A 72,089-nucleotide genomic window follows, 5' to 3' on the forward strand; every position below is an offset into this window, starting at 1 on the left:
CTATATCACTACTTAATCACTACTTAGTGATTAAGATGCTGGGCTTGTCAACTGGAAGGCTGGCAGTTTGAGACTCAAGTATCGCATGATGGGTTGAGCTCCTGTTCTTGCCTCAGCTCCTACCCACCTAGCACTTCAAAAGCATGCAAATGCAAGTAGATAAATAGGTACCGCTTCGGTGGGAAGGTAACAGCATTCTATGCTCCTCGGAGTATAGTCATGCTAGCCACAGGACCCTGGAAGTGTCTTTGGACAACACTGGCTCCCTTGTCTATGAATGGAGATGAGCACTACCCCCTGGGCACAACTGGTATGGAGAAACCTTTACTTTTACCTTTTACCAGCTATTATGGTTGGCCAACCATAATCTATGGCTTTGGCACATTGCGTGATCAGCTCCAATAATAGTTAATGCAAGATAGCATTGTCAAGCCAAGGGCTCTCTGTGAAGCCAATGCTTTCCATTCAGAGAACCTTCCTTCCAAGTTGTGTGTTTAAAGTTAGTGCATTGATCCCACCGTGGTTTCACGTGTGTTATGTGGCAGGCAATCTCTCCAGATCTCCTTTCAATCTCCGGTCTGAAATATTTTCATTGGAGATGAAAGGAAACAATCTTGGAATATTGGGCTTACGTTCCATGTTGCCGTTCACTTTTCCCCACACAAAATAATAGAAAGCTGTGAAATGTGCATATTGTCAGGGCTCCGATGAATGCCCTAATTAACTCATGAGCCTCGAGCCAAGTTTCAAAAGAAATCCAGTTATTTATTAGGAGCAACATGTCGGCAGCTTCCCAAGTGTAGTCAACTCTGCTGTACGTAATTTACAGCTCAACTATCCCCCCCCCCCCGTCCTCTCAGGCTGTGTCATAAATCACATTCTCCAATGAGGCACTTTCATGGGCTGTAGAAACCACGCCTCACAAACTGGCTCTGGTAATCTGAGATCCAACCTTGGAGGAAGGTATGCGTGGAATGTGGCTGCTGAACTGCTCCGTCAGTTTCTGCCCATGGCAACTCGAGAGCAGACTAGAAATGCTTTGCGAGTTGATACGTATCCTATTTGGGTACAAAGGTCTCACTAACCTAACCTCTGTAGGGTGCATGTGTGCAAACCAGACACAAGACCAGCCTGTTTAATAAGATGCCTCCACAGCTGACCTTCACAGCACTTGAAGCCACTGATGTGGTGTCCACTGTTTATTTCTTCCCGTTTCTTCTGTTAGTTGTTCTCTAGGTCACTGGTGGCAGTACAGCTGGTAACAGACCACATGTTTAAAAGCCTTAGCATGGCCTTTCCTAACCTGGTGACTTCCAGATGTGTCAGGACTTCAGTTCCCAGAATTCCTAGCTAGGTTGATTGGGAATGCTGGGAGCTGAACTCCCAATCCATTTATAGAGAAGGCCAGTTTGGGAAAGGCTACCTTAGAATGTAGCATATTTTCTTTATAGAGTGACCTACCTCAGTTGAAGCAGTCAAAGTAGGCAATGCTGTTCATAAGAAGATCCTCTCCAATAGGATTATTGGTGGGAGACTTTCAACATCTACCTATCTACCTACCTACCTACCTACCTACCTACCTACCTACCCCAACCCGTTGACATAGGAAAAAGCACTTAACAGCATTTCAGTGAAAATTGAAATGAGGCTCTTAATTCAATTCCCTTTTTTCCCTCTCCTAATGAATCCTGACACTGATTGGATGATGTTCTTTACCACTAGAATAGCCACTTCATGGTCATGTCCTTTCTTTGTTTAATGTTGAATTCCTATAGCTATTTTTATACGCGGTAATTAAAAGGAAAATGTTTTTAAAACTCTGGGTGAAAAAAGAGAAACAAAAAGAAGTGACTGGGATCGAGGAAAGAAGCAATGTCTAAAGAAACAGCCAGCTACAGCAGGGGTCTCCAACCTTGGCAACTTTAAGACTTGTGGACTTCAACTCCCAGAGTTCTGGGAATTGAAATCTACAAGTCTTAAAGTTGCCAAATTTGGAGACCTCTGAGCTACAGTATTAAGCCTTCCTTTTTTTATAAAAAAAAATAATGGATTTTTTAAAAAAAAGGCTCAATTTTTCAGCCTGAAGAGATCTGTCGGCATTCACTGTCACTGTCACTCTCCTTATTATTGGATATTTTGTTTATTTTACGGTGCGCCTGTCCATTAAAACAGGAGGAAGAAATAAAATGTATCTGGAATTATATCTCTTGTTTCAAGAGGGCCCTTCAAACCTTGTTGGCATCATGAGAAGACGGGTGACAAGGGTGACACCCCCCAAAAAATGATCCTGAATGAGTGATGACGGAAGAAAACTGGATTGATTTCAAATGTCTGTGGAGATTCTCAACCATCCAGGTCATACTTGTTCCAAAGGTGCTTTTTCCAAAGGCAGCTGAACTTTCTTGTTGTTTTTCTCTCCCCCTTTGAAAACATGTTGTTTCTTATCCAAAAAGCTGCCTGAAGTTAGAACTGAAGAAGCTGCAAGTCCAGCTGCCTTTGGAAAAAGTGATTTATTTCGAACTTACATATAGTGGTAAAAATCAGAAGGTCCCAGATTTTGGGAAAATCAGAAGGTCCCAGATATTTTGGGCTGCTTTGGCATTTTAAAAAGCCTTCACTGACTCTTGACTGATGACCAGTCACTTATCAGAACAAATGGGGCAAAAGTAGAATCTGGGGACATTACAAAGGTTTGGTTTTAAGAGGGAGAACAGATGCCCTAAACCCTGCAAGTCTTAAGACGTACCCCTCCAAAACGATCCTGAAATTGAACTGATTTTTTCCCATTGGGATGTTGAAGAGAGGAAATGGATGCCTAACAGCTTTGAAGATTTCAAACGTCTATTTTTTTCTCCTTAAATGTCCCCCCAAAAAAGCAACCAAAAAGTAGAATGTCCCACCCTTTCAGTAATTTCATCACCTGGTAGGTCATTCAACCTTAAGTCGCACAAAACTGAAGAGATGCCGCCACTTGATTTTATGTCTATCTGTGCCTCCCATCTATTGGAGACACGGATTGGATGTTCAACAGACTTTGAGTACAAAAGATTCAATCTTACTTTGAACTTTACCCCAAACTCCATCCTCAGAAAAATGAACCATTTCAGTGGTTTCCAAGGAAAAGGATGCAAATTACATCCTTTGGATAAATTTGGCAAATGATGGGAACGCTTTTCTCCAATTGGTCCATAAAACTGAGGTTTTCTATGCTACCTATGGAGGCATTTCCTCCAGTGTTGGGTTTCAAATTTATTTACTATCGGTTCTGTGGGCGTAGCATGGCTTGGTGGGCATGGCAGGGGAAGGATACTGTAAAATCTCCATTCCCACCCCACTCCAGGGGAAGGATACTGTAAACCTCCATTCCCTCCCCACTCCAGGGGAAGGATACTGCAAAATCCCCATTTCCTCCAAATCCTGACTCAGGAGGCAGAGAATAGATGGGGGCAGGGCCAATCAGAATTTTTACTACCGGTTCTCTGAACTACTCAAAATTTCCACTACCGGTTCTCCAGAACTGGTCAGAACCTGCTGAAACCCACCTCTGATATCCTCCCTTTGCCCTTTTCTAGGAATCCCAGATTTGCACAGTAATGAGAATGTAGAAAATAATGGTCCCGTTACGGAGATGGGGATTAAATCCTCACTTTGAAAGTCAGTTGGTGGAGATGTGTTGCACCATCTCTTACTCTTAGTGTAGACCAGGGGTGTCAAACTCAAGGCCGGGGGCCAGATCTGGCCCACGGGGTGCTTAGATCTGGCCCAGAAACAGTGAATGACCAGACTGCGGTGCTTCTGCCAGCAAAAACTGAGCTCATGAGGCCATGCGCGGCCCTCCCAAGCTCTGTTTTCGCTGGCAGAGGGCTGCAGGAAGCCATCGCAGCCAAAAATAGAGCCCAGGAAGATCATCGTGGCTGAAAACGGAGAGATGACATCTCCAATTTGCTGAGGCTGAGAAACACTGGATTAATTGGTCTGAATGACCCTCTTCAAAAGATGGAGTTTGTAGCCTGTCGATCGCACTGGTTGCTCCAGCTTCTGATTCAAAAGCACAGATTCCAATGGAACAACTGTCTTGTTATTTGAGAACGAGCATTTTTATGGATGTGACCTACAAATGCATTCATCTTTGTGGCTTCAACACACACACACACACACACACACACACACACTGCCAATTCACTTTCTGCTTGGGGTCAACTATGACTCCAGTATCGCCATTCCCACTCCTCTCCTCCTGTTTGACAGCCCAGATTGGCAATTAGTGGCATCTCTGGAAGTTTTCAAAAGAAAACTTGATTTTCCCTCTTAAAAGCAGAAACCTCACATTTGAGATTGTACCCACGTGGTCAATAACGAAAAAAGGCTTAGTTTACATTGCGTAGCTGAGAAACGAAAAGGAAAGAAACAAAACAGGCGTTTAGCCTGATTGTACTTCTCTTCGGGATGCTAAAAAAGGGCTTCTTTGGAATGGCGAGCTCGTTCTGCCACAGCGTGTTTGAGCATAATGGTTAAAAACAATGTGAAAATTTGGATATCGATAAAGCAAAACCACATATTTTTTTTAGATTTTTTCAGCTCTTAAGTCCCCAGGGCTGTACGAACCTGCTTTTAATTTAATATCCTGTCCTGTTACTGTAAACAAATATTTGTCATTGTTTCCTTTAATTAAAAGGGGAAAAAATACTGTGCCATTTGATTGATGAGATTATAATAGCCCATCACGGAGAAATTGTGTCCTTCCTTCCTCCCTTCATTTCCTCCCTCCCTCCCTCCCTCCCTTATAGATTTCTTTTGATATGAGACAACTGACATGAACCTCTAAGATTATTATAAGTATTATTACAAGTGTTATATTTTTATTCAGTGTTTTTAGATGATTAGTTTCTCCTTGGTTGGTTGGTTGGAGGGGAGGGGTCTCTTTATGTTTTGAAAAATTCTATAGCCATAGAGATTCCTTGCAAACAAATCCTCAAAATGTGTTTCTTCTTTTTTTTCTGAATGTATCCTTGATCTTGACCTAAGGAAGTTATGTATTTCTTTTCAGTCTTTTGGGGGAAATGTCAATTCTGCTGCCAATTCCAAGAACAAAATTAGAAAATGAAATAATCAACGTTCTTAATGCAACGTAACCTACCTGTGTTTTAGAAAGAAAGGGAGCAAAACTCTGCAAAGGAAACTGCAAGGCTTCATTAGAGACCAGGCAAGATTATGGTGGGGCCTCAGATTTAACCAGATTTAACCAGAAGAAAGAATGCAGAGGAGGCTTATTGTGGTGCCGATAGTCACCTTTCAAACCTTACTTTAACTTGGCTGTCACTAGGTAGCTTAGGTCCACTTTTCTCCTCCGTTTCATACTATTGTGGGATGTTATGAGAAAAACATTGGACGCTTTGGAAGGTATCATGTCATCGGGATAACATGACAGCAGTGTTCCCGTATTTGAAGGGCTACCACGAAGAAAAGAGAATCAATCTATTCTCCAAAGCACCAGAAGGCAAGACAAGAAGCAACGGATGGAAACTCAACAAGGAGAGAAGCAACCTAGAACTAAGGAGAAATTTCCTGACAGTGAGAACAATTAACCAGTGGAACAATTTGCCTTCAGAAGTTGTGAATGCTCCCACACTGGAGGTTTTTAAGAAGAGATTGGCCAACCATTTGTCTGAAATGGTATAGGCTTTCCTTCCTGAGCATGGGGTTGTACTAGAAGACCTCTAAGATCCCTTCCAACTCTGTTATTCTGTTAATTACAGGTAGTCCTCGACTAACAACCATTCGTTTAGTGACTGTTCGAAGTTACAAAGGCCTTGGAGAAAAAAAAAGTTTTCACAACTTCAGTCACTAAACAAACTGTTGTAAGTTGAGGACTACCTTATTTTAAATGTAAAGCACAAAATCTTGAAGAGAGAAAACCTCCCAAGAGGGCGATTTTGGGGAGCCAAAATATCTAGAGCCAGCCCTTATATTTGGTTCGCGGACTGGGCATGTTGTAGCAAGCTTAAGATGTGTGGACTTCAATTCCCAGAATTCCCCAGCCATCCACACCTCTTAAAATTGCAAAAGGTTGAGAAAACACTAAGGTGGAGTTAGAGAGGATGAATATGGAGGGAGGCTATTTGAGAGAAGAAAGTGGGACTTTGGACAGATGTCCTGGATGTAAAGCTTATTGAATCCACTTGATGGCAGCACCTAGGAAACGTTGGCTGATTTCAAAAACAGTGACCTGGTTAGTAGTCGGATGGGAGACCACCAGGAAATTCTTGGGTTGCACGGCATCCTGCTGAGTGCCACCGAAACCCCTTTATCTAAGAAGATTGAGCAAAGTAGTAGTTGCATCAACTAAACCAAGCTAGTTGATGAAGCTTCCATTCCTAAAACTTTGACTGTTAACCTTTCCATACGTGAAAGATAATTATTTGAGTCTTCCTTGGAATAATGCTGACCTCCGGGCACTCCCCCTACCCCCGTTTATTTTCTATTTTCCCTTTCTTACCCTTTGAAATCTCACTGACCTTATGATTGTTAGTTCTGTGCTTACCAACGAACAAAAGAGAGGAGATTCTAGATTTCTTTTTATCTTTTTTATCTTTGATAGGATGTTCTGTTTAGTGTTTTAGCTCATGGTTATTCATACCAAGAACCAAAAAAAAATAAAAGCTAGAATAAATTAGATCTGCTTCTTTGTGTCTTTCTTTGGTGCTCGTTCAGCATGTCTGTTTGGCCTTAATGACACCACTGGAAAATAGATGCCGTATCTAAATACTCTAAATACTCTATCCTCCCTTTTAGACAGATTTAGAAGACAAATGTAGTACGCTGCATATACCAATGCATTTTCTAGGTGTTAACCTGATTGAGTTACATGAAAATCTAGTAGAACAGCTATCAAATGTTTATCCCTTTGCTCTTCCACATTTAACTTCCGAGTTCTTCTGAAAATTTCAGGAAGCACAATGCACTTGAGAACATCATGATATTGAGATATTGAGACTCTGGAAAGAGTGCAGAGAAAAGCAACAAAGATGATTAGGGGGCTGGAGACTAAAACATACGAAGAAAGGTTGCAGGAATTGGTTATGGTTAGTCTAGAGAATGAAGGATTAGGGGCAACATGATAGCAGTCTTCCAATATTTGAGGGGCTCCTACAAAGACGAGGGAGTCAACCTATTTTCCAAAACACCAAAAGATAAGACAAGAAACAATGGTTGGAAACTAAACAAGAAGAGAATCAACCTGTCTGACTCCAAAGGCAGCTGATAACTGTCAGACGGCTCTGTCCCCATCTCTGCCTCCGACGCAGACCCCTCGTCCGAGCCTTCCCCAGACTCCAGGACTGGCCCATGTTCCTCCCCAACCTCCTCACTGTCCGAATCTGCTACCAGCTCCGCTGGCGGGCCACAATAGCTGGGGATTGGCTCTTCCAGCTCTGTTATTCTGTAACTTCAAAGTTGCAGAACACAAGGTTCCAGGGTACAATTCAGAGCAAGGAGAAAACTCTCTCATTGTCTGCAAAACTGCTGGGGAGAACTAACAATTACCCCGAAGTCTATGCCGGAGAGAATATGCCGCTGAGCTACTCTTATTCTCTCCCACGTCTCTGTGAAGCAATCTCAATTCACGGGTAGAAAAACCTTCCAGGGATGCTTGACTGAACAGCCAAATAACCACAGTGGTGCCCTGTTTATTGGACTATAAATATAAAGATAACAGTCACTTAATTAATCAATTCCTAAATGTAGCCACTGGGAGGGACAGTTTCCAATATCCAGTTGAAAATAACATCTATTTTTCACACGCTTTGCTTTCCCTCTGGCTTCCTTTAGCTTTGCAGACGTGTCTTTTCTCTTTCTTTCTTTCAAGATTTGGGATTATTCTTGGGAGGTGAGGCAGGCTGAGTGGTGGGTTCTAACCGGATTTACTAGCGGTTTTCTTTGTGTGCGCGCTTTGCGCGCGATCGCCGCATGCATTCACGCTTCGCTTACATGCGCACCAAACTTGCGCTTTGCACAAGTGCGTTGCGAATCTGCCCAGTTGAGGTGCAGCAATCCACTCTGCCGCACCTCTCAGCTGGGCGAAAAAAGAAGAAATATAAGGTCGGAATAATGCGGGGGCGGGATGGCCCAGCTCCCCAAGAAAGAGAACCGGTTCGGTGACGTAATAGCGTCACCGCTACCGGCTCGGCCGAACCGGGCCGAACCGGGAGGAACCCACCACTGGGCAGGCTGTTCTAATTTCAACCTAAAAAAAATTTCATTCAACCTTGAGGTTCATTTGTATTGGTGGCCCACCCGGCCCCCATAAATCAAGATGGGACAAGTCATCATCAAGAAAATGCTTTCCAGAATCTCCCCTTAACATCAGAAAAAGGCTACTGGGGGACTACAGATTTTTAATGCTGGGGGGGGGTTTCTCTTAATAGCAAGGAAGAAGCTATGGAAATGTGGCTGTTACGATTGTGGTTTAATAGTGCTTCGATTATATCCCCTCCTTTTTCTTAGCTCAGGGAAGGAACAGCTACATTAACAGAGGGGTAAAATCAAGATCACATGATGTGCTAATACCCGTACCACTTTATAATGCCTTGATAAGGCCACACTTGGAACACGGCATCCAGTTTTGGTCACCACGATGTAAAAAAGATGTTGAGACTCTAGAAAGAGTGCAGAGAAGAGCAGTAAAGATGATTAGTGGACTAGAGGCTAAAACATATAAAGAACGGTTGCTGGAACTGAGAATGTCTAGTTTGATGAAAAGAAGGACTAGGGGAGATATGATAGCAGTCTTCCAAAATCTCAGGGACTGCCACAAAGAAGAGGGGGTCAAGCTATTCTCTAAAGCACCTGAGGGCAGGACAAGAAGCAATGGATGGAAATTAATCAAGGAGAGAAGCAGTGGTGGGATTCAAATTTTTTTACTACCGGTTCTGTGGGCATGGCGTGGCAGGGGAAGGATACTGTAAAATCCCCATTTCCTCCCGATCAGCTGGGAATTGAGAGGCAGAGAATAGATGGGGCCACTCAGAATTTTTACTACCGGTTCTCCGAACTACTCAAAATTTCTGCTACTGGTTCTCCAGAACTGGTCAGAACCTGCTGAAACCCACCTCTGACCCTGTTGCCTAAAATTAAGGAAAAAAATCCTTTCCATGAAAACATTAATCGCTGGAATGGCTTGCCTGCAGAAGTTGTGGGTGCTCCATCTCTGGAGGCTTTTAAGAAGAGATTGCATAGTCATTTGCTCAGGATGGTATAGGGTCTCCAGCCATGGGCAAAGGGTTGGACTAGAAGACTTCCAATGTCCCTCCCAACTCTGTTGTGTTCTGTATTCAGGGACTCCCTGTACTTCACTTTTAAACTGAATATAATTTCCTCCTCCGCAAATGGTTATCGGAGTCATTCTGACCTGCTGAGTTCTTGGCTTCAGCTTTAACTGCCCTCTGGAGAGACCTAGGGGGTGGAAATCACTTCCTGGTTTCCTAGATGTTTCTTTTGGCGCATTCCAATAAGGTGACTCTAAGATTTGCACCATCTTTTTGCGCCATATAAGATAGTCTTCTTTTTGGGGGAAGCCCCTCACAACCTACCCATGCAAAAATGCAAAACAGGAAGTGTTTCTTTCCAGGGATCCTTTTAAGAAACTTAACAACTTTTGTTCCATTGACAGCATATGTCCCTCTTTCATCTCCAATTTCACTCAACTCATCACCAAGAGGATGGCCCCAATTTTCACTGCAAATTCCTGACCTTTTACACAAATCTCTCCTAAGGTTTTCAATCCTGAAATATAATGGAAATGACTGAGAGGGATAGAGAGAAAGAGAAACACAGAGAGAGAGAGAGACATACAGAGTGTTTAATGACAAAAACGGCTATCCAAATAGCTTAGTGGTTCTGGGAAAATTCCACACAATTACGGGGCAATTGGAGGCCGCATTCCATTGCTGTGACAACGGCAATCTGGAGATGGTTATGCTGAAAACACACAAATGGGCATGCGATGAAGGACATATTAAGGTACAATAAATATGATCGCCAATGATATTCACACACACATCAAGCAATTCAGACCAAAATGGACATTGTCGGCCTCATGGGGCAAACCAGACAGGAATCAAAACTGGATTAGCTCATTTTACTTCATTGTAAAGTCACATTGACAGAAGTCTGAAAGTACAATTTTATTTCTCCGTCCCCGGTCTGTTTTACAGGCCAAGAAATTAGGGAGAGTCCCTTCTGAGCTTCTTGGCCATCCCACTATTTAGCTGTGAGTTGTGCTATCTCTTATCTGACTGTTCCCTTGGCAGCATCTCTTGGCTCAGTCTCCCAAGGTGTTTCTCACCTACCGTTACAGTAACAGACCATTCCTTCTGCCTTGTTTGGCATGAAAGAAAGAAAGAAAGAAAGAAAGAAAGAAAGAAAGAAAGAAAGAAAGAAAGAAAGAAAGAAAGAAAGAAGGAAAGAAAAAGAAAGAAAGAAAGAAAGAAAGAAAGAAAGAAAGAAAGAAAGAAAGAAAGAAAGAAAGAAAGAAAGAAAGAAAGATATTACAATGGGTGGATAGAAGATATATAGATAAATGATAGATGGATATAGATGATGGATGGATGGATGGATGGCTAAATTAGATGGTTAACATTTTCCGGACCGAGTGCTCAAAGTGTGTGCACAAATGCGCACACACCCAAACTCCCAAAATGCACTGTGCGTGCAGCCCCCGTGCATGTGTGCATAGCCCCCTGCATACGCCTCCTGCAAGCTCCCCCGTGTGCCCCATCCCCTGTGCATGTACGGCAGAGACCCGAAGACCAGCTGGCTGGTGGGAGGTACACATGCATGCACACTGGAGCTGAGCTGGGACGACAGCTCATGTGCCCACAGAGAGGGTGCTGCGTGCCACCTCTGGCACGCGTGCCATAGGTTCACCATCATGGAGATAGACGATAGATAAATAGAGATTATAATGGGTGGATAGAAGATAGATAAATGATAAGATGGATGGATGGATGAATAGATAAATAAGACTGTGTTTCCCCAAAAATAAGACCCTGTCTTATATTTTTTTGAACCCCAAAATAACCACTTTGGCCTTATTTTCGGGGAGGTCTTATTATTTTGGGGTGCATAGAGCAAGATGGGGCTCCTCTTGCTGTCTTACCCGATTTCCAGTTCTGCGTTTAAACATTTTCAGGGAGGGCTTATTTTCGGGGGGAGGCTTATTTTAGTGTATGCACTCAAAAGCCTGCTTGGGCTTATTATCAGGGGATGTCTTATTTTCGGTTAAACAGGGTAGATAGATAGGCAGAGCAAGAGAGGGGGATAGATGAATAGAGATAGATAATGATGAGAGATAAATAGATCGAGATTTTATTGGCAGCCCAATTTCTAAACAATTCTGAATGGCTAACAAATGGACATATTAAAAGAAATGCAGCAAAATATAACAGAAAAAATAATAAAACATAAAGAAAATCAAGAAGTACTCCACAAGGCTGAGAAATTAATTCTTGAGCAATAGAAAGATGGAGCCACACGAGTCTCTGGGGAAGGATGTCATTCCAGAGGGCAAGAATTTGTAAGAGTAGGTGCACTTTCTGGGTCCTGCAAGATGACATTCTTTAAATGATAAGACGAGTGGTGGAATTCAAAAATTTTTACTACCGGTTCTGTGGGCATGGCTTGGTGGGCATGGCAGGGGAAGGATATTGCAAAATCCCCATTCCCTCCCCACTCCTGGGGGAAGGATACTGCAAAATATTTACTATATTTAAAATATAGGTTTTACCAAGACCTGAAGACTTGGCTGTTCAAGCAAATAGGCTGACTCTGATTCTGGGTTTTATTATTTATTATTTATTAGTTAATTTGATTTAAAATGGGATTTTGTTGTACATGTTTTTAACTTGTGTTCGCTGCCCTGAGTCCTTCTGGTGAAGGGCGGCATATAAATACATGAAATAAAATAAATAAATAAATAAAATCCCCATTCCCTCCCCACTCCTCGGGGAAGGATATTGCAAAATCTGCACAAGAACAGAAGCTCCTGCGCATGCACAGAGCGCGCGTGTGCAAGAGCAAATGAGCGCGATCGCGCGGTCCCGCTACAAACTGGTAGTAAAGGTAAGTAGAACCCAACCCTGTTTTAGTCTCCAGTCCACTCATCATCTTTGTGGCTCTTCTCTGCACTCTTTCTAGAGTCATCACATCTTTTTTTTATATCATGGTGACCAAAACTGGATACAGTATTCCAAGTGTGGTTTTACCAAGGTATTATAAACTGGTACACTTTGCACTTAACTAGACGTAGAATAACTTTATTGTCACTTTGAATGTACATTAATCGGCATGCATTAAAATGAAATTTTGTCACATTCAGCTCTCAAAGGGTCTCCACCTCCAATAAACATAACTAAACATAAACATGACTAAATAAATGAATAGAAATAGAAAAACAGAGTTGGAAGGGACCTTGGAGGTCTTCTAGTCCAACCCCCTGCTTAGGCAAGAAACGCTACACCACTTCAGACAAATGGTTATCCAACCTCTTCTTAAAAACTTCCAGTGTTGGAGCATTTACAACTTCTGGAGTCAAGTTGTTCCACTGATTAATTGTTCTAACTGTCAGGGTTAGAGTTAACCTAACAATTAACAGTTAATATATGTTGCATATACCAACATATATTATGTGACCATAAAAGTAAGCCACACACTATGGTGCTGCCTTTGCATTATGTATGAACCTGGCAGCTGGGGTCCACTGAACAAACCACGGTTAAAAGGAACCATGATTGAATGCAGCGCATCGGCTCAAACCGGAACCGGGATGCCCTGTTTTTTTCCCCACGTGGAAGCAAAACAGGGCAAAAGCTAGAGCTTCACTTGCTGCTACTGAGCATGCTCGGAGCCATCGAGCCTTCCCCCCCAACCGTCGAGCTTCTGGGCTGCTGCTACTTCTACTGCGCATGTCCGAGGCTGCCGGCCGTTGAGATAACCCTGTAGCGCGCAGGCTCGTCAGCGCGAGGGAAGTCCGGTAAAAAGGCGTCTCGAGAGTCTTCGGTTGGCAGTTACGGCGCATGCTCCCAAAGGGGCGTGTTTCTCCAACTAGGCTGTTGGTGAGCGTGGCTGAGATTTACCGCGCATGCCCAGTAAGGACCTGGGGATGAGGGAAACGGTCAACCTCTTCGAACTCGGAGCAACCCCGGGCGGAGGCTGTGAGGTAGACCGGAGTTTGGGGGGTGGGAGAGAGGAGACCCCCCCCCGGCCCTCAAGAAGGGGACAAGGACCCCCGGCAGGCAGCCCGTGAGTTCAGCCACCGACTGGCAGAAGTTCCGTCAGGGGAAGAGAGACGTATCTGATAGAGAGACTCGACCGGTTGGATTTCTTCCTGCTCTCGAGGGTGTAGGTCTTGCAGAGCTGAGAGGGAGAGAACCCTTCAGATACTGATAGCCCCCCCCGCCCCCCAGCAACGGATGACGGTTAGAGGCGGCAGGGCACAGCCTTACCTGTTGAATACCAACCTGTCGGTTGGCATTTTCATAGAAAGAAGGAGGAGCCTCTGTTAGATTGTGCTAATGGGGAGGGGGTGGGAGGGGGGATAAAAACTTGTCAGTTGTCTGATATTTTTATTTTTATTTTATTTATTTGTATTTTTCATCAAGCATGTATTTGATGATAAATACAAGTGTAAGCATAATTATAAATACATGAAATGGATACGAATAAAAGAAAACATTGGGACGGTAGGCAGGCTGGTGTGCTTAAGCATGGACCAGGAGGGATTTCTTTGGTGGGTCCAGGAAGTGTCGGAAAAGGGCTGGGCTGCCCACCCACCCACCCATCCCCATCGCTGGAGTCGGGTGGTTATTGTTGTAAGTTGCAAAGTTGTGTCTGACCCATCGAGACCCCATGGACAGCATTCCTCCAGGCCTTCCTGTCCTCCACCATCCTCTGGAGTCCATTTAAGCTCACACCGACTGCTTCAGTGACTCCATCCAGCCACCTCATTCTCTGTCGTCCCCGTCTTCTTTTGCCCTCCATCGTTCCCAGCATTAGGCTCTTCTCCAGGGAGTCCTTCCTTCTCATTAGGTGGCCAAAGTATTTGAGTTTCATCTTCAGGATCTGGCCTTCTAAAAAGGTCAGGGTTGATCTCCTCTAGGACTGACCGGTTTGATCGCCTTGCAGTCCAAGGGACTCGCAGGAGTCTTCTCCAGCACCAGAGTTCAAAGGCCTCGATTTTTTGATGCTCAGCCTTCCTTATGGTCCAACTTTCTCAACCATGCATTGCAACTGGGAGAACCATAGCCTTGACTATACGCACGTTTGTTGGCAGGCTGATGTCTCTGCTTTTTAGCAGGGCTGTGGAGTTGGGAGATAAATGTTCCGACTCCGACTCCTCAGTTTTTTGTACTTCCGACTCCGACTCCAGGTACACAAAATTTCCTCTGACTCCTCGACTTCACTCCACAGCACTGCTTTTTAGTGTGCTGTCTGACTTTGCCATGGCTTTCCTTCCCAGGAGCAAGCATCTTTTAATTTCTTTGCTGTAGCTCCCATGTGCAGTGATCTTGGAGCCCAGAAAAATAAAATCTGTCACTACCTCCATTTTTTCCCCATCTATTTGCCAGGAATTGAGAGAGCCGGTGGGGTGGGGAGGGGGCCCTAAATGCAGCCTGCCTTCTGTGCTGACCCCCTTCTCCTCCTCCTTGTCCCTCTCCCCCTCCTCCTCCGCAGGGCCTCCTGGGGATGCCAGCACCAAGCCACGAAGATGCTGCCCCCACTGCAGAAAGGGTGCAAGAGATCATCCAGAAGGACCTCTTGGCCGCTGACCTGAAATGCAGCCTTTTTGCTTCTGCCTTGCAAAGCTACAAGAGGGACTCTGTCCTCCGGCCGTTCCCAGGACACTACTCCTCGGGCGACAGTAAAGATTTTGAGGCTCTGGTGAGTTGCCCCCCACCCTGGCAGGCAGAGTCAGTGGGTGGGAGGCACGGATGGGGAGGGGTCCTGAAGAGTAGGAAGGTGCAACTCATCCCTCACAGAACTGTTGGTCTTCTGAGCAAGAGACAGGGGCAGGTATGGGTCCCAATGGCCCAGTCTAGGCTGGCAGGAGGCAGGGGTTGAGTTAACAAGATCCAGCTGATTCCAAAATGGCCATTTTTATCGATCATAGCCGGAAAGGTGGTTTCTTGCATGCTTGCTGAGCCCTACACTGAACCTCTGAAATTTATTTATTCATTTATTTAGAAAATTTATATGGCCGCCCACTCACTCTCGGTTACTCTGGGCAGCTTACAAAGTGGAAAAACGTAATATAAATAACAATAAAAAGCAGTAACTCCTCATCTCCACCTCTTTGGCGACAACCATCAGTCAATCAACAAGTCACTTGATGGGCTCCATCCCACTCTGGCTCCCCAGGCCTATTGGCAAAACCAGATCTTCGGGGCCTTGCAAAATGGTGGGTCCAGTCTTCAGGTGTCAAAGTGGGTGTCAAAGATTAACAGAGTTGAAAAAGACCTTATAGGTCATCTAGTCCAACGCTCCGCTCAGGCAGGAGACCCTACATCATTTCTGACAAATGGCAGCCCAGTCTCTTCTGGAAAAGATTGGACTTCTTCTGGGTCCCGCCAGATGTACTTCCTTAGGAGCAGGGACGTGCAATATTCCTTGCCTCCCTGTTCTGGTGGGTTAGGACTGGGAATTCTGCTCATGGTCAGGGTTAATGTTTTACAGCCTGGTAGAAATTGAGGATGGGGAAATCTGGTGAACAGCATGGAAGAAATGCAGATTTTTTTATTCCCTGTCTGTGGAAAGCAGAGACTTGTATTTCTCATGGGCTTTATAGGGTAGTTCACCTGCAGCTCATTTATTTTGAAATTCTCCACCAGATTTGCGGGTTAGAGAAATTGGGTGGACACCTTTTTTGAATTTCTCAAGAAACAGGAGATCCTTCCCCAATTTTGCTGAGCACATTGTAAGCCGCCCTGAGTCTCCGGAGAAGGGTGGCATATAAATCAAATTTAAAAAAAATTTTTTTTTTTCCAGATATTGTGTCATCTTTACTGGCAATGGTGACACCACAATTGAAAAACTCCCATGGAAGGTCATTCCTTTCTTTGTAGCGTTTTCTTTTTTTCTCCCAAGCCAAAACATAGGTGGCCAAAGAAGCTGCAGAAAGAGGAAACCTGGGATAAAATTAAGGCAATTGCTAAAATAAATCTTGGCCCATCCAGTTACTAAATAATGGGAATATTCCCACCCAAATTATATCTTTCACAGCTGTTCATGAATTTGCTTGTTGGAAATCAAGAGTTACCTGTGGTAAGACGAGCGGCCAATAAATTTGAAAGATAAATAAATCTATATATATAAAAGTGAAATAACCACTCACACATCATCACAAAATCTCCAGAACCGTAAAGCCTACAAACTTGAAATTTGCCACCTATGTTCCTCTTGGCTTCTAGGTGCTCACTAAGAAAGGATTTTTCGAAATGACCATCAGAGCATTAGTATTTTCTATATTATTATTAACACACTCTGATGCTAAGGAGTTCTACTCCCCCTCCCCACCTGAAAAGAAATCTGTTCCAAATGCAAAACACAAGCAGAGGAGAGGAGTTTCAGTTTCAGTTTTACTTTCACAGCAGCAAGCAGGGGATAAGATGGGGAGGCTTCTGTGGGGCAAGGCTGAGGGAGAGAATGGGAGAGGAGAGGCCGATTGTAACTACTCATTAATTTTCAAGCTGTGTCGATTTATCAAGCCCAATCACATAGCTTCGTAGCAGAGCACAGGTATTCCGCTTGTATAAATATATAAGTTTGCAATGGTGACCACAAGATTCCAGGATGCTGCAATCATCATAAATACATGCTGTTTGGCAAGTACTGTACCTCAATTTTGATCACACGACTATGGGGATGGGATGCTGCATGGTCATAACTTTAAGGACTGGTCATGTCATTTTTTTTCAGTGCCGTGGTAAATTTGAACGATTGCTGAACAAATAGTTGTAAGTTGACTAACTGTCCTCGACTTACAACAGTGCATTTAGTGACAGTTCGAAGCTACAACATCACCGAAAAAAAGTGACTTATGACCATTTTTCACACTTACAACTCTTGCAGCATCTCCCTGGTCACGTGATCAAAACTTGGACGCTTGGCAACTGGTTCATTTTTATGACGATTTCAGTGTCCTGGGATCATGTCTTCATCTTTTGCGACCTTCTGACAGGCAAAGTTAATGGGAAACCCTGATTCATTTAACAACCGTGTCACTATGGAGATTCACTTAACGGTGGCAAGACAGGTTTTAAAATGGACAAAGCTCAACAACTGTCTCACGTAATGACATAAATGTTGGGCTCAGTTGTGGTTATAAATTGTGGATTGCCTGTAGTTATGAAAGTGCCACAAATAGGCTGCTACGTAGTTAGGGGGTCTGATTTTAGGTGGTGATCAGAGATCAGAGTGTTGAAATTTGGATCATCTGATGTCAGAAACCTGCCCGCTTGCCTGAGGCCAAACAGGGTGCAGTGTAGTAACAATGCAAGATGTCAGCAATTCTTCCCACTGAGAAAGGGCTGGCTGGGAAGCCTTTGTGATGGACAGAAGTGGGGGGGTGTGTGTGTGCACAATTTGAATCTGGGGACTGATGTGTGGGGCCCTAAACAGCTTGAAGCTTCCAGTTGCTTCTCTCCGTTCTCATTAACACCTTTCCAAGAACAAGTAGCCAAACTAGTTTACCAAAGAGCCGTATCCTTGAACCTCTGCCAGCCAACCTTCATCTTTTAAGTAATGATTTGAATGGCCTTCCAAGGAAATTGTTGGGCCTGCTGCTTGGAAGAGAGCCAAGGATTTCTTTGTTCCCATTTTGTCAGAAGAGCCCAGCTCAGATGGTTGAACCGATACGGAAGCCCCTTTCAGATGCAGGTGTTAATTTAATTGGCACTGTGCAACCTTTTCAACCGCGGAGTCACCGTGTTCCCTATTTGACAGATGGGAAGAGAAATAATTCTTGCATTCCAACAATGCTTGGAACTCAAAAGTTGGGTTAACAAAACACAATCTCTGTGCTTCCCTAAATAAATTCTACATAAGTAGTTCTTGATTAAGACTACAATTGAGCTGAACATTTCCAGCAGTCTTTGCTAAGCAAGACAGCTAATAAATTAGTTTTGCCCCATTTTGACGACTTTTCTTGCCACCGTTTTATGTGAACCACTGCTGTTTTCAAGTTAGTAACACGGATGTTGAGTGAATCTGGCTTCCTCATTCGATTTGACTTAGAATAATATTATTGTCACTTTGAATGTACACTAATCTGCATGCATTAAAATGAAATTACGTTGTATATAGGTCTCAAAGGGTCTCCACCTCTAATATAAACATAAACATGACAAGATAAATAAATAAATAAATACAAAATCATGTACCCACATATATTTGCTTGTCAGAAGGCCACAAAAGGTGAACATGTCACCCCAAGTCACTGCAACCATAGTAAACATGAGTCAGTTGCCAAGTGTCTGAATTTTGATCACCATGGAAATACTGCAAGAGTTGTAACTCTGAAAAATGGTCTTCAGTCACTTTTTTCGGTGCTGTAGTGACTTTGGTCCCTAAAGGAATGGTTGTAAGTTGAGGTTGTAGTGGCTTAACACTACAACTAAAGCAAGGGCTGTTTTTTAAAAAAATAGTTTTATTTATAATTTTTTCTTTAACATCCAAAAGTGCTTGATGAACAGTGTATTGTCTGGGTCAATATACTGTATTTTGCATACAATTCTGATAATGATACTACCATTTAAATATACATAATCATAATCTTTCAACTTCTAACAATTGTGTATATATAGTAATTATAATGCGTTCTATTATATTTCAGTATACATAATACTATTTTCCCAATTTCTACTTTCTACTTCTTTTTTCTAACACTTAAAATAACCCTGTTTAAAAATATTCTATATCTATCCATCATCTCTTGCCCTTTTTTTATTCTTTTCATTTTGTAAAACAATGATTTATTTGTTTAAACATACAAGCAGAATTTCTCTTTTAATACTCCTTGTTAAAACTGTTTAAACTAAATGAACAAAACAAAACAATTTTAATGAACATTAAAAAATGAACATTAACAGCCACAAATTTGGTATTTACAAACTTTTTTTCTTTATAAGTTATTTACAAGACAACTGATTTTACATATTGAAAATGGTATAAAAAGAATGAATTTGCAGACAACCACATTTGAAAGGGTGGAAGGCAAGAGAAAGGGAATTATAGACAGTTTTTAGAACTACCATAAAGTTGGTTTAAAATGTTTGCTTTTTTAAAAGAATCAGATATAATTTGCATTGGCTTTTTTCATTAACACAGTTTCAAATCTCTTGCCCTTTTTAGAATTTCAACTCTTTATTAACTTTTTGGTGAATCTTTCATGCTTCTCCTCTGGTAACTCTTTTTAATATATTTATTTAATCTAAATATTTCATCTGCTACAACATCTCTTGCTGTTGAATCTCTACAGGACTTTTGGATGGGAAACTGCCACAGAATACCAGGGCAGGGGTTTAGATGGGGAATTGAAAGCAAAAAGCTGAGGAATTGGCAGTGTAGATCCCCTTCCATAAATTTGCCAAGAGAATTGTCTGGATTTGCTCATGAAGCTCACAATACTTTATGTTTAAACTTTAGAGTAAGAGGGTTTTTTTCTATATATTTTTAATCAGGGGTGTCAAACTCAACTTCATTGAGGGCCGTTGCATCAGGACTGTATTTGACCTGGGGGGGTGTGGCTGACTATTTGGGCGTGGCCAGCTTCACACCACTTCTCAAACTGCTGACACATTTCCTCTTTGCAATGGGTAGATAAACTAGGCCGAAGCCAGGCTGGCCTGAGGTTTCCTCTTCGCAATGGGTAGACTAGGCCGAAGCACACTGGCCGGCATTTTACATTTTCCAGGACAGCCCCAAGAGCCGGATCCGACCCTAAAATAAAAAAAATCAGAATAGAAGCTGGGAAGGGACCTTGGAGGTCTTCTAGTCCAGCCCCCTGCTCAAGCAGGAGATCCTATATCATTTCAGACAAATGAATCCATTTGACACCCCTGTTTTTAATGTTATTAGGATTGTTTAATCTGCATATTTTTACATGAAGTTTCTGTGTCTTTTGTTGTATCTTTGTGTAAGAGATTATTTTATTATATAGTTATCTGTACTGAAAAAGGTTAGAAGTCAATCCTGTCCTCGTTTCTCCTCATTTCTCTAGTCCTCCTCTCCTCTCCCCTCCTCTCCTTTTTTGTCATTTTCAACCTTTTTCTTTTTTGATTCCCTCCCTCCCAGATTTTCCCTTTCCCTTATCTTGAAATATTTATGTATAACATTAAAATTTTACAGCAAAAAAATAGTAATTTCTTACTCCTAAATTGAAACATAGAGCATTATGAGCAAATCCAGACAATTCTCTTGGCAACCATTGTAAGCGTCCAAAGTTTTTAATTCAAATTCCCAATTTACAAAAAAACCCAGAGAACTATCTCAATTTGCTTGTGAAGTTGAGCCCAGGAGCTGAGCTTGGCTCACTTTATGTTTCAAAGCTGCATTCTTTTTTGAACCACTGGAGGGTTGTTAGAGTGTGAGATTATGTGGAAAAGCTCTACCCATCTTTTTCCTGTGTTCCTCTCTCAGCTTGCAGATACAAGTGCATTAGGGAGCTTGCAAGAACTCTTGGATTCTCCCCAAAATCCTGACCAAAGAACTCTGGAGCTGCTCCATTGGATCCTGTCCTCTAAAGCCTGGTGCATCCACTCCACCAACAAAAACAAGGTGAGAATTTTCCTGGATGGAAGAAAGACCCAACTCAAAGTTTAAGTCAAATCAAAGGCTGTTTTGAGAACTGAAAATTCATCTGGGAAGAGTTGAGTTGGTTGTTGTTTCTCACTATTTTATTTTTCAAAGAAACAAAAAACCCCACCCCCAAAAACATATGTTGCCTTTAGGATTTAGTTAAAAATTAAGCCGTGGGAATGGGCTGTAGCCATCAGCGCCAGTTGCAGAGACAATAGCAAAAAGATTTGCATAGTGTTGATTTTAAAAGGAGAGTCCTGTCAAGATTTGGGGGCAATGAAGAAAAATGCAATAGAAAGGAAGGGCCAAAAGTGCTCCTTTGTAATGGTCCAGAAAGCCAGACTGTCAGTCTTTTCCCTTAGAATACAATATTTGGAGGGGGTTGATGGCTCAGCAGTTAAAGACCCTGAGTTTGTCAGCTGGGAAGCTGACAGCCTGCGTTCAAGACCCGAGCTCTGCAGAATGAAGAAACTCTTGGATTTCCTGCAAAAAACTGAGCTAGGATCGTCTTAAACAGTTAGGCTTGAAACAAAATGCTTAGCTTGGCTTTGGATTCGTGTCCAACTACTATAGAAGGGTGACCTAGTACTTAAGGTGCTGGGTTTGTCGACTGGAAGGTTGGCAGTTCGAGACCTGAGTACCGCATGATGGGTTGAGCCTCCCGTTCTTGCCTCAGCTCCTAGCAGTTAGAAAGCATGCAAATGCGAGTAGATAAATTGGTACCATTTCGTTGGGAAGGTAAGAGTGTTCCATGCACCTTGGCATATAGTCATGCTTGGCCATATGACCACAGAAGTATCAATGCTGGCTCCCTTGACTAAGAAACAGAGATAAGCACCATGTCCTAGAATTGGACATGGCTGGACAGGGAAGGCTTTACCTTTACCTACAGTACAGGTAGTCCTCAACTTACGACCACAATTGTTATTTATATTAAGTTTTTCTCTTTGTAAGCTGCCTAGAGTCACAGAGTGAGATGGCAGCCATATAAATCTTCTAAATAAATGAATAAATAATTAAGTGAGAAATTTGTTAAGTGACTTTTGCCCCTTTTTATCACTTTTATTGCTATCGTTGTTAAGTGAATCCCTGCAGTTGTTAAATTAGTCACACTGTTAAGTGAGTCTGGCTCCCCCATTGTCTTTGCTTGTTAGAAGGTCACGAAAGGGGATCACATTACTCTGCAACTGTCATAAATATGAGTCGGTTGTTAAGCATCCGAATGTAAATCACGTGACCATGGGGATTCTGCAACAGTCATAAGAGTGAAAAATCATAAGTCGCTATTTTCAGTGTCACTAAACAAACTGTTGTAAGTCAAAGTCTATTTGGAGCAATGGAAAACCCAGTTGAAAAAAAAACACTGGGTGGAGCCAGCTCCAGAATGGTTCCTTTTTTTGAAACATTTAAACAAACCTACTTTAATTCCTTAGGGTAGCTTTTCCCCCACTAGGCTTGAGTTGTGACCAAATCACTTTGAATTTGCAAGTAGGCCTCATTAATGACAATAATTGGGATCACATTTTCTATCACCAAGTGATGCAGTTGAAAAGCCTTGCTTAGCGGCAGCAAAACTTGCAGTCTCGGTTGCGGTTGTTCAGGTTAAGTGAGGACTTCCTTGCAACTTCCTGCTGGCTTCCCACGAGCAAAGTCAATGGGGAAGCCAGCTGAAAGTTGAAAGTCTCGGGTGGCTTGCAAGCAAGGTGTCAAGGGAACCAAAAAGGATGTTGCTGTCCTATTGTGACCATCAGTCCATGACATGTTCTTCTTGAGGGCCCCAATAACCATTGACACCCCCAAGTTTTCATGAGGGGGTACAGATCTGTGGCTCCTTCCTTCATGTATAATCTGAAGACCCTGAAGCTCAAAGGGCTTAAAAGCAAGAGAGAGAGACAGATCTTCCATGTAAATAACATTCCTATATTTTGATGTTCTTCAAGTATGAGAAAATCCAGGAATTGACGGGAGCTCCCAACATGCCTGTCCCGGTGCCAGACTTCCTGTTTGAAATCACCTACTGCAAAGAAATGAATGCCAAATTTGAGGATACTCAGGCGGGGAGAGACCTCATTTATGCCTTCCACGGGAGCCGCTTGGAGAACTTCCATTCCATCATGCACAACGGGTTGCAGTGCCATTTGAACAGGGTAAGGAATGAGCTTGGTTTGCATCCAAGGAGGAGACTAAGGAAGGTGGATCTCGCTCAGTCCAAAAGCTATAGCTCTAGAGCAATAGCCTGGTGAGAATCGAACTCCTGGCAATGAGCAGAGTCCGCCTGCAATACTGCATTCTAACCACTACACCATCACTGGTTCTGGGGCAGCATCCTCTCTGCTATGTTAGCAAACCAGATGGCTCTTCGAAAAGATATAATGGTATGTGGGCATGACCTTGGGAAACGGGGAAGCTCCATAGAAGAATGGTCAGATAAAAGGCAGCTTCGCCCACAGAATGAATAGGCGGGGGTGGGGGGAAGCATCCGAGAAGAAACCCCCTCTACTTTCTTGGACTGTAAAGGGGACCAGGCTGGGGGTGGAGGAAGAGATGTACTTTCAGATTTGCAAGATTCTGTGAATGTAACCTTACAATAAAGTAGACTTAGTTCACCTTGGCATTGTCAACTGTCTAGCTGGCGAATCCAGAAAATGAAAATCCAGGGACATTATATTACCAAGAGTGTAAACTTTACTGAATAAATCCACATTGGCACAAAAAAAGAGAAACCAGTTCTGAGCTTCCCATGCCAACGCTTGCATAGTTCATTCCCCCTTTCTCCACGGGCCATTATGTCCACCAAATCACTTCTGTTCATTTTGGTTTGGGAACCAGCCGGCCATGCTGTGGCATCTCCTCTGGGTGTCCTTGAGGAGGGGGAGTTACATCTCACCGGAACCAAGAGCCTTGGTACTACAGTGGTTTAAAGCACCCTGTTATTAACACAGCTGCCTCCAATTTACTGCTGGTTCGAATCTCTCCAAGGCTCAAGGTTGACTCAGCCTTCCATCCTTTCTAAGGTAGGTTAAATGAGGACCCAGTTTGTGGGGGCAATAAGCTGACTTTGTATAAATATACAAAAGTATGAAGGCTATTGCTTAACGCACTGTAAGCCGCCCTGAGTCTCCGGAGAAGGGCGGCATATAAATCAAATTTAAAAAAAAAAAAAAAAAATGATGCTTAGAGGCCTCCCCCCCCCCCCCACTCCTGCATTCCATTCCATTCCATTCCAAACCCACCCACCAATTCTTTGTCAAGCTGTGAGAAAAGTGGAATATAGGTGAAGGTTTGAGTCAGTCTTGAGAAGCGTGCTTCCTTCTTGGACTACCTTGCAAGGTTGACAACCTCATACAGTCTCAAGAGCTGCTCTTTGTCTCTGCTGCAGAGACCTCCGGGAACTCCAGATGAGTGGGATATTAAATTCTTGTCCTTACTATAAATAAGGTGGCCAACAGGCCAGCAATTTGGAATTTCCAGGATTCCCACACTTCCTGAAAAAGGGCCAAATATTTCTTTAAGATAGGTGGGCAATAGGCCCACCTGATAAGTGAAGATTGCAGTCTGCAATCTCCTGGATTTCCCCACTTGCTGAAAAGGGGGCAAATCTGAAAGAGATTTTTTTAAAAAAATAATTGTTTATATTTATCTCTTTGCTCTACAAAGGAAAATTTCAAGAGCAAAACCAAGAAAAAAAAATGGGAAAAGCTCTCTGAAATAAGGACTGTCCTATATAATAAAGGACATATGGTCACCGGAATATAAAAAAATAATAATCCAGGAATAAAATAGTGAATGAGCTGTAGAATTCCTCTTTGGGCAAGGAGATAACAATCTTTCTGGTATTTTTCAGACTTCCTTGTTTGGGGAAGGCACCTATCTGACCAGCGACTTAAGCCTGGCCCTCCTCTACAGCCCACACAGTCTAGGCTGGCAGCGAAGCTCGATGGGCCCGATTCTCAGCTGTGTCGCAGTTTGCGAGGTCATTGATCATCCCGATGTCAAGTGCCAAGTGAAGAAAAAAGGTGAGTCTTGGAAAGAAGGTTTTCTTCCCCCCCAACTTGGAGCCCTTGATTGTACATATCGTCTTTTTTCAGTAACTAGTTCTTCAGCTACCATTCAAAGGTACAGTGGTGCTGAACAAAGGGACTTATTGGCCGGTCCTTCTGCTTAAAATGGTTAAAACATCCCAGGGGTCACTTGATCGTGACCTTCATTTCTGGCTTCCTACAAGCAAAGTCAATGGGGAAGCTGGCAGGAATGTGACATCTGTAGGAGATGACCAGGCTGAGCCCGAGGGAGGAATCAAATGTGTCACCAGTTTCAAGTCCCTTCGCGCCCATAAGAGATCTGAGTCTAGCTGGCCTTGAATTCCTTATCTATCAACAATTTGCTTGGACTGTTAGTATTTCAAGTTCTTGTAGAGAGCTTAATCTTGCCATAAATCTCTATATTCATTTGAACTGCCTGGATTTCCTGATTTGCTGTACTGGATAACTTCACGCTTAATGGAATTGGGACAACTGAGTTTTAGCACTCACTGCTGGCTGTTCAAGTCTTCCCATTCAAAATGGATGGCTTGCTTTCTCAGCCTCTTTGTCTGAGGAACCTGGCCTTCTTGTTACCCACTGAGAGCAAGTGACTCTTGCTACATGTAAACTTACAATTGCTTAACCAGAACTCGGTTCTCCAAGGTCTCCCAAAGATCTTCAACCCCAAATCCTTTAATCCTTTAGGGATTTCCACAACTCATTGACAAGGAAGGTTGAGCTAGATTCCTGCTGCCTGCATAGACATATCCTTCCTTTCCCTTTCCCTTCCCTTCCTTTCCTCTTTTCCTTCCTGCCTCCCTCCCTCCCCTCCCTTCCTATCCCATTCCCTTAGGTTTGTGTGCTGAGGGTATGTGTGGCAGGGACCCATCCTCCCTTTCCTTTTGCAATGCCCTGCTCAGCCACAGCCTCCTATTAAGCTCTTTGAAGCTCTTCAAAAGTTTTGCATCTTCTACCTAACTTGCAAGGCAGCCCTCAATCAAACCATTCTTTCAATACAAGAATCTCTGTTTCTTTTCTCCGTTTCAGACAGAATCTTACACACATACGCTCCTTTCTTTCTTTCTTTCTTTCTTTCTTTCTTTCTTTTTTTTTTTTTTTTTTGCAGACTCTAAAGAAATTGACAGGAAGAGAGCCAGGGTGAAGAACAGCGAAGGGGGTGATGTCCCTCAGAAATATTTTGTTGTTACAAACAACCAGCTGATACGGGTGAAATATTTGCTAATATATTCGCAGAGGCAGCACCGAAGGTGAGTGTCCCTTCCTTCCCCCTTGTGGACTTCACTATCCTAGAAGTGAAGAACTTTCAGGGCATGTCTGAAGCTTCTCCTGTCATCATGGCTCAAAAATTCAGAAAAGCAGGAAAGAGCCACCATAAGAGCCATGGCAAAAGAGGCAGAGAGCAATAGCACTTAAGACTTACATACCGCTTCGCAGTGCTTTACAGCCCTCTCTAAGTGGTTTACAGAGTCAGCATATGGCCATCAAAAATCTGGGTCCTCATTTTACTGACCTCGGAAGGATGGAAGGCTGAGTCAACCTTGAGCCAGTCAGTCAGGATTGAACCTGTCAGTTGGCAGAATTAACCTGCAGTACCATATTTAACAAGAGACGCAGTGGCTCTGTGGCGAAGATGCTGAGCTTGTCGTTCGAAAGGGCGGCAGTTCAGCGGTTTGAATCCCTAGTGCCACGTAACAGGGTGAGCTCCCGTGACTTTTCCCAGCTTCTGCCAACCTAGCAGTTCAAAAGCACATAAAAATGGAAGTAGAAAAATAGGGATCACCTTTGGCGATTCAAGGTGTTGGTTACCACCTTTAAAGCGCTCCATGGCATAGGACCCAGGTACCTTCGAGACCGACTTCTGCCACCAATAGCCTCCAACCGACCAGTCCGCTCCCACAGAGAGGGTCTCCTCAGGGTGCCATCGGCCAAGTTATGTCGGCTGGCGACACCCAGGGGGAGGGCCTTCTCTGTGGGAGCCCCAGCCCTGTGGAATGAACTGCCCCCGGAAATACGTAAGATCTCCAACCTCCGGGTGTTTCGCTGCGCACTGAAGACCCTGTTGTTCCGCCAGGCCGGGCTATTAACATAACGATTTTAAATTGGGGTATTTTAAATTTCTGGGATTTTAATTGGAGCCTAATTATTTAATGATTTTAAATTTTAATTGTTGTTTTGTTCTGTGTTTTTAAATAGGCTGTACACCGCCCTGAGTCCTTCGGGAGAAGGGCGGTATAGAAATAAAATTATTATTATTATTATTATTATTATTATTATTATTATTATTATTATTATTATTATTATTATTATTATTTATTGGTTAATCTTTAGTGAGATTCACAGCCTTTGAGGCTGGTTAATAGCTCAGCTGCTCGAGTCATTATTATTATTATTATTATTATTATTATTATTATTATTATTATTATTATTATTATTAAACAACTGCCGTGATTCACTGTGGCAAGAAAGGTCGTAAAATGGGGCAAAACTTACTTAACAGCTTTCTTGTTTAGCAACAGAAATGGGCTTAATTGTAGTCATAAGTCAAGAACTACCTATATTTGATTAAACAGTCAATCTCTTCCCTAAATTCTTGCCAAGTGGCCGATCATAAATCAAGGCTATCTGTACTCGCTTCTAGGTTTTAATTATCTTCTTTTATGATTAAACAAGCATTCTCTTCTTTAAATTCTTGCTAAGTGACCAGGTGTAAAATGAGGATTACTTGCAGTCACTTCTAGGTTTCCTGTTTGATTAAACAATCAATCTCCTCCTTAAATTCTTCCTTCTGCACCATTTTCTCCGCAACTAAAAGCCAGATGCATTAGAAACGTGATAAAATGCTCATGCAGCTAAGTTAATAGTTAATACTTAGAGGAGCCACGGTGGCACAATGGTTAAAATGCAGAATTGCAGGCTAACTCTGCAGGTTTGTTCAAAGAAAAACCTCTGATTTCAACTATATTAATTTTTAAACTCCTCCGGATCAGAGTCTGTATTTGGATCCAGAACTTTTCTAGCTTTTTGACATGTCCCTCTAAGACAGGGGTCTCCAAACTTGGCAACTTTAAGACTTCAACTCCCAGATTTCCTCAGCCAGCAAAGCTGTTAATTCTATTTCTATTCTATTCTATCTTTTAGACTTTCCAGTCAATCGTGGCTCTCCAAACATCGTTTTGCGGTGATGATGAGTCTCTACTTGCTACTGCTGGTTATCATAGGGACTAGCAACTCGCCAGCCTTCCTCTACTACTGGAACCGGATTTTTGACTTCAAGCAATGACATTGGTGCATCTTGGGCTACTGGGCGGGTGGGGGGGGGATGGAGGAGGGAAAGGCTGATGATCTTCACCAAGTGCCTTAACAGGGAGGAATATTCAGCTTTTTGTGAATCCCATCATCCTGAAGAACAGAACAAAGTGGTGGAGGTTGTGATAGGAATGTTTTAGTGGCCTTAATTTTTCTGATTCCTTAGAGTTTCGGATAGATAGTTTCCGCAAAAAGACTCAGCTGAGGAGAGCTGCCCCTTCCTTGGCCTGCTAAGGTCCTCACAGCAAGGTCTCAAAAATGTCTTCAGAAGCGAAGGATGGCAGACCAGGGACTGTTAGCTTTTAAAGAAGACACTTCAACATAATTCTGATGTGCTGGTATACTTAGGCTTGTTCTGAACTCTGAGAAGGGTAATTTAGGTCTAATGTTCTACACACTATAGGAAACCCAACCCTTGTCTTAGCATAATGTCTGAATCAGGACAGCATGAAAATCTGTGTGACTAGACCAGTGAAATCAACTGTAGACTTCATTAAAAAAAAAAAAAAAGATTTTCCTAAGTTGTTTGTTTTTTAAAAGTTTTCCTTTGTTTATCTGAACCAGGAAGATAAAAAGAACAACAGAAAAAGAAAAAGCAGACCAGGAGCAAAACGATAAGACGTAAGGGCTTCTTAAATCTGTATATATGTAAATAAATAAATTTAACATAAAGTTGCAATAAAAGATGACTACAATCTACGTCTCTTAAGTAACTTTCATGACATAATTCTTTATGAAAGTGATCAGGGGTGGAAGATCATTAAAAAAAAATGTTCACCTCTAAAAGCTGCAAAGAGTATGATAGGGATGAAACAGCCCTTTTAAGGGGCAAGAAACTTCTTGTTCTCTTTTTCATTCACAGGGATGTAAAAAGGCGAAACGGATGCATTTAGACTACTGCAGTTATTTAACTATCCCTCCTCGTGCAGCATCTGCGTAAAGTGCTCTTTTGGTTATTGAATTAATCCATTTTCTGGGTTGTGCAAGATGTTGAACTTCTTTAATTTAGAAAAAATAAAATTAACAAAAATGAAAATATAAACAATCTGGAAAAAGGAAAAAAAATTCATACAAGAGATTCCAATGGGAAATATTAGGGTACAGTTACTTCAGCACTTGAATGTAGAATTAAATGTAGACTACCGGTATAAATAAACAATGCTCCATCTAAAATAAGTAGGCACATTCAGTAGTCCAAATAAGCCCCCACAAAGCAAGAAAGCTTCTTGAAGCTTTTGGAATGTCCTTTCCCAGACATGGTGATGAAACAATTCAAAATTCCTGTCAACGATCCAACTAGTGAACCCAAAATAAGTAAACACTCTCAGGAACTTTGAATTCCCAAAAGTAAAACTTTACTGGATACACCATTTGGGTACTGAAGAATCAAAACCAGCTCTGGTTTTCCCGCACAAATGCTTACCTAGTAAAACAATAGCTTCCCTTTCTCCCTACCCCTGGGTGATCACATTGTCCAATTATAGACGTTCTTTTGTGGGAACAGTCCATCTCTCCAACACCTGCAGTGATGACCTTGATGATTTCCAGGCTCTCATAATCTGTGCACAAATTCTCAACCACCCCCCCAAAGTTCATTGGCAAATTGAATAGCAATAAGGCTTGAAAGAAACCAAGTGGTTCAATCTTGGCAGTTCCTTGTTGAATTTTGGAATATCTCCTGGGTGATGTTCTTGGCTGTAAAGTTGTTGTCTATGGTACAGGTTTGAGACTCTGTCACTTCCCTTGGCTTCCCATTTTTTCAATTAACCCTAAAACAAAGCCAAACAAGGGAATTTTCTTGCAGAATTTATTCCCCAATCTGCTTATTCCACCAATTTGGTGGAGAATGAGACTTGAAACAAGTTGAATCAAATAAATCCACAACGGATTAGCAATTATAATGACCAAAGGGCATTGTGACAAATAGTTTTGGGGAGGTGTTTTTTTTGGGGGGGGGGGATCCTGATCGTACACATCCCAGAACATCTATGTGTTTACTTGGGAAATGAGATCCTGGATCAAGTAAGGTAGTTTTGATCCAGCAAAATCATATTTTCTTAACGTTAATTACAGAAATTTTACTTAGACCCAGGTAGGGTACAACCAGTTATGGTACATCCTAGGAAGATGAAATTGACTATTTGAATCGTAATTCCAGTCAAAATGAATTGATGCTTCAAATCAAAATTACAAGAGGGTTTCTCTTCGTAGGATTTGTTGAAACAGATCAGGGAGTTCTTTAATCTGGATTCCTGCACGGGGGTTGGTGGGATGGAGTTGATGGTCTTAGAGGGCTTCCTGTTCTACAATTTTGTGTTTACAAAAGCCAATCAGACATTAATCAACGGATTAATCAATAAGTGGAACAGCTTACTTCAAAAAGTTGTGGGTAGAGGGTTTTAAGAACAGACTGGACAAATGCTATAGGCTCTCATGCTTAAGCAGGGGGTTGGACTAGGAGACCTCCAAGGTTCTTTCCAACTTTGTTATTCAGTAAAAATTGTTTTAATACCTGGATAGGAATTATATATTATGAAAACAGTTCTTTGAGAGTTATTTGTTTATTTCCTTCCATAACCTTGGACTAGCTGTCCCACAAAGCCATAATGGTTAAAGTTTTTGAGAGGCGTGAACCAAAACAAGAATTTAACAGCAGATGAATCAATATATGGCTGAAGGCATTGTGGAGGAAAAATATGAAGCATTCCCATGGGGAATTCAAAGGGTCTTGTCCTGGTGATGTGTTTTACACGCTTTGAAACAACTTTCCAAAAACAAGCCTAGGAGAATATTTGTTGACAGCATATATATTTTTTTTTCAAGACAGATGACTTCGTTGTAGAAGGCGATTGAACAAATAGAACATCTGCTTACAATGAAGAATCTCAGGGGATCTGCAAGGAGTTTTGGAACAGCCAGATCTGATAGAGAGAGAGAAAGAGAGAGAGAGAGAGACGCTAGATCATGACTTAAGAAGCTGGAAAGAGAAGAATGTTGTATGTATTCATCATCATTGTTCCTAGCATTTGTGTCTGGCTCAATTTATGGAGTGGGAAGTGAAAATAATATCCTGGAAGAAGGCAGTAGCCACACTGCTGCCAAGATTACTTGGTGGACAGTCCAGGGTAAAAATTGACTCGAAAGAAACTTGAGCTTTTCATAGATTTTAGCTTTTGTGGCCGCTAAAATCGATACCCAAATGAGCATAAACAAAAATTCTGAAGACCAGTAAAAGTAGGAGCCATTTCTTGAAGGCAACCCATGAACAATTATAATTTAGATAAGTTTTTGTCAAGCTGCTTCTCTTCAGCTTGGCCAACAAAACCTAGAGATTCTATAACTCTGAAGCGTTGTGTAGAACTTGGTTTGGTCCAGGAAACGATCATTGTTTATTGAACTCTGCATAATAGCAATACAATACAAGTAGTCCTCATCTTACAACAGTTCATTTAGTGACCGTTTGAACTTACAAGAGCACTGAAAAAAGTGACAGCATTTTGCACGCTTACGACCTTTGCAGCATCCCCATGGTCACGTGATTTACATTCAGATGCTTGACAGCTGACTCGTATTTATGACAGTTGCAGTGTCCCAGGGTCAGGGGATCCCCTTTTGCAACCTTCTGACAAGCAAAGTCAATGGGGAAGCCAGATTCACTTAACAACCGTGTTACTAATTTAACAACTGCAAGGATGCAGTTAACAAATGTGGCAATACTCATTTAACAAAAATTTCTCACTTAACAACATAAATGTTGGGCTCAGTTGTGGTCATAAGTTGAAGACTACCTGTAGACTTTCCTCAGTAGCTGGTAAGTGTGGATATGAGGATTAACAGTTAGTCCAGCATATTGACATGATGAAATTAAATATGGTAGATTTCTTCTAATATATTGGGCAAGGTTTCTTCTATGAGCCTTGGTGGCACAGTGGCTAGAGTGCAGTATTGCAGGCTTACTACTGCTGGCTGCCTGCAATTTGGCAGTTCAAATCCCACCAGGCTCAAGGTTGACTCAGCCGTCCATCCTTCTGAGGTGGGTATAATGAGGACCCAGATTGTTGGGGGCAATAGGCTGACTCTGTAAACTGCTTAGAGAGGGCTGAAAAGCAGTGTAAAGCAGTATATAAGTCTAAGTACTATTGCTAAGTGCTATATATTGGCCAAGACATCTGCAGATATAGTTTGGTTACAATGCTGAAATCCTTCTAAAATTATAATATCCATGGTTTGATAGCAAAAAACAGAAAAAACATGGTTTCTAGAAGCACTGAAATCTACAAGATTAATATCAGGGTTATCTTCCTAAAAAGGCAGGATTATCCCTGCCGACATTTTGGTTTTGCCATTGCTATCACCTTAATGTTACATTTGTGTTCAATACACAGACCTTAATGAATGTGTTCAACTGGGTATCTTTCAGTTTAGATCAGTGATTTATGTTTAATAAGCCAGGTGGACTTCTTGCACAGCGTGGAAGTAATCAGTCATCAACATCCACAATTAAATCTGTTTGTATGCTAACGTTTGGTGGCATGAGGACACCACAGTTTTCCTGTGCGCTGCTCCCACTATCCATCAATGGGTTAAATGCTTCAGCTTTGGCAAACAACTGAGTGTAGCTTTAAGAAAAGAACTTCCCCTTTCCCGGCTGCCCCAGCCACACCCCCAATCACATGATACCCCAGTCTTTGCTCAGTTGTTGGCAAACGCTGAAATGTTTTTGGGAGCTCCTGGATCCTAAGGTATTTTTCCTCCTTTAAGTTGTACCTTCAGTTTTTTTCTCTTTCCCTTTCCTAGGGGCGATTAGGCTTTTGGTTTATTTTTGATTACCTTCCTTTTCTACCGGGTTTATTTTCATCTTTCGTTGCTGGGATCGGCGCTGTGAGAGCCGGCAGCGCTAATCAGCTGGGCGGGGGGGCACGGACCTTCAAGCCGCCCACGCTACCGCCCTATCGCCCGGCGCCTTGCTTTTAAAAGGAGCAAGCCGGCTTCACCTCCCGGGTGCGGGACAGCCTCCGCAGCGCCGGAACACAGAGATCCCGGCCAGAGCACAAATCACCTGGATTAGGCAGAGAGCAGCCGCTACACTACAGAAAGGCTTAAAGCGATGGGTGCACAGTGCGGCATCTGGTAGGACCCTCGGGCCACCAGTACATCTTCTGGCACCCCAGCCTCGCGCCACGTGGTGCCCGCCATCTTGACGGACCCTCGGGCCGCCATCTTGGTGCAAGAGGCTTCTCCCTGACTGACCTTCCCCTGAGATTAGGGGCCAGCAGTTCCAGTCGTTGGGGTTGCCTTCATTCAGTGACCAGCTGGTGAGACCTCCGGGCTCTCAGCAACGGTTGTCAGCATCGCCAGCTCTTTACCATCGGGGCAAGCCATGTCTGACTCTTCCTCCTCATCGGAGCTGGAGCTGGAATTGAGCCTGCCTCGCAAGGGGGCCAAATCAGCCAAAAAGAGCAATAGCAAAAGGTCTGGGCATTCCAGCCGAAAGTCCAAGGCAAGCAAGGCGCAGCCTGTCCAGGATAGGGACGCACTAAGACGCCATAATGCGCTGGAAAGACAGTGTGCCAAGGCACAGAGGACACTGGCCACGTCCTTGGCCAGGGAAGCTACTTCCCCCGCACCAGGGGAGCCAGACTCTGCCATCGCAAGCCCGACGGAACTGGCTCAGACTCCAGTAACCCCGGCCCAAGCCCAGGCGGGCCCTCAGCCAAACGGCCCTCCCCTCTCGACCCCGGTCAGGCCTGAGCCCCTCTCGCCACCGGGGGCAGCACTCATCTCACCAGGAACACAGGGGGGGCCCTTGCCGGCTACGCAACTGGACTTTCAAGCCATGTTTTCTTCGACTTTATCCTCGTTCTTGGCAGCAGGCGTCACAACCACCCCCATACCCGTTCCCGGGTCAAGGGATGCAGCATCAACCCCAGCCCCAAAGTCAGCCTCATCAATAATAATAATAATAATAATAATAATTTTATTTCTATACCGCCCTTCTCCCGAAGGACTCAGGGCGGTGTACAGCCAGTTTAAAACACAAGACACAACAATAATTAAAAATTAAAATAATTAAATAGATTTGGCTGCTTTAAAAACTCTAAAATTTAAAATACCCCAATTTAAAATTATTATATTGACAGCCCTGCCTGGCGGAACAACAAGGTCTTCAAAGCGCAGCGGAACACCCGGAGGTCAGAGATCTTGCGTATTTCCGGGGGCAGTTCATTCCACAGGGCTGGGGCTCCCACAGAGAAGGCCCTCCCCCTGGGTGTCGCCAGCCGACATAACTTGGCTGATGGCACCCTGAGGAGACCCTCTCTGTGGGAACGGACTGGTCGGTGGGAGGCTATTGGTGGCAGAAGACGGTCTTGAAGGTACCCGGGTCCTGTGCCATGGAGCGCTTTAAAGGTGGTAACCAACACCTTGAATCGCACCCGGAAGACCACCGGAAGCCAGTGCAGCTCGCGCAGGAGGGGTGTCACGCGGGCACAGCGGGTTGCGCCCATAACCACCCGCGCGGCCGCATTCTGGACCAGTTGGAGCCTCCGAGTGCTCTTCAAGGGGAGCCCCATGTAGAGAGCATTACAATAGTCCAGCCGGGAGGTGACAAGGGCATGAGTGACCGTGCGCAAGGCATCCCGGTCCAGAAAGGGCTGCAACTGGCGGATCAGGCGAACCTGATAAAAGGCCCCCCTGGCCACGGCCGTCATATGCTCTTCTAAAGACAGCCGTGCGTCCAGGAGGACACCCAGATTGCGAGCCCTCTCTGTGGGGGGCAGGGATTCACCCCCAATAGTCAGCGATGGCACCTGCTGACTATATCGGGACGCCGGCAACCACAGCCACTCGGTCTTGGATGGGTTGAGTCTGAGCCTGTTCCTCCCCATCCAGGCCCGTACGGCCTCCAGGCAGCGAGACATCACATCAAGGGCATCGTTGGGGTGGTCTGGGGTGGAGATGTACAGCTGAGTATCATCAGCGTACAGGTGACACTTCACCCCAAAACCACGGATGATCTCACCCAGCGGCTTCACATAAATGTTGAACAGAAGAGGCGAGAGGACCGACCCTTGTGGCACTAGCATCAAGCATGAGAATCCTCTTCTGATGACTCGGATCAGGCTGATGAGGGCCCGGAGGACGTGCAGTTCTCAAAAGACGAGGGACTGATGCCAGACTCACCGGCCTTCACTGGCCTGTTCCGGCCGGCTTTCTTCAAGTCGCTGCTGCACAAAGCTCGCCTCACGACCAACTTGGGAGTGCCCGGGGAGGTCAGGACATCATCGCCTGCTACAGCGGGGCCCCACGATGCCCTCTTCAAATCCTCTAAACCAGAAAAGGACTGTATACCCTGTCCACAATTGTTCACTGACGTGATCCAGAACTCCTGGGGACAACCAGCCTCCCTGACAACACCCAGTAGCTTGGACAAAAAAACTGTATTGTTCAGCTCCTGAACTGGATGACCTACTAACGCTTCCAGCAGTTGACCAGCCGGTCACGTCTCTATCATCCGCCTCGGTCATCTCCACGGACGCGCTAGATGGCCTTAAGGCAGAGGACAAAAGGACGGAGTGGGCGTTCCGCAAGGCACACCAGGAGGCAGCCTGGGCGATCAGAACTTCTACCGCCATGCCCTTCTTCAGCAGAGCGGCCCTCATCTGGCTCCGCCAGATGCAAGAGAGGCTTCCACCGGAGGACACCAGACTGCAGCAAGACATAAATAAAATATTTGCTGCTACCGAATACGCCTCCGATGCCTCCCTAAACTCGGCAAAGTTCGCATCAAGAACCTTAGCCTCCACCGTCACGGCGAGGAGACTTTTTTGGCTACGCCCCTGGAAGGCAGACCTCAAAGCTAAGTGGAAGCTGGCCGCAGCCCCGTACAAGGCACCTGATCTCTTTGGGGAGGCACTTGAACCAGTCCTAGTCGAAGACAAGGACAAAAGGAAAGTACTTCCTTCGTCTCACCGTCACCAGGAAAGGAGGTACTCACCTTACCCCCTACAACAGCCCTTTCGTACCGGCGCAGGGCCCAGGGGGTCCTTTCCACACCGCTCTAACTACCAAGGCGGCAACTGGGCCCAGGATAGACAACAGTTCCGCGACAGAGGCAGGAACCAGCAGTCCAAACGTCCATTCCGTGGAGCCGGTTCCAAAGCCACCAGGAGGGGGAAGTGACTCCCAAGCCGGGGGCCCCATTGGCGGAAGACTCCTCCTATTCCAATGTGAGTGGTCCCGGTCGACCTTGGACTCGTGGGTAAGGCGCACAACTTCATCTGGACTATCCATCGAATTTTCAGGTCCGCCACCTCATCGCTTCATGAGATGCCCAATCCCGCAGTCCAGCGAACTTCAGGGTCTAATGGCCCAGGAACTGACCCATCTCTTGGAGGTCAGAGCCATAGAACCGGTCCCACAGAATCACCAAGGTTCGGGGTTCTATTCCAGCCTCTTCCTGGTGCCAAAGAACTCCGGTGGTTGGAGGGGCATCCTCAACTTAAAACGTCTGAACCGGTCCGTTCAATACCGCAGGTTCAAGATGCACTCGCTCAAATCCATCTTGACAGGGGTGAGACAAGGAGACCTTCTCCAGTCAGTAGACCTTTGAGAGGCCTACCTACACGCATCCATCCACCCACGTTGGAAGGGGAGGAGGAACCATTGGAGCGCCCTTGAGTGTCTACGTGCCCACGGTACAATGCCGAAGCAAGAGACCATCTTTCCTAGGAGGCAGGACAGATGAATAAGAGGAACCTTCTTCCTTGTCAGTGTCTGCTGAACCAGATCTTGGATGCTCTGGACTCTGTCCGTTGACAAGAAAACCTGTCCCTTGATCGAGTCTATCACTGCCCCCAAGTGGAGAATTTGAGTGGCTCTTCTCGAAATGGATTGTAAAGCCGTGGCTTTGGAACGTTTCCAGGACCAATTCCAAATCTCTGACCGCTTGGTTGTGTGATGAGAGGATCAGAATGTCATCTAAGTAGCATGCATTAAAGGTTTCCTACATGGGGCCACGAACCTACGCCCTCCTACGGTGCACCGTTACCCGTCTTGGGATCTATCCCTGGTACTCCGGGCCCTGATGGGCCCTCCATTTGAGCCATTGGGATCTGTTGCCCTCAAGTACCTGGCCTTCAAGGTGACCTTCCTCCTGGCCATCACCTCGGCACGGAGGGTCTCGGAAATCGCGGCACTTTCCATCCGTAAGGACCTTTGCATATTCCGAGATTCGTCGGTGATTCTACGCCTGGATCCCGCCTTCATACCAAAGGTGAACTCGTTGCTTCACAGGGCCCAGGAACTCATCTTACCGGATTTCTGTCCATCGCCTCGGGACCACAGGGAGAAGCGTTGGCACACCCTTGACGTCCGGCGAGCATTACGACTGTATATACGCAGGACTGCAAGCTTTCGCCACACAGAAGCCCTCCTGGTGTCATTCAACCCAGCTTCCATGGGCCAGAAGGTCTCGGCTTCCACGGTCAGCAGATGGATCAAGGCCTGCATTGAGCTAGCGAATGAACTGAACTCCAGACCACTACTTGGCAAGATCCTACCCCACTCTACACATAGCGCAGCCTGGGCTACTCAAGCATCCGTAGCAGACATTTGCAGAGTGGCGACCTGGTCTTCGCTGTCCCCGTTCATTCGCCACTACAGGATCGACGCCTTTGACTCAGCCAAGGCGTCCTTTGGCCGCAGGATACTCCAACGAGTCATGGTGGATGAGGACACGTTCAGGTAAGACAACGTCCATTCTCAGGACAGACAGAACTGTTATGCAAATCCAGGCCACATACCTTGCAATGAAAGAAGGAAAACAAAGAGGAAAAGAAAAGGAGGGAGAGAGGAAGGAAGGAAATGGGGATGAGTGAGAAGAGGGAAGGAAGAAAGGAAATGGGGCTGAGTGAGTGAGGAGGGAGGGAAGGAAGGAAGGAAAAGACTATTTTGATCACTTTTAAAAAAATAATGAAAACAAGAATCTACTTCCTTTGATATGAAAACATTATTCCCAGAGGTTGATAAAGATCTGTGACATTTTACATACACCCCTTGCTTTCTTTTCCTGAAGTGCTGTTAACTGCTGATTTCTTACTTCAAATTGAATGGATTTTATTGTTTGTTTCTGGGTGGAAACTTTTTTCCTTCTTTAGGCTTACCAAGCCAAGCCAAGCCCTGCAAACAAAGACTGTTGTGTTAGTCTCATCTGAACTTCTTCATTCTTGCCTGAGCAGTTGCAAGGAGAAGACATCCTTTTATTTACAATGGAGAGGCATCCAATTCCCTGTTGAAAGAACAGATGGCACACAAGTCATTTTAATTTGGGAAAATTCCTCCTCTAATCTGCCAGAAAGAAATAGTGATTAAATAAACACTCAACGGTCCCTGGCACTTTCCAAGTTTCATTTGAAAATGTGAGTGAAATGTGAAATCAGTCATTTGTTTATTCCCCAAAGGGCCCTCTCTGAACCCCATTGTCTGATTTCAGCTTCCGTGCCTTCCAGCAACACAGCAGAGGTCCCAGGCAAGGTCAGTGCCCAAAGGCAGTCTAGAAGATCGTTTTCCCCTGCCTGTTGATCTTTCAAATAATTGTTCTCTTCCCCACCTTCTTGGAGCCAAGAGAAATGAATGTAACGAATTAGGGAAGTCTCTTTTGAGGCTCAAATAACTTTATTCTACATGATGGGGAGAGATGGTGGTGATAAGTGAAATAATGGCTTAGTTAACTGGATTTAATTTTCTCACTGCAGACTATTTCTCTCCATCTCAATCTGCTGTTCCTGACAAAATTCTCTTCCAAGGACAATTCAGGCCATAATTCTGGATCCATCAAATGAATCCACCGGCTTTCTTCAGTCTTGACACATTTTCGTACCCATTTGGATCGTTATGGATGATTGTTGGATCCTCATCCTACAGTTGTACTCTAAAAAGGAACTGGAGACTCACAGAGAATTACAGTCCCATCACAGAGTGAGCCAGAAGAGTCAATTGCTTTGAACTCCAACCTATGTCCCCTGAGCATTGAAAGGCTACCCATCCTAAAGATAGGATTTCTCCTCCTCTCTTCTACAACCCAATGTCTGGCTCTTAAGATAGCAATGATGGAACCAGGAGCAAAAAAAGAAAGAAGAAAAAAAGAAAAGCCTCCCTTCCCAGGCTCACTTTGCTAACCATCCTGTACAATTTATGTAATGTCTTGGCATTAAATTGAGAAAATTTGGAGGCAAATATATAGGCCAAGAGATTTTCAGGTATAGTTTGGTTACAATGCTGAAATCCTTCTAAAATTATAATATCCATGGTTTGATAGCAAAAAAAAAAAAAAAAAAAAATCAAGGTTCCTAGGAGCACTGACATCTACAAGATGAATATCAGGCAATGGTTCCTACAAAGGCAGGATTATCCCTGCTGACATTTTGGTTCTGTCATTGCGCTCACCTTGATGTTACATTTGAGTTCAATGCACAGGCCCTAATGAATGTAGTCAGTGTGACTTTTTAAACATTCTTCAATGTGGTCTCCTATCTTGAGCAGGCAACCCCAAGTTTCCTCCAATTGATCCTCGTCAGTGATACTTGATGGACTATCCAAGTTTTTCAGGGCATTCTTAATGGGCCTCATCAGCTCTTTGCATTTGGAGGAAAGAAAAAGCAAAGCTCCGCATTAGTCGCACATTAGAAGTAAGGCAGAGGAAAGGGAAACCCCGACTGAGCCCATTTGAATTTGGGGGAAGGGATCTGCTATGGGCACCCTCTCAAAATGGCAGACACAGGATTCTTCAAAGAAACATCTGGAGCCACATAGTATCAAGCCCCAGTTTGCTGGGCAAGACCAAGGAAGCGAAAGCTATCCAAATTTCAGGATGGGATTTAACGCTCATCTGGCATAGCCATAAAATCTTGGAGATCGTGCAAGAGATCTCCCATCTTTCTTGAGGTGAAGGAATGATAATTTTCTTTTGATCCAGAGTGTGACAGTAGCAGTGTCCTATGGTCATGCAATCCCCTTTTGCGACCTTCTGTCAAAGGGGAAGCCAGATTCACTTAACAACCAGGTTATTAATTTAACAACTGCAATTACTCACTTAACAACTATAGTAAGAAAGGTCGTAAAATGGGGGCAAAACTCACCTAATTTCCCATTTAACAAACAAGAGATTTCCCATCTTTCTTTAGGTGAATTCATTAATGATATTTTTGTTTTGATCCAGAGTAACTGATTATTTTATTATATAGGTAGCCCTCAACTTACAACAGCTCATTTAGCGACCGTTCGAAACTACAAGACTCATAGTGTTGAAAGTTGCCTGGTCCAATTCATCCTCTTTGATGGGCACAGGCTGACTTCCTGCGGTAGGGATCCCAGGCTGTTGAAAGACAAGAGCAGAGAAACAGCCCAGCATGGGAAGCCACAGATGCGTCAATAAGGAAATGGAAGCAGATGGACAAATTGCTGTTGCCAAAGTCAGCTATTGCAATAGCAGAGACAAATGGTTGATAGTCAGTGGGGCAAGTCAAACAATTGTTAATAATTGTAAATTGTTTTACAGGATGGATGCAGCTGCTGGAGATGCAGTAGCCTTCACAAATGGCCAGAAGGCAAAAGTTGGAAGAGGCAGTATGCAAATTCCATATCTGGAAAAGAGGTTCAATGATATATTATGCGTGCCTGAAATGGAGCATAATTTGCTGAGTGTCTCTAGTTTAGACAAGCAAGGATTTGAGACTACATTTGCAAATGGGAGGTGTCTCATAAAGCAAAACAGGAATGTATATGCACAGGATAAAGCAGGATAATTTTTATGTGTTGCAGGGACAAAAGATTCAATGTACCCTAACATTTGGAAATGTGGCACAGCATGATTCATGTGTTCATCTCTTGCACAGAAAGTTTGGCCATGCCAGCTTCAGAGTTTTGCAAAAGATGGACCAGTTTGGAGAAGGATTGAATTTAAAGAGATGTAAAACTGCAATATGTAAGTCATCAAAGTCCAAGGCATTCCCAGTGAGCAAAAGTAGCACAAGGAAGACAACAAGAACTAATACATGCAGATTTGGTTGGGCCAATGCAAGCCAGTTTGGGAGGAACAAAGTATGTAGATGACTACAGCAGGTTTGGTTTCTACTATTTACTAAAGAGTAAAACAGAGGTACTACAGAAATGTAAGCAATGGGTAAGCTTTGTAGAAAGGAGATATGAACAACAGGTATGTCAGCTGCAGACTGACAGAGGTTCAGAATTCAAGTCAGCAAATTTTCAACTGGTTGGGACAGTTAGGAATAACACAGATGCACGAATCCATACACAGCAGGTGAGAATGGTGTAGTTGAGAGATGGAATGGAGTCTTACAAACCATGAAGGATTCACTGCTGGAGGATTCTGGTCTGAGCAGGTCATTGGGGTGAAGCCATGTTGATTGCTAATTATTTAATTAATAGACTGGAGTTCATCAATTAATGATACTCCCATGTGCTCTGTGTACATAAAAAGATAAGATACATTTGTCAGGAATCATAAGGTACAACACTTAATGATAGTCATAGGGTGCAAATAAGCAATCAAATCATACTAGGAAACAATATCAATGTAAATCATAAGGATACAAGCGACAAAGTTACAGTCATGCAGTCATAAATTCATTTTTTCAGTCTGTTATAATTTCAATTATGGGTGGAGAAGGAATAAACATAAAAGAGAGGGGCTTGTTTAGAATCATCCAGCTGGCTTTGTGCCCAAGGCAGGACTAGAACTCACAATCTCCCGGTTTCTAGCCTGGTGCCTTAACTAGGAGATCAAACCTACTCTGTGTTTTATGCATAAAATCAATGCAGAAAAACTTGCTTGTCAAGCAGCAGAACCAGTAATCCCCACATCTGATGCCACCGCTTCCTAAAGAAGTTCTTTTTGCAAGCGTTATAATTTGGGGTTGCATCTGTAAAACATTGACCTCCGTGTGAAGTTCCTTGTACCTTGTCGGTGAGTTTCAGTTCTGGGTCTGACTTGATGAGCTCCCAGTTCTCATCTTTTCTAATCTGTGCTTATAAATCCCACACAGCAAGAAAGAGTCTGGTTGTCTGCAGTAATTGCGTTCACTGTTGTACTGATGATAGGTGAGTTTATGAGAAAGGTTCTGGGCTGGGAGTTTCCTGAGTTTCCTGAGCTCTGATACCTTTCTCTCTGCGCCTGGCGATCCGTGTACCAGTGATCCCTCTGCCGAGGGGGGAGGGAGGGACGGAGAGAGAGAGAGAGATTGAAGATTTGGTGGGCAGCCAAATCACCTTCTCCATGCTTCCTGATCCACTTGACCTTTCGAAGCATCTTCGATGTGGTCCCCTATGTTTAGGAGGCAATCCCGAGTTTCCTCCAGCTGGTTCTCATCGGTCATGGATTCAGGGTTATCCAGGTGCTTCAAGGACTTCTTGATGGGCCCCATCAGCTCTTTGCACTTGGAAGAGAGAAAAAGCAAAGCTCCACATTAGTCGCATATCAGAAGGAAGGCGGAGGAAAGGGAGGCCCTGATTGAGCCCATATTAATTTGGGGAAGGGGATCTGGTGTGGGCACCCTCTCACCTGCAGGAAGCAAGGCACCTGGTGTTTCAGGGAGTTCTTGACGGCGCCCATCAGCTTTTTGCACTTGGTCGCCGATCTTGAGTAGGGAACCCCGCATTTCCTGCAATTGATCTTCCTCAGTTATTGTTTCCGGACTATCCGGATTCCTAAGGACGTTGTTAATTGGCCTCATCAGCTTTTTGCACTTGGGAGAGAGAAAGATTGAAGATTTAGTGGGCAGGCAAATCATCTTCTTCATGCTTCTTGATCCATTTGACCTTTCAAAGCATCTTCGATATGGTCTCCTATGTTTAGGAGGCAACCCTGAGTTTCCTCCAGCTGGTCATCATCCGTCATGGATTCAGGGTTATCCAGGTGCTTCAAGGACTTCTTGACGGGCCCCATCAGCTCTTTGCACTTGGAAGAGAGAAAAAGCAAAGCTCCACATTAGTTGCACATCAGAAGGAAGGTGGAGGAAAGGAGCCCCCGATTGAGCCCATATTAATTTGGGGGAGGGATCTGGTGTGGGCACCCTCTCACCTGCAGGAAGCAAGGTGCCTGGTGATCCATGGAGCACAGATCCTGATAGGCTGGAGGCTCTCAGGAATGGAACTTGAGTTATTGCCGGTATTCAAATGGCAACCGGCTCAACTGTCAATGTGAGCGCGAGGCTCAATTGTAAGGCAGAGATAAAATTCCAACAGTTAAAAGTCATTAAGGTAACTATAAGTACCTATGTAGAATAATTATTAAATGAGGCTTTAATTGATTTTGGGAACGTAAATTGCTCTTGGGAGTGTGATTCTCCTCTTTTGGCTAGATTTGAAGCCGCAACTCAGCGCTAAGCAGCTGAAATCAATTTATGTTAGAAGAGGTTTTTAGATGATCTTGGGAGCGTGAGACTCCTTTTTGGCTAAATTTTTAGCCACAATTCAGCGCTAAACAGCTGAAATCAGTTAAAGTCAGTAGCAGCAAAGGGAGGCTGTTTTTAAAAGCGTCAAAACCGACTTTGATGTAAAGATTGCAGCAACAATCTGTAAAGCTGTGTCTTTATTCAGTGGCCGACAAGCGGTTAGCATGAGGGAGTGCGAAACTCCACTTTAATGATCAGCTTAAATTAGCTGTGACAAGGGGAGCGCAAGACTCAACAATTGGGTTTTTTACATTTAAATAGCTTCTGCTGATAAAGGCGAAATTAAACCCCCCGCCCCCTTAAGGGAGCGGAATGCTCCAAGGACATGATTAACTGACCAGTTTCAACGATGTTTTCTGATGCTGAAAGTAGAAAAACGTCCTCAGATGTCCTAAGAATCTTCTGAGGTATAGGTGAATTAAATTAAAATGTTCAGTAGATAAAAGAACTGAAGAAATTAAGCAGAAATAACACTCTAACGCTGAAAAGCAGATAGAGCACACTTTCCACACAACTGTCCAGTCTGACGACTGAGCAAAAAAGCTGGAATCCCTAGGAATACTTAATTGGCAAACTTTCTGATTATGATCCTCCCTAAATGAAGCCTGTAAAATTTTATCCCCCTAAAATTTTATCAGCCCTGTAATAGGTCAACGTAAATTTAAAAGTAGTTTAAATTAATATAAACATGTTTGGGGTTCTAATCCCGTTATGGGTACAACCACTACTGAGGAGTCTAGTGCTCCCACGTTCTCAGTGCTTAATGCACCTACATCCTCTGTTCCTATCCAAACTTCTAATGAAGTGGACCAGGCTGGAGATCAAGCGCAAATCAATTGGCACACATAATATGGATGATGCTATTTCACTATAGCCATAAACTTTTGCATTTGAGGAGTTATCTCGCTCCCTGATTCTTGCCGCTTGTCGGCAGTTTTAAGAAAGCGCAGAGTTTTTCCCTGCTATTTTAAACTGCCTCACAGCTGATTGAGGCTAATTAACATTTTCGACTACAAGGCTTGACTTTCTCTGGCTATCTCCGTTTATCAGTGCTTTGATTATTTGGCCAAATTAGACTGTTTAAGACAGATCTGCCTTCATTTGAGACTGAGCAGTGCTTCAGTTTTTGACAGTTACGCCAGCTCGAGTTCTTAGGTGACTGCTCAGCCGCCATTTTGTTTAAGGGCAAGGGCACAGTTTTTTTCTATCAAGCCTCCAATCCTTAGTTCTGTAGGTGGAGGAAAGGGGCCCCCTGATTGAGCCCATATTAATTTGGGGGAGGGGATCTGGTGTGGGCACCCTCTCACCTGCAGGAAGCAAGGTGCCTGGTGATTCATGGAGCACAGATCCCTCAAGAGATAAGGGTGGTACCTGGACCCTAAAAAAAATGACCAAGAGAAAATTATTGGGTTTATGCAAGAATCCTCTGATCTAGCTTTCCTTACACTGCAACCCCTTGGCTTTAGCCCCTGAAACACGTGAATACCCCTGATTCGATGACTGAGGAAGACCAGCAGGAAGAAAGTCGGAGTGGCTGCTGAACATAGGGGACCACAGTGAAGAATCTTTAAAAGGTTACATTGAACAGGAAGCATGGAGAAGGTGCTTCGCCTTTGGCCATCTGGTATATCCTTCTCAATGTGTTGGCCTTAAAGATGGAAAACCTGGCCACAAATCCCCAAAGATTCCTGAAAGAAAGTGAACTGATCATTTTAATTTTCTCTTTTTAGGAACTGGGCCAAAAGCCCAAACTTTTCATGCTAGAGGAAAGAGATGCCCCAAACAAGCAGTGATGGGGAGATGTTTTCTTCTGGGTAACCCAAAATCCTCTCTGATACTCCCTCTGCTTCTAAAAATGTCTTGTTTCAAACTTGAGTCATGAAGACTCCCAAGATAAAGTCTGCAGATTTTGCTCTAAGCATGGCATGATCCAGTCTGCTACCTCTCTTTACTACTGCGAATGCCTGTATGGTGGTTTTCTAGGGGTATGGACAAAAATGTGGATTTTTTAAATAAATACTCGAACATAGGGGAATTCAACACAATTCAGAAATTGGAGCCTGCATCTCCTTTAGCATTTCAGCAGGAATTGCACTTAGTTTGCTTGTGGCTATGTAGAAATTCCTCTTTGAACTCCATCCCCAGGTTCTGCCCCTTCTTCCACTATACATCCAAACTCAAAAAGACTCCTGACCCACAAGTCTGACTGCAGCATCGGGGGAGAGGGCAGGCAAATCACTTCTCCATGCTTCCTGATCCACTTGACCTTTCGAAGCATTTTCGATGTGGTCCCCTACGTTTAGGAGGCAATCCCGAGTTTCCTCCAGCTGGTCCTCATCGGTCATGGATTCAGGGTTATCCAGGTGCTTCAAGGACTTCTTAACGGGCCCCATCAGCTCTTTGCACTTGGAAGAGAGAAAAAGCAAAGCTTCACATTAGTCGCACATCAGAAGGAAGGCGGAGGAAAGGGAGGCCCCGATTGAGCCCATATTAATTTGGGGAAGGGGATCTGGTGTGGGCACCCTCTCACCTGCAGGAAGCAAGGCACCTGGTGATCCATGGAGCACAGATCTTTTTGGTCATATGGGTGGTACCTGGACCCTAAAAAAAATGACCAAGGGAAAATTATTGGGATTATGCAGGAATCCTCTGATCTAGGTTTGCTTACACTGCAACCCCTTGGCTTTAGTAAAAGGATACCTTTTATTAAATTCAACTCGCCTGCAAATGGAGATGAGAGTCTTTCTTTCCCAAATGCCCAAGTTGGGACAGGCCTGAAAATCTCACACCTGTGTGGTTGAAATGCCTTCTATTCGGCTGGTTGTAGTTCTCTCTATGCAGCTGGGATGGGTGGGGAGATGGCTGCTGCAGATTTTGACCATGATGGCTATGGGGGATTTCTTGGCTACTTGTTATCATTGCTTTTGTCTGACTGCTTATTTTTTCATTGCTTTGGCCTGGCTGCTTGTCCTTGTATTCTCCCTAATTTTCAGGGTATTCTTATTTACCCCATCTTCCTTGGGGAGAGCAAAAAATATGGATGCATAAGAGGACCTTACTCTTAATAAGGGGGTGGGAGGATATATTCAGGTAGCCCTCGACTTAACAACTATAATGGAGACCAGACATTTCTGATGCCAAGCAAGGCGGCTATTAACGGAATCACACCTGATTTAATGGCCTTTTTTGGGACTAGGCTGAAGTTGTTAAGCGAATCATGCAAAATCAATAAGTGAATCCTGGTTGGAAGCCAGGCGGAGAGGCAAACAGCTCTCCTGCATCCCTGGGATGCTGCGACAGTCACAAATATATGCTGGTTGCTAAGCACCAAAATGTTGAGCATGTGACCTTGGGGATGCTGCCATCGCCATAAATGCAAGGATGTAAGTCACTTTTTTCCTGTTGCTGTTGTAACCTCATACAGTTCCTAAATGAATGGTTATAAGCCGAGGAGAATTCTCTTGACCCTTATCACATGACAATTTAGTACTGAACTTTATTTGTCAAGATTTCTTGCATATCGGCTTGAATAAATCTTCTGTGCTGCAACTTAACCTCTGGTCTTGATCCTTTGTACCTGACAATGATTTTGGAAAAGGAGGACAAGTTTTGGCATCATTTTTGTTCTTTTTTCCCCTCAAAGTTGAAAAAATCTGTGTGTGTTTTTTTAAAAGACCGCTATTCTCAACTGTCAGGCTTTGCTATGATTCCACCTTAAGATGTTATCTCTCACTGTCTCTAAATGATTTAGCACCATCTTTCCTGGGTTATCCCAAAAGTGCTTTTTCAAGAGGCAACTGGACTTCCAGAAAGTCCAGTTGCTTCTTTAAAAAGCACCTTTGGACAATCATGACCTGGATGACTGAGAATCTCCATAGACATTTTCCTAGGTTAGTTTGATGGAAAGTGAAAAAAATGGAAACTGAGAAATCATTGGGGAAGATCGATTAAGCAAATACCGAACCAATTGTGTAAAGAACATAGTTGCAGAGTTCAGGTCTCCTTAAGCATGAATTCCTCATATGGTGCCAACTTTCTTTATCTAGCGTCACAGGCTCCTAACCCTGGATTCTGAGCCAGGTCCTTGGGTTGACCACCAACCTTTCCCATCACAGAAAGCCCCTTTCCTCACTTTCAGTTGGGTTCTCCTTCAGGTGCTCCTCATACTCCTGCATGGCTGAAGCACAACTGTTATGGAGAAGTTCTGCCAAACATTTCAGATCAGCTATCGATTTCTCTACCAGTTCGGCATCCCGAGCAAGGCATTCCAGTCTGAAAAAGGATTTGACTCTCCCTCCCTCAACACACCCACAGGTTCTGACAGATTCTGGAGAACCGGTAGCAGAAACTTTGAGTAGTTCAGAGAACCGGAAAATACCACCTCTGGCTGGCCCCAGGAATGGGGAGGGAATGGGGATTTTGCAGTATCCTTCCCCTGGAGTGGGGTGGGAATGGAGATTTTGCAGTATTGTTCCCCTGCCATGCCCACCACACCACACCCATCAAGCCACGTCCACAGAACCGGTAGCAAAAAATGTAGATTTCACCACTGGATCTATCCCAATCAGAAGCCCTGGATGAGCAAGGAAGTCCAGTGCCTCCTGGGTGACAGGCCAAGACTGATTATAAGAGGAAGATTGAGGATAATTTTTATAGTAATAACATGAGGCAGGTGTGGCGAGGGATTCAACAAATTGCCAACCGTCAACCGACCGACCAATGTCATCCCTGCTAGGGTTAGGGTTAGGGGGGAATACTTCGTTGGCAGAAGAGCTGAATCATTTCTCTGCTCGCTTAGAGGTAGAGACATCAGAGACAGCTAAAATACAGCCACCAGCCCATTGTAGCCCCCACCTCATTGTGGAGGAACAGGAGGTGAGGAGCATTCCGAGGGCTGTGGACCCTAGAAAGGCTGCCGGTCCTGATGGTATCTCTGGCCAAGTGCTTAAAGACTGTGCTGATCAGTTGGCTGGAGTCTTTACCAGAATCTTCAATTGGTCTTTATCCCAGTCCACTATTCCACCTGGTTTGAAGGCTTCCACCGTTGTTCTGCTGCCAAAGAAATTCCCTATCAATAACCTCAACGATTACAGACTGCTGGCACTCACTCCTATCATCATGAAGTGCTTTGAGAAATTGGTCTGCCGGCACATCATTCCTGGTCTTCCGCATACATTTGATTTGCATACTGAAGAAATAGATCTACAGAGGATGCTATAACTCTTCACACTGCTCTGACGAGGGGTGGATTCTGTTTACCTTTACTACCAGTTTGCAATGCCGCAGAAGCTTCCTGATGACGTCAGGGTCGGTTGGCGGAGCCTCCCGCTGGTTTTACTACCGGTTCTATAGAACTGGTCCGAACTGGGGGCAACCCACCACTGGCTCTGACTCATTTGGAACAGCGGAGGGGGGGCCGCTATGTGAGGATGCTTTATGTAGATTTTAGCTCTGCATTTAACACAATAATTCCACATAGACTAATGTCTAAACTTACGGATCTTGGGCTTTCTTATTCAATCTGTTTTTGGATTATGAATTTCCTGTATGGCTGCTCTCAGAGGGTCAGATTAGGTCATCATCTCTCTTCAGCTCTTATTCTTCACACTGGTACACCACAGGATTGTGTGTTGACTCTCTTACTCTATACTCTTTATGTGCATTACTGCATTTCCACTCACACTAGTAATACTATTACTAAATTTGCAGATGATACAACAGTGGTGGGACTGATCTCCAGGGGGGGAGGGTGAGTCTGCCTATCGAGATGAGGTGGACCGGTTGCTTTTGTGGTGTGGAGACAATAACTTGGCCCTTAACACCAATAAGACCAGGAGCTTTATAGTGGACTTTAGAAGCAATAGATCAGACATCCAGCCCTTGCTTATCAATGAAGTCCGAGTGGAGCAAGTGGCCACTTTTAAGTTTCTGGATGTTATCCTAAAAGAGGACTTGACCTGGGGCACTCACATTGCAGCACTGGTCAAAAGGGCCCAGCAGAGATTATACTACCTGAGACATCTTGGTAAACAACAACTGAATGAAAAACTGCTGGTTACCTTCTACTGCTGCATCACAGGGTGTATTTTAACTTACTGCACCTGTGTATGGTTTACCAATTCCACAGTGGCAGATAGGACGGCACTCCAGAGGGTCAACGTCATTGCCCAGAGGATCATGGGTTGCCCTCTCCCTTCTTTGGAAGAGCTTTATAGCTCCCACTGCCTTAAGAAAGTTCAAAACATTCTTAAAGATCCATCTCATCCTGGGCACCCTTTTTTTGAACTATTACCATCTGGCAGACGGTACAGGATAATAAAAACAAGGACAAATAGGCTGAAAAACAGCTTCTATCCCAGGGCAATAACCATATTGAATTCTACGGTATAGTGCAATATCGGGTTTTCAATTTCAATTATTAGAATGTAAAGGATGTATGTTCGTGTTTTTATTTTTATAGTTATAATGTACACTGAAGGTGGCATTTAATTTATTTGTACCATGTGCAATGACAATAAACTAAACTAAACTAAATTGGACATTATTTTAAGGCACTTTCAGAACATTGATGGACTAAGAGTAGCTACCAGAAAATGATGAAAACAAAACAAAAATCACAGCATGAAAGCTAATGACAGTTATAATTTCGTGGACTGCACGTTCTCTGTAATCCGTCACTCACTACTCCAAAGGAATACTTGTATGCCTTGATAAATTTGTGAAATTTAAACAGGAAGCGGTACAACCGTTAAAGAGCTTTGCTAAAGGCCTCAATTTTTTTTTCCTCTGTACCATTCAGGTCTTGTATTATATAACAGAATTCTTTATTGGCCAAGTGTGATTGAACACACAAGGAATTTGTCTCCGGTGCATACACTCATATTACATACAAGCAACAAGTGATGGCTCATAAGTCATAAATCAATTATCATCAGGAAGCTCACTCCAAAATGACAGGCAATTTATGCAAAAAAAAATTGGGCTGTGCGTTTCCCAGAAGATGAGTAGACCTCATAAACAATGCCATTGTTTTATACAACAATTCAAAGTACAGGAGTTTAACCATAGAAAAAATTTAATTCATACTTTATAAACAACATATTTACATCAGAAATCGCTTCAACAGTGGCAAGTTCCTTTGTCAAAAATACAAATTCATATTAATTACTCTATTAAGTCACAGAGATTTCATTTTCCCTTGAAGTCCATGACTTTATGCACCAAAATTCTTCTACCCCAGATCTTGGGGGGAAATGCGAAACAGCATCGAGTTGGGTTATTGCAAGTGGATGACTGGTAGAAACCAAAGAGCAGCCAGAATCATCTCCTTCAATCTTCCAATAAACCTTCATAAATGCTTCAAATTTGGCAGAATTCACCCTCCCACCACCATTTTATAATTCTAAACCTGGGCAAAAAGGGAACATAGAAACATTCTGGATTTATTATTCCATCTAATGCTCACAATTCCATTGCAAAAATATCCCCTCCTGAAAATATGGGGCCCAAATACATTTCAACTTTACAGGAAAAAGACAGAACTTAGGAGTGAAACAGTAGCTATTCTAATTCAGTAACAATCAGAAACATATGAGAACTTGTGGGGGGGAGTAACTATTCTAATTAAGTAACAATTATGAAGATATCAGAACTTGGGGGGAGTAACTATTCTAATTAAGGAACAATTAAGGAACTTATCAGAAGAGTGAAAGTATCCTACCTGAAAACTATGGTCCAAATATATTTTATCCTTATGGGAACATGTCAGAAGTTTTGAGTGAAAAAATAACTATTCTAATGAATTATATTGTAATTAAGTAACAATTAAGAAAACTATCAGAAATTAAGATTCAATGTATCTGACTTGAAAACTATTAGCCCAAAAATATTTTGCCCTTACAGCAACATGTCAGAAGTTTTAAGTGAAATAGTAACTATTCTAATTAATTCTATTGTAACTAAGTAGCAATTAAGGAAACTATCAGAAATTAAGCTTGAAAGTAACCCCTTGAAAACAATTGTACTATCATATGTGGTGGACATGCATAGAAGCCATAAAATATTGGACAAAAATATGTACATGGTTGGAGAAGATGATACAACAACATTAATTTGAAACCTGAAATATTCTTGTTAGGGATTTTACCAGAAATTTGCAGTAAAGAAAATGGATATTTGATTACCCATGTAATAACTGCAGCTAGAATTGTATTTGCACAAAATTGGAAAAGTGAAGAGATTCCTTCATATGAGAATGTGATTAGGAAAATATTAGAATGTGCAAAAATGAATAGGTTAACACTTGCAATTAAAGAAAAGGAACAAACTGAATATTTTATGGGAGATATTTTAGCGATGGTTAGAGAATAAATATGAAAACTAGAAATAAAAGTAGATGAGTGAAATATAGAAAATGTATTAATAAATAAGTCAAGAAGAACATTGTTATATTAGATATGTATTAGTATTAAGTTAAGAATAGATAAAATAATGAATATGGCTGTAAATTTTAACTGTTATTGCACAAGACATTTGTACCCAGAGGACAAACTGTTTAATGAAAGATGGATAAAATAAAAAACTTTACAAAATCAAAAACAATCCCCCGAAAAATATTTTACCCTTATAGGAAAATCTCCTTTCTAAGGATGAATGGGGGTTTTGAACCTTTGTAACCAGCATTATAATTAGTGTGCATTATAACCAGCATTATTATTAGTGTGGGAAAGAATTAGAGAGAAACATTATTTGAAAATACCAATATGGCTTTCAACAATGGAAGTATTTGTATACCCAAACCTTATGAATATGAGAAATATTATAAGATAAAAATATATCTTATCAGCAACAGGGGAACTGAAAACAAGACAAGAATTAGAGGAACTAGGGACTGAAATGGAGTGGTATACTCAGTTGCAAATACAAGCGAGATATCGGAAAGATGCAAAACAGAAAGGTGTCTCCTTTCTAGGGATGACAGCCATTGGGGGTTTCGAACCTTTGTAACCAGAAGTGCTAAGTTGACCATCTTGAGATGTTCATGGAATCCTGTCTGAGGGGGATCCTCCTCTCAGCTCCTTCCTCCAAGCCAAATCGCTGATGTTCCCATGGATCATGAGGAGGAGGAGGAGAGGGAAAAAACAGGAGCTCCAGAGTCAATGTATGAATACTGAAGTCCCCCAAGGACCTAATGTCCTTCTTGCTCCTTCACAACCATGGAAACGAAAGTTCTGCCACCACCATTTAAGAACTGTTCTTTGTCCACAACTCTCCTTGGTTCAGGTAGTGCTGCTGGAAGTCCCAAAGTTGCTGAGGCAAAGAAAAGCATGGAGAAGAGAAAAGGAGGGACAGAGTTCATAAACCATTCCTTGTTCTTCTTTCCTTTCGTTTTCTGGCATTCTGGCCATCTGAAGTCCATAGACTTCCACATCTCTGCAGTCATCACTAAGAGTTCCAAGCATTCTCATCCAAAGTTGGTTTCGCCAGTCTGTCATTCAGTCTCCCTCCTGCCCTCCCCAACGCCAAATCCTATAACCCCCATCCAACGATGTCACTACAAGAGGAGGGGATTTTAATGCAAATTATCTGGCCACTATCAAAATGGCATTTCATTTAAGCATTTCATCAATCAAATTCTTGAAAACAGTAAAATTTAACAAAGTGGGAGGTTTTTCTTAACCAATCCTTCATTCCCCTCAACTTATTTCTCTGATTGTGGTGAGCTCTAAAACCATTTCCCAGCTGTTGGGATATTATTCCTTAAACCTCTAATTATTAACAAAGCACTTTATTTTCTGTCATCCTCAGTCAAATTTTGGCTTCTGAGTGAATTCAGCCTATATGAAGACCCAAGAGGCTCTGAATGAAAATCTGAATAAAGACAGGGAAAGCGTATAACAAACACACTGCCTCCCTTTCCAGCTTATTGCATGTGTGTGGAAACTGTGTGGGGTATTGTGATGTAAATACTGTAAATTATTAAGTAAAAAAAATCCCAAATAAATTTCTTTTTCTTCCCAATAACACAGTTCTGAATTTCTGTTGATGCAATCTTTAGGACGAAAAAAAATGACATGAACTGGATCACGTTTCTTGTATTTGTTGAGTAAGAGCCAGCTCACCTTGCTGCCAAAATAATTACCAACTTCAGAAAACTCGAAGATCAATAAAAAAATTTTAAAATGTGTCATCAGCTTTCAGTTAGAACAGATTTGTGATGGGGAAGAAGCTAGGTCCTATATAACCTTTGGCCTAATTTCAAATTCCTGCATTGAGATCTTTTCAACGTATTGGGATACTTCATTGAGAAGGGATCAAAAAGAAAAAATAAATCCATAAAATGTCAAGCTATCTAGAATCACATAATAAAAGTCTTCAATATATTCAAAATAAAACCACCAAAAACAAATAACCTCAGGGACAACTATTGGAAGAAAAAATTAGACAGAAATTTCCATTTTTGAAAAACTCAACTTTTAATGTACAACAATTCAAAGTACAGGATCTTAACCATAGAAAAAAAAATTAATACATATTTTATAAACAACATATTTACAGTATATCACAGAAGTGAGTACACCCCTTCACATTTTGTAAACATTTAAGTAAATTTCATTACACACAGGTGAGAGATTTTTTCAGGCCTGTCCCAACTTGGGCATTTGGGAAAGAAAGATTCTTGTCTCCATTTGCAGTTGAGTTGCATTTAGTAAAAGGTATCCTTTTACTAAAGCCAAGTGGTAGGCAAAGCGAGATCTGAGGATTCCTGCATGAACCCAATAACTTTCCCTTTCTTCTCCCGGTCATCTCTTGTAGTCTCCAGATAGCACCCGTATGAACCCTTTGGTGGAGGGATCACCGGTATGGCACAGGGATACCCCTATGATCAGTACAACAGTGAACACAATTACCGCATGGAGAGAAATGCAACCAGCTAAAAACAGGGCATTTCAGCCACACAGGTGAGAGATTTTCAGGCCTGACCCAACTTGGGCATTTGGGAAAGAAAGATTCTCGTCTCCATTTGCAGGCGAGTTGCATTTAGTAAAAGGTATCCTTTTACTAAAGCCAAGGGGTTGCAGTGTAAGCAAACCTAGATCAGAGGATTCCTGCATAATCCCAATAATTTTCCCTTGGTCATTTTTTTTAGGGTCCAGGTACCACCCATATGACCAAAAAGATCTGTGCTCCATGGATCACCAGGTGCCTTGCTTCCTGCAGGTGAGAGGGTGCCCACACCAGATCCCCTTCCCCAAATTAATATGGGCTCAATCGGGGCCTCCCTTTCCTCCGCCTTCCTTCTGATGTGCGACTAATGTGAAGCTTTGCTTTTTCTCTCTTCCAAGTGCAAAGAGCTGATGGGGCCCGTCAAGAAGTCCTTGAAGCACCTGGATAACCCTGAATCCATGACCGATGAGGACCAGCTGGAGGAAACTCGGGATTGCCTCCTAAACGTAGGGGACCACATCGAAAATGCTTCAAAAGGTCAAGTGGATCAGGAAGAATGGAGAAGTGATTTGCCTGCCCTCTCCCCCGATGCTGCAGTCAGACTTGTGGGTCAGGAGTCTTTTTGAGTTTGGATGTATAGGGGAAGAAGGGGCAGAACCTGGGGATGGAGTTCAAAGAGGAATCAGCCTACAATTTCTACATAGCCACAAGCAAACTAAGTGCAATTGCTGCTGAAATGCTAAAGGAGATGCAGGCTCCAATTTCTGAATTGTGTTGAATTCCCCTATGTTCGAGTATTTATTTAAAAAATCCACATTTTGTCCATACCCCTAGAAAACCACCATACAGGCATTCGCAGTAGTAAAGAGAGGTAGCAGACTGGATCATGCCATGCTTAGAGCAAAATCTGCAGACTTTATCTTGGGAATCTTCATGACTCAAGTTTGAAACAAGACATTTTTAGAAGCAGAGGGAGTATCAGAGAGGATTTTGGGTTACCCAGAAGAAAACATCTCCCCATCACTTCTTGTTTGGGGCATCTCTTTCCTCTAGCATGAAAAGTTTGGGCTTTTGGCCCAGTTCCTAAAAAGAGAAAATTAAAATGATCTGTTCACTTTCTTTCAGGAATCTTTGGGGATTTGTGGCCAGGTTTTCCATCTTTAAGGCCAACACATTGAGAAGGATATACCAGATGGCCAAAGGCGAAGGGACTTTATTAGTGGCCCCATCAGCTCTTTGAACTTGGTCGCCGATCTTCTTTCCTGCAGCTGGTCTCACTACTGTAAATATGTTGTTTATAGAATATGTACTATTATTTTCTATGGTTAAGTTCCTGTACTTTGAATCATTGTGCATTAAAAGTTGTGTTTTTCCAAAATTGAAATTTCTGTCTTTTTTTTTTTGTCCAATAATTTTCCCTTGGTCATTTTTTTAGGATCCAGGTACAACCCACACATGCGGAGGGATTAGTGCTCCGTGAATCACCAGGCATCTTGCTTCCTGCAGGTAAGAGTGTGCCCATACCAGATCCCCTCCCCCAAATTAATATGGGCTTAATCGGGGCCTCCCTTTCCTCCACCTTCCTTCTGATGTTGACTAATGCGGAGCTTTGCTTTTTCTCTCTTCCAAGTGCAGAGAGCTGATGGGGCCCATCAAGAGGTCCTTGAAGCACCTGGATAACCCTGAATCCATGACCGATGAGGACCAGCTGTAGGAAACTCGGGGTTCCCTCCTAAACGTAGGGGACCATATCGAAGATGCTTTGAAAAGTCAAATGGATCAAGAAGCATGAAGAAGGTGATTTGCCTGCCCACTAAATCTTCAATCTTTCTCTCTCCCAAGTGCAAAAAGCTGATGAGGCCCATTAACAACATCCTTAGGAATCCGGATAGTCCGGAAACAATAACTGAGGAAGATCAATTGGAGGAAACGCGGGTTTCCCTACTCAAGATCGGCGACCAAGTGCAAAAAGCTGATGTGGCCCCACCAAACAACACCCTGAAACATCTGGATAACCTGGAGTTGATGACTAACGAAGACCACCCTAGGTTTCCTCCTCAACATAGGGGATCATATTGAAGATGCTTTAAAAGGTCAAATGGAGCAAGAAGCATGGAGAAGGTGATTTGCCTGCACACTAAATCTTCAATTTTTTTCTCTTCCAAGTTGAAAAAGCTGATTGGGCCAGTAAACAATGCTCTGAAACACCTGAATACTCTTGAATCGATGACTGAGAAAGACCAGCAGGAGGAAACCCAGGGTTGCCTCCTCAACATAGGGGACCACATTGAAGAATATTTAAATGGTCACATTGAGCAGGAAGGATGGAGAAGGTGATTTGCTTTCAAAGGTTTCCCTAAAACTGGCATATTGTCAATATACACAGGAAACAGACCCACATAATGTGTCCCCTCCCCAAGAAAGGGGATACCTGTTCCGGTCAGTCCCCCTGCTCTAAGGGCCTATTCAGAAGTGAGCGATGCTTGATGGAAGAGTTGACACCAAGGAGAGTTTTCTGAGAAGGTGGAGAGCGAGGGTCAGGGAGCTGGGAGTGAGGAGGGGGTCTACAGTCAGACATCCTCCGATAATCTTGTGGGTAGTTCTGGGGCCGGAATCCATCTAATCTTCATCTCTTGGCTTCATGACAGTACCTGGAGGGGAAAGAAGAATTCAAAACATTCAACTCAACAGAAGAGGCAAAAATGACCCTATCTAGATCTTGGGATGCTTAACTCCCTCTGGTGCCAAAGGCATGGAATAGAACAGGAAGGCCAGCCCAGTTCAGCAGTATCTAGACACTAGAGGAAGGAAAGATGAAGGGCAAAAGCAGAGCTGGAGCCCAAGCCTACACACTTTGTATCGTGGGTCAGGATATCACATACACTTTCCCTTTCAGCTCTATTCTGAGTGATTAATAAACAGCAGAGTCCCCAACCTATGTCTCCCTCTGTTCTTACCTCCTTTCCCAGGTTCGCTTTTTGTTGGCCATCCGGTATAAGGTTCTCAACTTGTTGCCGTTAAATACTGAAAATCTGGCCGCAAATCCCCACAGATTCCTGAAACAAAGTGAACAGATCATTTTAATTTTCTCTTTTTAGGAACTGGGCCAAAAGCCCAAACTTTTCATGCTAGAGGAAAGAGATACCCCAAACAAGCTTCAAACTTGAGTCATGAAGACTCCCAAGATAAAGCCTGCAGATTTTGCTCTTAAGCATGGCATGACCCAGTCTGCTACTTCTCTTTACTACTGCGAATGCCTGTATGGTGGTTTTCTAGGGGTATGGACAAAAATATGGATTTTTAAAATAAATACTCAAACATAGGGGAATTCAACACAATTCAAAAATTGGAGCCTGCATCTCCTTTAGCATTTCAGCAGGAACTGCACTTAGTTTGCTTGTGGCTATGTAGAAATTCCTCTTTGAACTCCATCCCCAGGTTCTGCCTCTTCTTCCCCTATACATCCAAACTCAAAAAGACTCATGACCCACAAGTCTGACTGCAACATCGGGGGAGAGGGGGAGGGAGGGAGAGAAACAGACAGAGAGAGAGAGACAAAGACAGAGACAGAGCGAGAGCAAGACAAAGAGAGACACAGAAAGATTGAAGGTTTAGTGGGCAGGCAAATTACCTTCTCCATGCTTCTTGATTCATTTGACCTTTTAAAGCATCTTTGATAGGTTCCCCTATGTTTAGGAGGCAACCCCGAGTTTCCTCCAGCTGGTCATCATCGGTCATGGATTCAGGGTTATCCAGGAGCTTCAGGGAGTTCTTGACGGGCCCCATCAGCTCTTTGCACTTGGAAGAGAGAAAAAGCAAAGCTCCGCATTAGTCGCACAATCAGAAGGAAGGCGGAGGAAAGGGAGGCCCCGATTGAGCCCATATTAATTTGGGGGAGAGGATCTGGTATGGGCACCCTCTTACCTGCAGGAAGCAAGGTGCCTGGTGATTCACGGAGCACAGATCCCTCCGCATGTATGGGTTGTACCTGGATCCTAAAAAAATGACCAAGGGAAAATTATTGGCTTTATGCAGGAATCCTCTGATCTAGCTTTGCTTACACTGCAACCCATTGGCTTTAATAAAAGGATACCTTTTACTAAATGCAACTCGCCTGCAAATGGAGACGAGAATCTTTCTTTCCTAAATGCCCAAGTTGGGTCAGGCCTGAAAATCTCTCACCTGTGTGGCTGAAATGCCTTCTATTCGGCTGGTTGTAGTTCTCTTGTTGCTGTCTATGAATCTTGTAGGGTGGGGAGATGGCTGCTGCAGATGTTGTGCAGGAGGGGTATGGGGGACAGGAGACATTGAAATATCTCGGCAGGGCCCAGGAATTTCTGGACGAAGCCGCTTGCCACTTGTTGTCTCTTCCTTCTTCTGTTCCTGCTGAGCAGAAAAACAACATGGTCAGAAAACTCAAAAGGCCAACAGTAACAATGACTTGGGTCTCATAAACCAGGGGCTGGGGAGGAGGGAGGTTGCTGAAGAATATTGGAGAGCCTTTTCTAGAGAAAAGGATTAAACAAACTAACAGAAAGAAAAGTGAAAGTTTTAAGGTACGCCAGGGACCCCCATCATTGAAAAGAGAGGGCAATGTTTGAGTGGAAGGTTCATCCTTCTTGCCAAGCAGAATCTCCCTTTTCCAATTCCATTCTCAGCAAATCTACGAGTCCCCTGTTTTAGAGATAAACTGGTTGCGAGAAAAGTCATTTTGTGTTGAGGTGAATATGCCAGGAACTGGTTTTGGTTTCTGGAGAACACTCACCGTGTTGGGGATTGTCTCGTTCTCATATTCTGCCTCCCAGTTTTCCCCAGTGCAGTGAAAAGGACTCTGAAAAGAGAAGAGGAGATAGCATCCCTCATGAAACAGCACAGGATGGGAATAAGCTGACTTTGTATAAATATACAAAAGTATGAAGGCTATTGCTTAACGCATTGTAAGCCACCCTGAGTCTCCAGAGAAGGGCAGCATATAAATCAAATTAAAAAAAAAAAAGTCACAGATGTGCCAATAAGGAAATGGAAGAAAAACCAAAAACAAGGGTGGTGAGAAACTTGCATTCTTCTGCCTGGAATTTCCAGGTGATTCCTTTGCCCCTTCAAACAGGGCTCTCCATCTTTATGATAATAAGTACAGGTAAAGATTTACTCTGTCCAGTCAGGGCCGACTCTAGGAGACGGTGCTCATCCCCCTTTTTGGCCAAGAGAGGCAGCATTGTCCGAAAACCATTTTTGTGGGTATATGGCTAGCGTGGTACTTCTTCATCTACTCATCTACTCACATTTGCATGCTTTCGAACTGCTAGATGGGTAGAGGAACTGAGGCAAGTAACGGGAGCTCATCCAGAGTTAGCCAACTCTCAAAACTTGCTCCAACCTTTTCTTCCTATCTTGGATGGGCAAAGCTTTTGGATTTTTAAAAATGTGTCAACTTCAACAACTTTCTGAGCCCTGGGATCACTTATGCAATGATCACTGAAGAATGAGAAATCTCCCTGAAAAGAAATTTGAAGCTCAGCTGCATGGAAATTTTATATTCCTATCCTGATTTCTCAGTTTGAATCTCACCAGGCTCAAGGTTGACTCAGCTTTCCATCCTTCCAAGATAGGAAAAATGGGGACCCATATTGTTGGGGCCAATAAGCTGACACTGTAAACTTCCTCTTCCTCTTCCTCCTCTTCTTCTCCTCCTCTTCCTCCTTCTCATTCTTCTTTAACAATGCTCTTGCTTAGCAACCAAAATTTTGGGCTCAATTGTTTGTTTTTTTAAATATTTTTTTATTTTTTTCAAACATAAACATAAAATATATTTTTCAAGAACGAAGTCTCAATCCGGTCATAGATAGGTACAATCACTTACATTTCTTTAACAAGCTCCATTCACAATTTCCTATTACATCTTTTAAAATTAAAAATCAGAGCATAATATTTTTTAACATGAATTCTAACATCTTAATCTAAACCATTCTATTATATCTGTGTGTTTGTGTGTGTACCAAGACTGTGTACCTTAAACTGTGAAAGCAGATCATCGGTTGCACTTGTGAATGGTTCATTCTCTTCTGCCTCAGCCAGGCGTAAGACTTCCTCATGTCTATTTCCTAGAAGCAATCAGACACACACCAATATGAAATATTTAATCTTGTCCTTCTAAAGTTCTGATACAGAAATGAATTGGACTGAGTTGAATCTCTCTCAATTTCAAATGACACCTCAAGGAGGATTAAGGTAGCTTTTTATCCCTGGTGCAGCCAAGAGGAGCTGCAGAAATCTTTCTTGGATCTGTTCCTAGTTCAATCAAAAGCTTCCGGCTTCTAATACCTTAAGAGAAAAGTAGAGGTTATCCTACCAGGATTATTTACCTTTGGGGAATTAGATGTCTCATTGTCAGCCATGTCTACCAAGGCAGCCCCTTTAGATGAACTTCCTAATATCTAACTGCCAACCCCACCCCACCACTGCTGCCCAACCCCAAATTTCCTCTAACTATATTATTTAACTGCCTACTATTTCAAAAAACAACAAAACAAATAACTGTTACAAAGAAAAATACCTAACTATATACATTTGTATAAGCTTGTATGTATATATAAGTCAAAATATGAAGTGTGCCACATTCCTCCCCCCTGACTCCCCCTTACCTTTCTGACTCCGCCCACTGTATATATAAGCAGCTGTTCCTGTCAGAATCCTTTGCCTTGCCTGATGATCTCCTGTGAAAAGAAACTTGTAAATAAAACAGTGTTTTAAATTCTCATATCTCGCATACTAATTATTGGGCCTATAATTAAAAGAAGAATTATAAGCAACAAAACTGGTAGCAAGAGGATGGTTGAAGAAGGACCGATCTATCAAAAAGATGCAAGAGACATCTACTACAACTGAGGTAAAAAGAAGTTACCCCCCAATAGACCCATTAGACACAATAGAAACAAAATACCCAAAAGATTTGAAGATTACATACTATCCATAAATGGCAACAAAATAACACCTAACTCATATGAAGAAATATTAGAATTGCCACAAGAAGAAAGGTTAAAATGGGAACAAGCAATAAAGAAAGAAATGGATAGTTTAAGGGAATTGAATGTATACACCACCACAGGACCACCAATAGATAAGACACCAATTGAAACGAAATGGGTATTTAAAATTAAAGAGTTAGAAGACGGAAAATCATTATACAAAGCCAGATTAGTTGCCCTAGGATACGCACAGAAATTTCCAGATGATTATGTAGATACTTACTCTCCCACTATTAGGTCAGAGAGTGTCAAGAGTGCACTGATAATAGCATCAATCCTAAATCTGGATGTATATCAGTTTGACATTCAAACAGCTTATCTGCACGCAAATTGACAAGAAAATCTATGTGAAAGCTCCTCCAGATAATGGTGCACAAAAAGGAGAAATATGGCTATTAAATAAAAGTTTATACGGGTTAAAACAATCTGGAAAGCGTTGGTACGAATGTTTGGCAAAAACACTAAATGACATAGGTTTTTCAGCTACATCAACTGATCTGTACTTCTTTATTAGAAAAACAAACAAATCTACAGAATACATACTCGTTTATGTAGACGACATTTTATATTTTGGCCAAGACAAATACAGATGTGACGAATTCGCAGAAAAACTAAGTAAACATTTCACCTTGAAGACCTTAGGGAAAGTAAATAAATATCTAGGTGTTCAGATTGACAAAATAAGTGGAGGTTTCAAACTGTCTCAAAAAGAAAAAATATTAGAACTTTTACAAAAATGTAATATGATGGACTCTAAAACCTGCGAGACCCCCATGCGGACAGACTTTACAAAAAACATGAACAACGAGGGTGAACCATTTAAAGATAACACCCTATATAGATCTATTATTGGTTCATTATTATATATCTCCAATTGGACCAGACCGGACATCACTCTTGCTGTCAATCTCTTATCAAGACACGTTAGCAACCCAAATTACTACCATTGGGAAGGAATAAAAAGAATTCTTAGGTACCTTAAGTTTAGTGCTGAGGCTTGCTTATATTTAAAACCTGTTAACTCTAATAAACCAATATTGACATGTTATGCTGACGCAGATTGGGCTGGGGATACAAAAAGCAGAAAAAGCACTTCAGGGTATGTTTTCTTTATAAATGATTGCCCTGTTTATTGGTATGCTGGTAAACAGAATTTGATCGCCACCTCCATGGCGGAAGCTGAATATATCTGTCTTTCTAAGGCTACCAACAATCTGATATGGTTCGATGACCTTTTATCCAATATCTGGACTGAACCCAACTACCTAATAGCCATATATGAAGACAATAAAGCTGCTAAAAGACATATTAACATCAGAAGCAGTAAATCAGAGGTCACGTCACATTGATATCAAATATAAACACATTAAACAATTATCTAATATAGGATTTGTTAAAGCCACCTATTGCGATACTCATGAACAAGTTGCTGATATATTGACAAAACCTTTACCAAATAATCAACATGCTTATTTGTCTTCTAAATTAAATGTGTATATATAAATTAAAAAAAAATCATTTAAACATTAGGTATTTTTAGAGGGGGTTTTGTTACAAAGAAAAATACCTAACTATATACATTTGTATAATTAAGCTTGTATATATATATATAAGTCAAAATATGAAGTGTGCCACATTCCTCCCCCCTGACTCCCCCTTACCTTTCTGACTCCGCCCACTGTATATATAAGCAGCTGTTCCTGTCAGAATCCTTTGCCTTGCCTGATGATCTCCTGTGAAAAGAAACTTGTAAATAAAACAGTGTTTTAAATTCTCATATCTCGCATACTAATTATTGGGCCTATAATTAAAAGAAGAATTATAAGCAACAATAACCAGAATAATCAATACGGAAAGGCAGGGTCTGAAAACCTGAAATCCTGTACTGGGCCAACTGATGAACAGCCACACGTAAAGTATGCCTGCTCCAGAATTTGGCCAAATTCAAACTGCTCAGTTCCCACAATCCTTAGTAATAACTGAAATTCAACTGATGGGAGCAATTCAAACGGACCAATAGGAAGCCGCCCCGCCCCTAACTGCCTTCATCCCCAGGTTTCAGGTTCTAAATTCCGTTGCTCAGTGAGTCAACTGACATGGCAGACAGCCAATCTGGTCGATGCTTCAGATGCTGGCCTAGAAACCAGCAGACTGGATTTCGTGTCCCGCCTTAGGCATGACAGCCAGTTGGATGACTTGGGCCAGTCATTCCATGGAAATTTTCCTCAAAAATGGTTTCCCTCACAAGCCCTGCTAACTACAGCTCCTATCACCCCCAACCAATGATGTCACTACAAGAGGAGGGGGATTTTAATGCAAACTATCAAAATGGAATTTTGAAAACAATAAAATTTAACAAAGTGGGAGGTTTTTCTTAACCAATTGTCATTTTTCGTTCCCCTCAACTTATTTCCCTGATTATGGTGAGCTCTAAAACCATTTCCCAGCTGTTGGGATATTATTTCTTAAACCTCTAATTATTAACAAAACACTTTATTTTCTATTATCTTCAGTCAAATTCTGGCTTCTGAGTGAATTCAGCCTATGAAGACCCAAGGGGCTCCAAATGAAAAAAAAATATATAAAAGTTTTTTATTTTTTAAAACAAACAAATGTACAAACAAACAGTACATTTTTTCTCACTAGAGTATTGACCGAGTCAAAATTTATACCACTTATTTTCCCCAAATTTAATTTATAGATTTCAATTTCTGTCATACTATTCCTTTTCTACATTTTTATTTTTCATCTCTATTTAATATTTAATATATAATCAATGTTACCATCCGCCCTAACCTCCTAATCTTAATCTTATTTAATTTCATTCCCTTATTTCTCCCTTGATCACATCTATTTCTCAATGTTTCTTTGTTTCTATTGAAACCCTTTAATTTAAACACAGTCATTTCCATCCTTAATTTCTAATTTTTAGCTTGATATTTCAAATTTGTTCCTTAATATCAATTATTTTCTAAGGTGGACCAATTTATCATTTCTTACTTCCTTATTAATCATTTTACCGTTTTATCAAAAACAATATATTTCTTCAAGTTTACTTTTCACACCACCTTTTTTAGATAGAAATATCTTATTCCATTTCAATTTCATTTAAATTTCCATATCTTATCCCCTTCTAAATAGATCATTTTATATTTCACAATTTGCATCATCCTTTCCATTTATGTTCCCCGCTAAGTAAATAATTTCAATTATCATTTTGCATTACCTTGTCATAGTAATGTCAATCACTGTGGGCCAGATTGAGAATTTGAGAGCAAAGGCCTGTCGGATTAGCAGTGATTGACACCCTCGAAAGGGAAGGGGAAGGGCCCCCCTCGACTTCCTCTATGTCCACCATTGAGCCTTGAATCTCCATTGCTAAGTGAGACAGCTGTTCCGTGAGCTTTTACGAGCTTTCTTGTCACTGCTGTTAAGTGGATCGTTGTTTAAGTCAGTCAGACGATGGTTAAGCGAAGCTGGCTCCCTCTGGGACTTTGCCTGTCAGGCGGTCGCAAAAGGAAGATCAATGGCTGCGATCGTCATAAAGGTGAATCAGTTGCTACGCATCCAACTGTAAATCACGTGACCATTGGGATACTGCAATGGTCATAAGTGTGAAAAATGGTCATTGGTGGCATTGTAACTTTGAATGGTCACTATATGATACAGTAGTAAGTTGAGGACATCGGAGGACATCACTGACATTGGTGAAGGCTGGTCATGATGGTCGTAAAACAAGGATTGCCGTCAAATTGGAAAACAGTACAGGTAGTCCTCAATTTATGACCATATCATATAGTGACTATTCAAAATTCAAACGGAGATTTGAAGCTCAATGGTGGGCATATAGGAAGTCGAGGGGCACCCTTCCCCTTCCCTTATGAGCGTGTCAATCACCGGTCATCCGACAGGCCTTTGCTCTCCAATTCTCAATCTGGCCCACCGTGATTGACATCCACCGTTGGAGGATGGATTGAGTAAGATGCCTTAAAACTCACTTTAACAATATTCTTGCTTAGCAACCAAAATTTTGGGCTCAATTGTTGTAGTAAATCGAGGATAAGCTCTGTCTTCCTCTGCATGGCAGCCTTGCCTAGTAAACTCCCTCCCTTTTCTGGGAATTTCTCCTCTGTGTTAGAGGCACCAAAGTAATCAAGTTGGTATAAGGTCTCCTGCTGCAGCAGGGGGTTGGACTAGATGTCCTCCGAGGTCTCTTCCAGGACTGGAATTGCTGTGCTGTTTCAAAGCATCCTCTGAAGCTGTGTCTAGTGCCAGGATTTGTGGTCCTTCCTTCCTCTCCTTTTTCTCTCCCTCTCTCCCTCATTCTCTCCCTCCTTATCTCATTCACTTTCCCTTCCCTTTCCTCTTTCTCCTTTCTCTCCCTCTCTCCCTTCCCCCTTTCTTTCTTTCTCCCTTCCCTTCCCTTCCCTTCCCTCCGTCTCCTCTCTCCCTCCCTCTTTCTTTCTTATTTTCTTATTTTCTTATTTTCTTTCTCTTTCTTTCTTATTTTCTTTCCCTTTCTCTCTCTCTCTTTTCTTTCTTTCCTTCTCCCTTCCCTCCCTCCCTCCTTCTTTCTTTCTTTCTTTCTTTCTTTCTTTCTTTCTTTCTTTCTTTCTTTCTTTCTTTCTTTCTCCCTCCCTCCCTTTCTTCCTTTCTTTTTTTCTTCCTTCCCTTTCTTCCTTCCCTTTCTTTCTTTTTCTTTCTTTCTTTCTTTCTCCCTTCCCACTTTCTGTCTTTCTCTCTCTCTCTTTCCTTCCCCTTCCCTTCCTCTTCTTCTCCTTCTCCTTCTTCCTCCTCCTCCTCCCTTTCCTACCCCTACCCCTCCTCCTCCACTCCTTCCCCTTCCCCTCTTCCTCTTCCTCCTCCCCTTTCCCTTCTCCTTCCCCTTTCCTCTTTGTTGTTGTTGTTGTTGTCGTCCTCCTCCTCCTCCTCCTTCTTTTCTCTCTCTAATCTCCTCTTCCACTGTTCCCTTTGTAACCAAGTGAAAGATATTTCCCTGCAGAATCCAGGGATTTGTGAAATAGCTATATAGGTAGGTTTTATCAATTGGGGCCTTTGCAAGGGTTCGATTTATATCCTAATTGTGCTCGTTCGTGGAATAGAATAGAATAGAATAACAGAGTTGGAATGGACCTTGGAGGTCTTCTAGTCCAACCCCCTGCCCAGGCAGGAAACCCTACACCACTTCAGGCAAATGGTTATCCAACCTCTTCTTAAAAGCTTCCAGTGTTGGAGCATTCACAACTTCTGGAGGCAAGTTGTTCCACTGATTAATTGTTCTCACTGTCAGGAAATTTCTCCTTAGCTCTAAGTTGCTTTTCTCCTTGATTAGTTCCCACCCATTGCTTCTTGTTCTACCCTCAGGTGCTTTATTTATTTATTTATTTATTTATTTATTTATTTATTTATTTATTTATTTATTTATTTATTTATTTATTTATTTATTTATTAGATTTCTATACTGCCTTTCTCCCGTAGGACTCAAGGCGGTGTACAGTCAAGAAAAACATAGACACACAAACACCACAAAATTGCTAATTAAAATTGCCACTTAGTTTGGTCAATTAAATAAAACCCAGAATTAGATAACATTTAAAAAATCATTCGCATGTTTGTATGTTTAGCCCTGCCTGTTGGAACATCAGGGTTTTGAGGGCACGGCGGAAAGCACGGAGATCAGGGATATTCCGTATCTCCGGGGGTAGTTCATTCCAAAGGGTTGGAGCCCCCACAGAGAAGGCCCTGCCCCTGGGAGTCGCCAGTCAGCATAATTTGGCTGACGGTACCCTGAGTAGTCCCTCCCTGTGAGAACAAACTGGTCGGTGGGAGGCTATTGGTGGCAAAAGACGGTCTCGTAGGTACCCAGGTCCTAAGCCATGGAGCGCTTTAAAGGTGATAACTAACACCTTTAAAGGTGCTTTGAAGAATAGCTTGACCCATTTCTTTGTGGCAGCCCCTGAAATATTGGAAGACTGCTATCATGTCTCCCCTAGTCCTTCTCTTTATCAAACTAGACACGCCCAGTTCCTGCAACCGTTCTTCATATGTTTTAGCCTCCAGTCCCTCATCATCTTTGTGGCTCTTCTCTGCACTCTTTCTAGAGTCTCAACATCTTTTATACATTGTGGCGACGAAAATTGAACGCAATATTCCAAGTGTGGCCTTACCAAGGCCTTATAAAGTGGTATTAACACTTCACGTGATCTTGATTCTATCCCTCTGTTTATGCAGCCAGAACTGTGTAGGCTTTCTTGGCAGCTGCTGCACACTGCCGGCTCATATCTAAATGGTTGTCCACAGGACTCCAAGATCCCTCTCACAGTTACTACCATTGAGCAAGGTACCACATATACAGTACCTGTACATTTTATTTTTCTTCCCTCAATGTAGAACCTTGCTTTTTTCACTCTTGAAACAGAGGCCTGGAGTACTCTCCTGCATACTTCCCTCCATGTAGATGCAGTTCCACTGAGGACTGCACATTGAGTGCAGTTGGTCAGCCAGTTACAAATTGCTGCTTATCACCCTGCTGTGTGTGTGTGTGTGTGTGTGTGTGTACACCAAGATTGTGTACCTGAAACTGTGAAAGCAGATCATCAGTTGTACTTGTGGATGGTTCATTCTCTTGTTCCTCAGCCAGGCGTAAGATTTCCTCAATGTCTGTTTCCTAGAAGCAGAGGCAAGAGTGCGATCAGACACACACCAATATGGACTATTTAATCTTGTCCTTCTAAAATTCTGATACGGAAATGAACTGGACTGAGCTGAATTTCTGCCAATTTCCAATGACATCCCAAGGAGGATTAAGGTAGAAATCTCTCTTGGATCTGTCCCTAGTTCAATGACTCACCTGACCTTTTTCAAGGATCACGAAGGGACAGGTATCAAGGATCAACTTGCTCCAAACCAAAAGCTCCTCCTTGCTGGTCAGTTTGGTGGGCCCTATCTTTACTTGTGCAAACCCTTTCCTCTATAGATTTGCCTAGCTCCCTGCAGTATTTCTGGGGCTCTGGAGAGTGACCCTCTTTATACCTCAATGGGGAAGTTTTCTCATGGACAGAGATGATGCACCACTTGCCCTCCTGCACCGGTAGCTTCTTCCCAGGAAGCAGAAGCAGGTGTGATGATTGGGGCCTTTGCAGGGATTTGATTTATGTCCTAATTGTGCTCGTTTGGGCTGCCCTTGAAGAAGCAGCAATTTCCACAGCTTTGGACACCCTGTGGTTCACTTGTGCTATACCAATGTTGCACCAGTTTTACGTGTCTTTCTGGATTGCAATTTGTTGCTTATCACCCTCCTCTCTCTCTCTCTCTATCTATCTATCTATCTTTCTCTCTCTCTCTCTCTGTCTGTGTGTGTGTGTGTGTGTGTGTACCAAGATTGTGTACCTCAAACTGTGAAAACAGATCATCGGTTGCACTTGTTGATGGTTCATCATCTTGTTCCTCAGCCAGGCGAAAGATTTCCTCAATGTCTGTTTCCTAGAAGCAGAGGCAAGAGTGCAATCAGATACACACCAATATGGAATATTTAATCTTGTCCTTCTAAAGTTCTGATAAGGAAATGAACTGGACTGAGTTGAATCTCTCCCAATTTCAAATGACACCCCAAGGAGGATTAAGACAGCTTTTTATCCCTGGTGCAACCAAGAGGAGGTGCAGAAATCTTTCTTGGATCTGTCCCTAGTTCAATGGCTCACCTGACCTTTCAAAAGAACCAGGAAGGGACAGGTATCAAGGACCAACTTTCTCCAAACCGAAAGCTCCTCCTTGCTGGCCAGTTTGGTGGGCCCTATCTTTACTTGTGCAAACCCTTTCCTCTATAGAGTCACCCAGCTCCCTGCAGTATTTCTGGGGCTCTGGAGAGTGACCCTCTTTATACCTCAATGGGGAAGTTTTCTCATGGACAGAGATGATGCACCACTTGCCCTCCTGCACTGATAGCTTCTTCCCCGGGAGCAGAAGCAGGTGTGACAATTGGGGCCTTTGCATGGATTGGATTTAAAGTACTAATGGTGCCTCTTCGTGGACAGGAAGGACCCCTTCATGGTCACTCAAGTCCTAGCTGCTTTCCAGTTGGACTACTGCAATGTGCTCCACAGTGGGCTGCCCTTGAAGGCAAGCAGAAACTTCAAATGATCCAGAAAGAAGCAGCGTCCACAGCTTTGGACACCCTGTGGTTCACTCGTGCTATACCAATGTTGTACTAGTTTCTCCTGTCTTTCTGGGGTGTAATTCAAGTTGTTGCTTATCACCCTGCTCTGTGTGTGTGTGTTTGTGTACCAAGATTGTGTACCTCAAACTGTGAAAACAGATCATCGGTTGCACTTGTGGATGGTTCATTGCCTTGTGCCTCAACCAGGCGTAAGATTTCCTCAATGTCCATTTCCTAGAAGCAATCAGACACACACCAATATGAAATATTTAATCTTGTCCTTCTAAAGTTCTGATACGGAAATGAATTGGACTGAGTTGAGTCTCTCCCAATTTCAAATGACACCCCAAGGAGAATTAAGGTAGCTTTTTATCCCTGGTGCAGCCAAGAGGAGGTGCAGAAATCTTTCTTGGATCTGTTCCTAGTTCAATGGCTCACCTGACCTTTCAAACGGATCAGGAAGGGACAGGTATCAGGGACCAACTTTCTCCAAACCGAAAGCTTCCGGCTTCTAATACCTTACGAGTAAAGTAGAAGTTATCCTATCAGGATTATTTACCTTTGGGGAAGTAGAAGTCTCGTTGTCAGCCGTGTCTACCAAGGCAGCCCCTTCAGATGAACTTCCTAATATCTAACTATCAACCCCACCCCACCACTGCTATACAACCCCAAATTCCCTCTAACTATATTATTTAACTACCTACTATTTCAAAAAACAACGAAACAAATAACCAGAATAACCAATACGGAAAGGCAGGGTCTGAAAACCTGAAATCCTGAACTGGGCCAACTGATGAACAGCCACACATAAAGTATGCCTGCTCCAGAATTTGGCCAAATTCAAACTGGGACTCAGTTCCCACAATCCTTAGTAATAACTGAAACTCGACTGGTGGGGGCTACTCAAGCAGACCACTAGGAAGCCCCCCTCCCCTAACTGCCTTCATCCCCGGGTTCCAGGTTCTAAATTCCATTGCTCAGTGAGGTTAGAGTCAACTGACATGGCAGACAGCCAATCTGGTCGATGCTTCAGATGCTGGCCTAGAAACCAGCAGACTGGATTTCTAGTCCCGCCTTAGGCATGACAGCCGGCTGGATGACCTGGGACCACTCATTCCTTCTCAGCCCAACCAACCTCACAGGGTTGTTGTAGGAAAAACCGGAGGAGTATTAAGTATCTTCACTGCCTGGAGCTAATTATAAAAGTAACAGAGGCAGGATGTCCACTCCTGTTCTGGTACTTAGGAAAATAAGCTTGGGAACTAGGCCAGTATTATTGCAGTCCATGCCATCTCTAGGCGCAAATCTTCTGGTTGACATCATCCTGAAGTCTTTCACTTTGGAAAAGAAACCATGCCAAATCCATACCGTGTTTCCCCGAAAATAAGACCCTGTCTTATATTTTTTTGAGCCCTGAAATAAGCGCTTGGCCTTATTGCCATGCGCTCAAAAGCCCGATTGGGCTTATTATCAGAGGATGTCTTATTTTGGGGGAAACAGGGTAAGAGAGCTGGGACATCTTTTTCAGTGGTGTCAGTTTTCAGACCGCAGTTGCACCTTCTTCCCCAATGACTTGTCCCTTCCTGCTTCTGCAGTGGACATGATGAGCTGTTCCGGTCACTCCCCCTGCTGAGATGGCTGCCTGCTGAGTTGGTGGCATTACTGTACCATTCGGGTCTTGTAGTATCGAACAGAATTCTTTATTGGCCAAGTGTGATTGAAGACACAAGGAATTTGTCTCCAGTACATAAGCTCGTATTACATACCAACAACAAGTGATGGACCATAGACCATAGATCAACAATCAATTATCGTCATGAAGCTCACTCCAAATTGATGCAAAAAAGCTCACTCCAATTTATGCAAAAAAATTGGGCTGTACATTTCCCAGAAGATGGGTAGGCCTCATAAACAATGCCATTGCTTTATTCAACAATCCAAAATACAGGATCTTAGCCACAGAAAAAAAATTAATACATACTTTATAAATAACATATTTACATTGGAAATCACTTCGACAGGGGCAAGTTCCTTTGGCACAAATACAAATTCATATTAATTACTCTATTTAGTGAGAGGGATTTCATTTTCCCTTGAAGTCCATGACTTTATGCACCAAAGTTCTTCTACCCCAGATCTTGGGGGGAAATGCGAAACAGCATCGAGTTGGGTCATCGCAGCAGAATGACTGGTAGAAACCAAACAGCAGCCAGAATCTTCTCCTTCAATCTTCCAATAAACCTTCATAAATGCATCAAATTAGGCAGAATTCAGCCTCCCACCAGCATTTTGTAAT

At 43.0% G+C, this 72,089-nt stretch overlaps 1 protein-coding gene across 4 annotated transcripts; it reads left to right on the top strand.

Moving 5' to 3' along the window:
- Positions 1-13,168: 13,168 nt before the first annotated feature.
- On the top strand, positions 13,169-31,186 carry PARP16 (poly(ADP-ribose) polymerase family member 16). Of its 4 annotated transcripts, none has more exons than XR_011601036.1 (9): positions 13,169-13,213; positions 14,728-14,934; positions 20,689-20,826; positions 22,788-22,994; positions 24,692-24,863; positions 25,996-26,137; positions 28,029-28,175; positions 28,761-28,817; positions 31,020-31,186. XR_011601036.1 is itself a non-coding variant. In XM_070953588.1 (8 exons), the coding sequence occupies exons 1-7, from the start codon at positions 13,467-13,469 to the stop codon at positions 28,168-28,170; spliced, it is 1,014 nt and encodes a 337-aa protein (XP_070809689.1). In that variant the 5' UTR covers positions 13,410-13,466; the 3' UTR covers positions 28,171-28,175; positions 28,761-28,875. The 4 variants fall into 4 exon arrangements, 1 of the variants encoding a protein (XP_070809689.1); XR_011601034.1 differs by lacking the exon at positions 13,169-13,213 and adding an exon at positions 13,410-13,472; XR_011601035.1 differs by lacking the exon at positions 13,169-13,213 and adding an exon at positions 13,410-13,472 and having other exon boundaries at positions 31,024-31,186.
- Positions 31,187-72,089: the final 40,903 nt, after the last annotated feature.

The sequence above is a fragment of the Pituophis catenifer genome, unplaced genomic scaffold (genome assembly GCF_029215685.1).
Source record: "Pituophis catenifer annectens isolate HBS135680 unplaced genomic scaffold, rPitCat1.0.hap2 SCAF_14, whole genome shotgun sequence".
In the NCBI taxonomy this organism is placed as follows: Eukaryota; Metazoa; Chordata; class Lepidosauria; order Squamata; family Colubridae; genus Pituophis; species Pituophis catenifer.

Excerpts from the sequence above, each read along its gene's own strand:
- PARP16 (XM_070953588.1), top strand. Across the intron at positions 14,935-20,688 it reads GTAAAGATTTTGAGGCTCTG|CTTGCAGATACAAGTGCATT; the intron begins GTGAGTTGCCCC and ends TTCCTCTCTCAG. Across the intron at positions 22,995-24,691 it reads TGCAGTGCCATTTGAACAGG|ACTTCCTTGTTTGGGGAAGG; the intron begins GTAAGGAATGAG and ends GGTATTTTTCAG.